Source organism: Ranitomeya imitator, chromosome 3, assembly GCF_032444005.1.
Source record: "Ranitomeya imitator isolate aRanImi1 chromosome 3, aRanImi1.pri, whole genome shotgun sequence".
NCBI classification, from domain to species: domain Eukaryota; kingdom Metazoa; phylum Chordata; class Amphibia; order Anura; family Dendrobatidae; genus Ranitomeya; species Ranitomeya imitator.
Window position 1 is genome coordinate 826,292,626 of NC_091284.1, and position 72,089 is coordinate 826,364,714.

At 49.0% G+C, this 72,089-nt stretch overlaps 1 protein-coding gene across 1 annotated transcript; it reads left to right on the top strand.

Annotated features, from left to right (window-relative positions):
- The first annotated feature begins 28,452 nt into the window (after nucleotides 1-28,452).
- Nucleotides 28,453-42,191, top strand: PLEKHB1 (pleckstrin homology domain containing B1). The gene is made up of 7 exons (XM_069760309.1): nucleotides 28,453-28,516; nucleotides 34,823-34,877; nucleotides 34,977-35,129; nucleotides 38,176-38,278; nucleotides 40,600-40,639; nucleotides 40,967-41,048; nucleotides 41,774-42,191. The coding sequence occupies exons 2-7, from the start codon at nucleotides 34,841-34,843 to the stop codon at nucleotides 41,905-41,907; spliced, it is 549 nt and encodes a 182-aa protein (XP_069616410.1). The 5' UTR covers nucleotides 28,453-28,516; nucleotides 34,823-34,840; the 3' UTR covers nucleotides 41,908-42,191.
- Nucleotides 42,192-72,089: the final 29,898 nt, after the last annotated feature.

Here is a 72,089-nt window from a genome sequence, read left to right on the forward strand (position 1 = left end):
CGATCCTTCCAGTCTGTCGTTCCAATCAAACGGGGTATTCTTACCCTTGGGTTTCTTTGGTTGGCCCACCAACAGGTCTTGCAACGGCGCGGCCTTCTTGGTAAAGTCCTTGATAAACCTCCGGTAGTAGCCCACCAACCCGAGGAACTGCCGGACTTCATGGAGGTTACCGGGCTGCGGCCAGTCCTTGATCACCGTGACCTTGTCGGGGTCTGGGGCCACTCCTTCGGCACTCACCACATGGCCCAGGTACTGTACTTTGGGTTTTAGCAGATGGCATTTGGACGGTTTCACCTTTAAGCCAAAGTTGGACAGCGCTTCAAACACCTCGGCCAGGTGCTTCAAATGGTCTTCATAGGTCTTAGAGAAGACAATGACATTGTCCAGATATAGCAGCACGGTCTCAAAGTTCTTGTGTCCCAAACAGCACTCCATCATCCTCTGGAACGTTCCCGGGGCATTGCACAATCCGAAGGGCATGTAGTTGAACTCGCAGAGACCCATCAGCGTCGTGAAGGCTGTCTTTTCCTTGTCCGCTTCTGCCACGGGAACCTGCCAGTACCCACTGGTGAGATCCAAGGTAGAGAAGTAGTTAGCAGACTTTAAAGCAGCCAAAGACTCCTCTATCCTAGGCAGGGGGTATGCATCCTTATGTGTAATGCGGTTTAATTGCCTATAATCCACACACATCCTCCTAGTGCCATCTTTCTTCCTAACGAGGACTAATGGAGCTGCCTAGGGGCTACAGCTATCTCTCACTACCCCAGCCTCCTTCATCTCTCGCAACATGTCCTTGGCACACTGATAATGAGCTGGGGGTACAGGACGGTATCTTTCCTTTACGGGTGGATGATCTCCTGTGGGGATGTGATGTTGAATCCCTTTTACCCGCCCAAAATCAAGGGGGTGCTTGCTGAAGACCCGCTCATACTCGTGAACCACCCTGTAGGCCCCCTGTATCTGGTGAGATGGAGTAGCATCAGTGCCCACATGTAATTCTTGACACCAATCTTTCGATTGCCCTGCAGAGCCGTTGTCCTCCGCCGGATTGGACGGAGCCAAGGGCCTGGGTGCCTGTATCACGCTATTATTAACAGTAAACAGCTTGGAAAGTGTGACATATTTGGTTAGGTGGACTTCTTCCTCCCCGCAGTTAAGGACACGTACCGGCACCCTCCCCTTACGGACGTCAACCACCCCTCTGGCTGTCAGGAGGGTAGGCCTATTCTCTGAATACACAGGTTCTACCAGGGCCCGATAGTCTTTACCCCCGAGACCTATGGCTGCCCGACACCATATTAACATTTCACTCCTGGGGGGTATTGCAATGGGGTTCGAATCACTCACTGTGACCCGGCCAATTTCACCACCAGTCAGCTCCACTTGCTGTCTCTGCATTAGGGCTCTGATTTCTTTCTGTAAGGCACGTTGTTCACTGTGACCAGCTGTCTCTGCTACTTGCTGCAACAAGACAATAACTTCTGCAAGACAATTTTCTATGACATTAGTACCGATGGTCATCATGGGGTTACATTCACGTCGGTCAATATCAACAATGACAATTCCCTGGGCCTCCAATTCTACCCGCCCCACCTTAATAGTGACCTCTTTGTATCCCACTTGCGGCAGTGGCTGACCATTGCTAGCTATTATGGTAAAATCATCATCGGGGCCACGGGTAATGTCGGTGTCCTCCCAATAACGTCTATAAAGAATGTAGGGCATAGTTGTCACCTGGGAACCGGTGTCCAGCAAAGCGTTCATGGGGATACCGTCGATCATGATAGGGAGGACTGGTCGCCCCCTGATGTATTTGGCTCTCCAATTTTGCGGGCCTTGGCGTTCTACTCCTGGGGGTCGGCCCTCGGCCCCAGGGGTTGCTCGTTTAACTGACAGTACCTTGCAAGATGGCCCACCTGGTGGCAGCGGCAGCAGATAGGTCGTCCATCCCAATTAAAGCGATCGTCGTCTCTGCCTCTGGTCGATGGAACTCTCCTTGGTCGCTGCCAGGGGACATCTTCCGGTCTGGAAGCCAACTGGATCTTCTCCTTGGGGGCTTCCTGTAGGGATTGGACGGTCCGGGCTAGGGCAGCAACGCTCTTGGTCAGCTCCTGTATCTGGAGTCGCAGTCCTGCAGGGGAGTCGTCTTCCAGGATCTGAGCATCGGCCTCAGCGGAAACGGGTGCGTCCGGCGCCACCTCCTGGTGGTACGTGAGGGCTTGACGCCTGGGAAGTGTGGCACGGCTGGGCTGTCGCTCTGGTAATGCCTGGATGGCTTTATCTTTGAATTGCGCAAAAGTCAGGTCTGGATTCTGCATGGCCAGGAAGTGTAGCTGGGCCCTTTGGTGACTGCACAGGAGCCCCTCGATGAACCGCTCCTTCAGGAGTTTATCGTCATCTTGCATGCTGTTTGGGTCACTTTGCTTGATGGCCCGCAGCGCCTCTTGAAGATTAAGGGCATAGTCCCATAAGCTATCCTGCGGCCTCTGCTTGCACCCATAGAACGTCAATTTAATTTCCGTAGCGGTGCGGGTGTCAAAGGTCGTTTTAAGCTTTGCAAATGCCTGCTGCGCAGTTTTCTTATCTGCAACGGGCCAGGACTTCACTTCCCTCAATGCCGCTCCAAAGAGTTGGCCGGTTATCGTATGAACTTTCTGAGGCTCTGTCAAGGGATAAAACTCGAGCAGGCTACAAATCCCCTCTTTAAAGTCAGTTAACGTATGAGCTTCTCCGGAGTATCGCGGGAGCCAGGCGGCTCCTGGTAGGTACGGCATAGAGAAGGGCATTATGGCTGTTGTAGCTGCGGCAGTATTCGGCTGGTTGATGGACGCGGCAAGCCCCGCGGCATCCGGCGGTGGTACAAGACCTGTGGCTGCGTCTACTACGGAATCTGGAAGTGCTCCCGAGTCTGCAGCTGTGGCCGCCGCCTCCGCTCCTCTGGGATCCGACATGGCCGTTCTTCCCCCCCTGCTAACCTGTCGGGGTTATTCTTCCGGGATCGGCGCCGGGGTCGGGGTTCTTCTACCGGGATCGGCACCTCACCGCGTCTTTCCGCTCCGCGCTCTTTTCCAGCCGGCTCCACCCATGAAGCTATGGCTCCTCCCCTCGCGCTCCACACGGCGCGGCAATGGCGGATTTTTGGCGGCAAATAACGATACACAGTCTTTGCAATAAGTCACAGTTCAATCACAGTTCCAAGGCACACATAACCTGATTCTTCAGGCTTAAGTACATCCTGTTCGTGACGCCAGGTTGGAGCGCCCCCAGACACAGGGCCGCGGGGTACTCGGTCCAGGGTTGTCACGGTGGCTAGACCCGGTCCGTGACCCTGCTAAGGGGCGTCCAATAAAAGGTGATGGTGCGTGGTGCAAGGTGCGAGGAATAACGAGGACACAGGGTTGCAGTCTTTTTACCTTTTTACTGAAGGCTTCGGGGTCCATAATCCAGAGCACTGCTAACAGGGCTGGCTGAGTCCGGCCGGTCCGAGGGCACATCCAGAGTTCCCTTTGCAGGTGGAAATCAGTGCCTACCAACTAGCGCCTGTGTGTTGTAGTCCTTCCCTGCTGAGCACCATGGGATAGTCCTCACAACTGTCGTATCTGTTCTTCCTCTCTCCGTCCCCCAGATAATATGGCTAGGATGCACCCGTATGACAGGTAGGCCTGGAGTTATTCTGGGACCCTAGTGACGCCCCTCTCCCACGATTGCCTCCTATGTCCGTTTAGGTGATTTAGGTCAGGCAGCCAACCTGTAATTAACTGCCCTGCCGCTGTTTGAAGTAATGCTTGGAGTCTGTTACTTCCTCGGTGCTCCGGCCACCGGCTACGCGCCTCAGAAGGATGTTGCCACAGTCTTAGGGACATGACTCCTTCTGGTTCTATTTCCTTCGTACTATGATCACGCTTCTCACTTCTTCACAATATACTTTGCTTCGTGTCCTTCCTTGGGACGCCGCCGCAAGGTAGTGCAGGCGCGGCTCTGTAACAATCTGTCCTTTCTGCTAGGTACCTGTCAGGTTCCCACTTCTGACAGGTCCTCTCCCGAACTCTCCCGGGCTGCTTTCTGCCTAGCTTCCTGTCCAACCCCCAGTTTTACCAGAGTGTGAGGAGTGGCCTAGTACATAGAGCCTTTTGCTCCCCCTGGTGGCCGGAGTGTGAAGTGTAATGTGTGACTGTGATACCTGGTCAGGTGAACTCATTTAGTGCAATCAGACATAACATCACTCCCCTTAGTGGCAGAGCGACATTACTGCAACGACCAGGACTCTGGGGCGCTGCACTATGGACACTGTATGACAGTAGTATGTGGACATGCAGTGGCAGTGTAGTATGGACACTGTATGACAGTATTATGTGGACATGTAATGGCAGTATAGTATGGGCATTGTATGACAGTAGTATGTGGACATGTAATCGCAGTATAGTATGGGCATTGTATGACAGTAGTATGTGGACATGTAATCGCAGTATAGTATGGGCATTGTATGACAGTAGTATGTGGACATGTAATCGCAGTATAGTATGGGCATTGTATGACAGTAGTATGTGTTCATGTAATCACAGTGTAGTATGGTCATTGTATGACAGTAGTATGTGGACATGTAATCGCAGTATAGTATGGGCATTGTATGACAGTAGTATGTGGACATATATTCGCAGTATAGTAGGGACACTGTATGACAGTAGTATGTGTTCATGTAATCACAGTGTAGTATGGGCATTGTATGACAGTAGTATGTGGACATGTAATCGCAGTATAGTATGGGCATTGTATGACAGTAGTATGTGGACATGTAATCGCAGTATAGTATGGGCATTGTATGACAGTAGTATGTGGACATGTAATCGCAGTATAGTATGGGCATTGTATGACAGTAGTATGTGGACATGTAATCGCAGTATAGTATGGGCATTGTATGACAGTAGTATGTGTTCATGTAATCACAGTGTAGTATGTGCATTGTATGACAGTGGTATGTGGACATGTAATCGCAGTATAGTATGGGCATTGTATGACAGTAGTATGTGGACATGTAATCGCAGTATAGTATGGGCATTGTATGACAGTAGTATGTGGACATGTAATCGCAGTATAGTATGGGCATTGTATGACAGTAGTATGTGTTCATGTAATCACAGTGTAGTATAAGCATTGTATGACAGTAGTACGTGGACATGTAATCGCAGTATAGTATGGGCATTGTATGACAGTAGTATGTGGACATGTAATCGCAGTATAGTAGGGACACTGTATGACAGTAGTATGTGGACATGTAATGGCAGTATAGTATGGGCATTGTATGACAGTAGTATGTGTTCATGTAATCACAGTGTAGTATGGGCATTGTATGACAGTGGTATGTGGACATGTAATCGCAGTATAGTATGGGCATTGTATGACAGTAGTATGTGGACATGTAATCGCAGTATAGTATGGGCATTGTATGACAGTAGTATGTGGACATGTAATCACAGTATAGTATGGGCATTGTATGACAGTAGTATGTGGACATGTAATCGCAGTATAGTATGGGCATTGTATGACAGTAGTATGAGTTCATGTAATCGCAGTGTAGTATGGGCATTGTATGACAGTAGTATGTGGATATGTAATCGCAGTATAGTATGGGCATTGTATGACAGTAGTATGTGTTCATGTAATCGCAGTATAGTATGAGCATTGTATGACAGTAGTATGTGGACATGTAATCGCAGTATAGTATGGGCATTGTATGACAGTAGTATGAGTTCATGTAATCGCAGTGTAGTATGGGCATTGTATGACAGTAGTATGAGTTCATGTAATCACAGTATAGTATGGGCATTGTATGACAGTAGTATGTGTTCATGTAATCACAGTATAGTATGGACACTGTATGACAGTAGTATGTGTTCATGTAATCACAGTATAGTATGGACACTGTATGACAGTAGTATGTGGACATGTAATCGCAGTATAGTATGGGCATTGTATGACAGTAGTATGTGGACATGTAATCGCAGTATAGTAGGGACACTGTATGACAGTAGTATGTGTTCATGTAATCACAGTATAGTATGGACACTGTATGACAGTAGTATGTGTTCATGTAATCACAGTATAGTATGGACACTGTATGACAGTAGTATGTGGACATGTAATCGCAGTATAGTATGGGCATTGTATGACAGTAGTATGTGGACATGTAATCACAGTATAGTATGGACACTGTATGACAGTAGTATGTGGACATGTAATCACAGTATAGTATGGGCATTGTATGACAGTAGTAAGTGGACATGTAATCGCAGTATAGTATGGGCATTGTATGACAGTAGTATGTGTTCATGAAATCACAGTATAGTATGGACACTGTATGACAGTAGTATGTGGACATGTAATCGCAGTATAGTATGGGCATTGTATGACAGTAGTGTGTGGACATGTAATCGCAGTATAGTATGGGCATTGTATGACAGTAGTATGTGGACATGTAATCACAGTATAGTATGGGCATTGTATGACAGTAGTATGAGTTCATGTAATCACAGTATAGTATGGGCATTGTATGACAGTAGTATGAGTTCATGTAATCGCAGTATAGTATGGGCATTGTATGACAGTAGTATGTGGACATGTAATCACAGTATAGTATGGGCATTGTATGACAGTAGTATGTGGACCTGTAATGGCAGTATAGTATGGGCATTGTATGACAGTAGTATGTGTTCATGTAATCACAGTATAGTATGGACACTGTATGACAGTAGTATGTGGACATGTAATCGCAGTATAGTATGGGCATTGTATGACAGTAGTGTGTGGACATGTAATCGCAGTATAGTATGGGCATTGTATGACAGTAGTATGTGTTCATGTAATCGCAGTATAGTATGGGCATTGTATGACAGTAGTATGTGGACATGTAATCACAGTATAGTATGGGCATTGTATGACAGTAGTATGAGTTCATGTAATCACAGTATAGTATGGGCATTGTATGACAGTAGTATGTGTTCATGTAATCGCAGTATAGTATGGGCATTGTATGACAGTAGTATGTGGACATGTAATCACAGTATAGTATGGGCATTGTATGACAGTAGTATGTGTTCATGTAATCGCAGTATAGTATGGACATTGTATGACAGTAGTATGAGTTCATGTAATCACAGTATAGTATGGGCATTGTATGACAGTAGTATGTGTTCATGTAATCGCAGTATAGTATGGGCATTGTATGACAGTAGTATGTGGACATGTAATCACAGTATAGTATGGGCATTGTATGACAGTAGTATGTGTTCATGTAATCGCAGTATAGTATGGACATTGTATGACAGTAGTATGAGTTCATGTAATCACAGTATAGTATGGGCATTGTATGACAGTAGTATGTGTTCATGTAATCGCAGTATAGTATGGGCATTGTATGACAGTTGTATGTGGACATGTAATCGCAGTATAGTATGGGCATTGTATGACAGTAGTATGTGTTCATGTAATCGCAGTATAGTATGGGCATTGTATGACAGTAGTATGTGGACATGTAATCACAGTATAGTATGGGCATTGTATGACAGTAGTATGTGGACATGTAATCACAGTATAGTATGGGCATTGTATGACAGTATGAGTTCATGTAATCACAGTATAGTATGGGCATTGTATGACAGTAGTATGTGGACATGTAATCGCAGTATAGTATGGGCATTGTATGACAGTAGTATGTGGACATGTAATCACAGTATAGTATGGACACTGTATGACAGTAGTATGTGGACATGTAATCACAGTATAGTATGGGCATTGTATGACAGTAGTATGTGGACATGTAATCACAGTATAGTATGGGCATTGTATGACAGTATGAGTTCATGTAATCACAGTATAGTATGGACACTGTATGACAGTAGTATGTGGACATGTAATCGCAGTATAGTATGGGCATTGTATGACAGTAGTATGTGGACATGTAATCACAGTATAGTATGGGCATTGTATGACAGTAGTATGTGGACATGTAATCACAGTATAGTATGGGCATTGTATGACAGTAGTATGTGGACATGTAATCGCAGTATAGTATGGGCATTGTATGACAGTAGTATGTGGACATGTAATCACAGTATAGTATGGACACTGTATGACAGTAGTATGTGGACATGTAATCACAGTATAGTATGGGCATTGTATGACAGTAGTATGTGGACATGTAATCACAGTATAGTATGGACACTGTATGACAGTAGTATGTGGACATGTAATCGCAGTATAGTATGGGCATTGTATGACAGTAGTATGTGGACATGTAATCGCAGTATAGTATGGGCATTGTATGACAGTAGTATGTGGACATGTAATCACAGTATAGTATGGACACTGTATGACAGTAGTATGTGGACATGTAATCGCAGTATAGTATGGGCATTGTATGACAGTAGTATGTGGACATGTAATCACAGTATAGTATGGGCATTGTATGACAGTAGTATGTGGACATGTAATCACAGTATAGTATGGACACTGTATGACAGTAGTATGTGGACATGTAATCACAGTATAGTATGGGCATTGTATGACAGTAGTATGTGGACATGTAATCGCAGTATAGTATGGGCATTGTATGACAGTAGTATGTGGACATGTAATCACAGTATAGTATGGGCATTGTATGACAGTAGTATGTGGACATGTAATCACAGTATAGTATGGACACTGTATGACAGTAGTATGTGGACATGTAATCACAGTATAGTATGGGCATTGTATGACAGTAGTATGTGGACATGTAATCACAGTATAGTATGGACACTGTATGACAGTAGTATGAGTTCATGTAATCACAGTATAGTATGGGCATTGTATGACAGTAGTACACTCCCTGACAGAAGTTATGTCGCTTATCCATGTTATGTAAATAAAAGCTTATAACCTGACATTAAATTCATCCATTGGTTGTATAAATTTTTCTTTTGAAAGTAATGTGATATTCAAACAAATAATTCACTTAAAATACAAATATATGTCACATAACATTGGTGAATGAAGCTGTGGTGCTATTAGAGTCATATTTAATATTTTGTGTGACTTCCATGAGCTTGAAGGACTGCATCCATGCGGTTCAACAATGATTCATACAATTTATTAATGAAGCCATCAGGAATAGCACAGAATGCAGTCTTACATGCCTCCCAGAGTAAATCTAGATTCTTTGGTTTTGTCCAAAAAGCTTCCTCTTTCATCCTACCCCAAACATGCTCCATGATGTTCATGTCTGGTGACTGGGCTGGCCAGTCCTTGTGCACCTTGATCTTTTTTGCCTGGATGAACTTTGTTGTAGAGATGGATGTATGCAGTGGCGTAGGAAGGGGGCTGCGGGGGGCTGCGGGGGGCGCGGTGGGGGCGGGCCGCCCCGGGTGGCACAATGCAGGGGGCGGCCGGCGCTGCAGGAGGAGGAAGAAAAAAAAAAAAAAAAAAAGACGCAGGCCCTTTAAATCTTCGGGCGGCGCCGTCCGCCGCCACGACCAGGCTCCCACCGGCCCCGCCCCCCGCTCTAATACTCACCTCTCCTGGTTCCTGCGGCAGCTGCAGCATCCTCTGACTCTGCGACGTCTCAGGGCAGAGGGCGCGATGACGTCATCACTGTGCGCGCCGCTCAGCCTCTCTGTCCTGAGCGCTGCAGAGCCGGAGAGACGCTGACTGCACCGGACCTGCGCTAGGAACGGGAGAGGTGAGGATTTTACTTTTTTTTTCTTTATGTCTGACTGTGTCTTGGGGCAATGCTGGACACACTTGGGCAATACTGGAGACCATGGGGCAGATTGCTGGACACACTGGGGCAATACTGGAGACCATGGGGCAGATTGCTGGACACACTGGGGCAATACAGGAGACCATGGGGCAGATTGCTGGACACACTTGGGCAATACTGGAGACCATGGGGCAGATTGCTGGACACACTGGGGCAATACTGGAGACCATGGGGCAGATTGCTGGACACACTGGGGCAATACAGGAGACCATGGGGCAGATTGCTGGACACACTTGGGCAATACTGGAGACCATGGGGCAGATTGCTGGACACACTGGGGCAATACTGGAGACCATGGGGCAGATTGCTGGACACACTGGGGCAATACTGGAGACCATGGGGCAGATTGCTGGACACACTGGGGCAATACTGGAGACCATGGGGCAGATTGCTGGACACACTGGGGCAATACTGGAGATCATGGGGCAGAATGCTGGACACACTGGGGCAATACTGGAGACCATGGGGCAGAATGCTGGACACACTGGGGCAATACTGGAGACCATGGGGCAGATTGCTGGACACACTGGGGCAATACTGGAGATCATGGGGCAGATTGCTGGACACACTGGGGCAATACAGGAGACCATGGGGCAGATTGCTGGACACACTGGGGCAATACTGGAGATCATGGAGCAGAATGCTGGACACACTGGTGCAATACAGGAGACCATGGGGCAGATTGCTGGACACACTGGGGCAATACTGGAGACCCTGGGGCAGATTTCTGGACACATTGAGGCAATGCTGGAGACCCTGGGGCAGAATGCTGGACACACTGGGGCAATACTGGAGACCATGGGGCAGAATGCTGGACACATTGGGGCAATACAGGAGACCATGGGGCAGATTGCTGGACACATTGGGGCAATACTGGAGACCCTGGGGCAATACTGGAGACCCTGGGGCAGATTTCTGGACACATTGAGGCAATGCTGGAGACCCTGGGGCAGACTTCTGGACACACTGGGGCAGATTTCTGGACATACTGGGGCAATGCTGGAGACCCTGGGGCAATGCTGGACACTGGGGCAGATTGCTGTGCATGCTGGGGCAGATTGCTGTGCACGCTGGGGCAGATTGCTGTGCATGCTGGGGCAGATTCCTGTGCACACTGGAGGCAATGCTGGAGACCCTGGGGCAGATTGCTGGACACACTGGGGGCAATGCTGGACATACTGGGGCAATGCTGGACACACTGGGGCAATGCTGGAGACCCTGGGGCAGATTTCTGGACACACTGGGGCAGATTTCTGGATATACTGTGGCAATGCTGGAGACCCTGGGGCAGATTTCTGGACACTGGGGCAATGCTGGACACTGGGGCAGATTGCTGGACATGCTGGGGCAATTCTGGACACTGGGGCAGATTGCTGTGCACACTGGGGCAGATTGCTGTGCACACTGGGGCAGATTGCTGTGCACACTGGGGCAGATTGCTGGCCACACTGGGGGCAATGCTGGACACACTGGGGCAATGCTGGAGACCCTGGGGCAGATTTCTGGACACACTGGGGCAATGCTGGACACTGGGGGTAATATGCTGGACACACTGGGGGTAATATGCTGGACACACTGGGGCAGACTGCTGGACACACTGGGGCAATGCTGGACACTGGGGCAGATTGCTGGACACACTGGGGGCAGTGCTGGACACACTGGGACAGATTGCTGGACACACTGGGGGTAATATGCTGGACACACTGGGGCAGATTGCTGGGCACACTGGGGCAGATTGCTGGACACACTGGGGCAGATTGCTGGACACACTGTCCAGGGGCAATACTGGACACACTGGGGCAATATGCTGGACATACTGGGGCAGGTTGCTGGACACACTGGGGGTAATATACTGGACACACTAGGGGTAATATGCTGGACACACTGGGGCAGATTGCTGGACACACTGGGGGCAGTGCTGGACATACTGGGGCAGATTGCTGGACACACTGGGGGTAATATGCTGGACACACTGGGGCAGATTGCTGGACACACTGGGAGTAATATCCTGGACACACTGGGGCAATGCTGGACACTGGGGGTAATATGCTGGACACAATGGGGGTAATATGCTGGACACACTGGGGCAGATTTCTGGACACACTGGGGTAGATTGCTGGACACACTGGGGGCAGTGCTGGACATACTGGGGCAGATTGCTGGACACACTGGGGGTAATATTCTGGACACACTGGGGCAGATTGCTGGACACACTGTGGGTAATATGCTGGACACACTAGGGGTAATATGCTGGACACACTGGGGCAGATTGCTGTACACACTGGGGGCAGTGCTGGACACACTGGGGGTAATATGCTGGACACACTGGGGGTAATATGCTGGACACACTGGGGGTAATATGCTGGACACACTGGGGCAGATTGCTGGACACACTGGGAGTAATATGCTGGACACACTGGGGCAATGCTGGACACTGGGGGTAATATGCTGGACACTGGGGGTAATATGCTGGATACACTGGGGCAGATTGCTGGACACACTGGGGCAATGCTGGACACTGGGGCAGATTGCTGGACACACTGGGGCAATGCTGGACACTGGGGCAGATTGCTGGACACACTGGGGGCAGTGCTGGACATACTGGGGCAGATTGCTGGACACACTGGGGGTAATATGCTGGACACTGGGGCAGATTGCTGGACAACATGGGGGTAATATGCTGGACACACTGGGGCAGATTGCTGGACACACTGGGGGCAGAACTTGAGGCATGGGCAGAATGTAGATACGGGGCATGATTGGAGACACGGAGCAGGATTGGATTATGGGGCAGGATTGGATCATGGGGCAGGACGGATACGATGGAGGCTGGTGGGGCAGGATGGGGAGATCATGTGGGGTAGAATGGATACTCATGAGGGCAGGATGCGAGAACATATGGCTGGAGCCAGGAATGAGATAAATGGGGCCAGGGTGGGGAATAGTGTTACCATAGGGGCTAATTAAGGGATATTATTACTGCAGTGATGTATTTATTTTATTTTTTGAGTATACTGTTTTAAATGGGGGGGCGGTCCTGTTACTGTGCAGAGTGACACTATATCACCTTTTTTTCTTCATGTGGTGTAATGTAGAAGTTGTGAAAAATTAAGTAATGTGTTCTGCAAGCGGAGCTCAAGATAACTGTGTTATTTCCTGCAGAAACGAGTCCTGGCTGGAAGTAATGATGGCGGTCTGTGCTGGATGAAAGATGAAGGACTTCACCTAGAGACGTCACTGGTGAGTCAGTGTTACCTATACACTGACACTATACACTGTATACTATATACAGCGGTCCTGTGTACAATGTCACCAGTGATCACTGTATTATCTATACATTATATACAGAGTTCCTGTGTATAATACCACCAGTGATCTCTGTATTACCTCTACACAGACACTGCATACTAAGTACAGATCTCCTGTGAATACTGGCACTTATGGTGATAGTATTGTGTTTTTTTTTATTACTGATCAGTATTGTAGTATTCAGTCACTATGTGGTGGTAATATGTGGTCTGGAAATGGTGTTGTGGTATTTGTCCCTTGTATGTAGTATTATTCGGTCACTATGTGGTCTGGTCATGGTGTGGTGGTATTAAGTCACAGGTTTGGCATGTGGGGGTGACACCATTAGGCCCAGTTAAAGTTCTACAAAACAGGAAAACCATTTTTGGTAACCTTTGTGTGTATTGAGCCGGGGGAGGAGGGGGGGAGCGCCAAACTCGGGAACAGCCCCGGGCGGCAAAAGCTCTAGCTACGCCTCTGGATGTATGAGATGGAGCTAATACTTCTTGATATTTTAGGCTACTGCTATTGCCTTCAACCTTGCAAATGTTTCACCCCCCCCCCCACCCCCTCATACTGAATGGAACCCCAGACCATGATCTTTCCACCACCAAATGTAACTGTTTTTTGGGTGTATTTTGGATCCATACGGGCTCCAGTATGTCTCCAGCAGTATTTGCAGCGGCTGTGGTGTAATTCTAATGAAGTTTCATCAGAGAAATCCACCTTCTGCCACTTTTCCAGCGTCCATCTGTTTAGCAGGCTGTGGGACTTTGCAAATGCCACACGTTTTTTTATTTGCCTTTTGTTTAGTGCTGGCTTCTGGGCACTGATTCGGCCATTTCGAGACAGAATCCTACAAACTGTTCTAGTTGACACAGGGACTTGAGGTGACCAGGCCTGTTGGAGCTCTGCTGCAGTGGAAGAGGGGCTTGCTTTGGATTTTCTAACCAACAAACGTTCCTCCTGAGCAGTTGTCTTGCGGGGTCTGCAGGACCTGGGCTTGTCAAAGACATCTCCAGTCTCTTCAAAAAAATTTTTTTTTTAATTCTTTGTACTTGACGCTGAGACACATTAAAGGTGCCAGCCACCTCTGCAGTGGATCTGGTCTTCAGCCTCTTGATGATCCAGGCATCGGTCGCAGGGTGGATTTTTGGCATGTTGTCAGAGCTCAAGTTGCAGTTCAAGTGAAGGTCTGGCGTGCTGGGTTTCCTTTTATACACACACACTAATTAACAGATCATTTACTGAGCACAGGTGAAGATGTAAACTAGGATTGGGAGCATTATATGACCAGGCGACAACTTTTGTCTTGCCAAAATCTGACCATTCTGTGTCCATTAACTGATCAATATTTCTACATTGATGCCAATTTATTTTCTTAACCTAAACCACATTTCGGAGGGTTTCAGCTTTCAAAAGAATAATTTATACAACCAATGGATGAATTTAAAGGGAACCTGTCATCCCCAAAATCGAAGATGAGCTAAGCACACCGGTATCAGGGGCTTATCTACAGCATTCTGTAATGCTGTGGATAAGCCCCTGATGTATTCTGAAAGATGAGGAAAAAGAGGTTAGCTTATACTCACCCAGTGGCGGTCCAATGGGTGTCGCGGTCTGGTTTGGGGCCTCCCATCTTCTTAAGACGACGTCCTCTTCTTGTAGTCATGCTGCAGCTCCGGCGCAGGCGTACATTGTCTGTCCTGTTGAGGGCACAGCAAAGTACTGCAGTGCGCAGGCATCGGGAAAGGTCAGAGAGGCCCAGCACCTGCGCACTGCAGTACTTTGCTCTGCCCTCAACAGGGAGATAAAGTACGCCTGCGCCGGAGCCGCAGCGTGAAGATAAGAAGAGGACGTCATCGAAAGAAGATGGGAGGCCCTGAACCGCGACGCCCATCGGATCAGACTGCCCGCCCAGGTGAGTATAATATAACCTCTGTTTCTCATCTTTCAGGATACATCGGGGGCTTACATTACAGAATGCTGTAGATAAGCCCCTGATGTCGGTGGGCTTAGCGCACCTTTGATTTTGGGGGTGACAGGTTCCCTTTAACGTCCGGTTATAAGCTTTTATTTACATAACATGGATAAGCAATATAACTTCTGTCAGGAGTGTATGTTGACATGTAATGGCAGTATAGTATGGGTATTACATAGTAACGTAGTTATTAAGGTTGAAGGAAGACTATAAGTCCATCTAGTTCAACCCATAGCCTAACCTAACTTGCCCTAACATGTTGATCCAGAGGAAGGCAAAAAAAAACCCATGTGGCAAGAATAAGCTCCACATTGGGGAAAAAAATTCCTTCCCGACTCCACATACGGCAATCAGACTAGTTCCCTGGATCAACGCCCTATCAAGGAATCTAGTGTATATACCCTGTAACATTATACTTTTAAAGAAAGGCATCCAGTCCCCTCTTAAATTTAAGTAATGAATCACTCATTACAACATCATACGGCAGAGAGTTCCATAGTCTCACTGCTCTTACAGTAAAGAACCCGCGTCTGTTATTATGCTTAAACCTTTTTTCCTCCAAACGTAGAGGATGCCCCCTAGTCCCTGTCTCAGGTCTATGATTAAAAAGATCATCAGAAAGGTCTTTGTACTGTTCCCTCATATATTTATACATTAAAATAAGATCACCCCTTAGTCTTTGTTTTTCCAAACTAAATAGCCCCAAGTGTAATAACCTATCTTGGTATTGCAGACCCCCCAGTCCTCTAATAACCTTGGTCGCTCTTCTCTGCACCAGCTCCAGTTCAGCTATGTCTTTCTTATACACCGGAGACCAGAACTGTGCACAGTATTCTAAGTGTGGTCGAACTAGTGACTTGTATAGAGGTAAAATTATGTTCTCCTCATGAGCATCTATGCCTCTTTTAATGCATCCCATTATTTTATTTGCCTTTGTAGCAGCTGCCTGACACTGGCCACTGAAAATGAGTTTGTCATCCACCCATACACCCAGGTCTTTTTCATTGACGGTTTTGCCCAGAGTTTTAGAATTAAGCGCATAATTATACATCTTATTACTTCTACCCAAGTGCATGACCTTACATTTATCCCCATTAAAGCTCATTTGCCATTTATCAGCCCAAGCTTCTAGTTTACATAAATCATCCTGTAATATAAAATTGTCCTCCTCTGTATTGATTACCCTGCAGAGTTTAGTGTCATCTGCAAATATTGAAATTCTGCTCTGAATGCCCCCTACAAGGTCATTAATAAATATGTTAAAAAGAAGAGGGCCCAATACTGACCCCTGTGGTACCCCACTGCTAACCGCTACCCAGTCCGAGTGTGCTCCATTAATAACCACCCCTTGTTTCCTATCCCTGAGCCAGCTCTCAACCCACTTACACATATTTTCCCCTATCCCCATTATTTTCATTTTATGTATCAACCTTTTGTGTGGCACCGTATCAAAAGCTTTCGAAAAGTCCATATACATTACATCCACTGGGTTCCCTTGGTCCAATCTGGAACTTGCCTCTTCATAGAAACTGATCAAATTAGTCTGACATGAACGGTCCCTAGTAAACCCGTGCTGATACTGGGTCATGAGGTTATTCCTCTTCAGATACTCCAGTATAGCGTCCCTTAGAATGCCCTCCAGGATTTTACCCACAGTAGAGGTTAAGCTTACTGGCCTATAATTTCTGAGTTCAGTTTTTGTCCCCTTTTTGAATATTGGCGCCACATTTGCTATACGCCAGTCCTGTGGTACAGACCCTGTTATTATGGAGTCTTTAAAGATTAAAAATAATGGTCTATCAATGACTGTACTTAATTCCTGCAGTACTCGGGGGTGTATCCCATCCGGGCTATTGTATGACAGTAGTATGTGGACATGTAATGGCAGTATAGTATGGGCATTGTATGACAGTAGTATGTGGACATGTAATCGCAGTATAGTATGGGCATTGTATGACAGTAGTATGTGGACATGTAATGGCAGTATAGTATGGACACTGTATGACAGTAGTATGTGGACATGTAATGGCAGTATACTATGGGCATTGCATGACAGTAGTATGTGGACATGTAATGGCAGTAGAGTATGGGCATTGTATGACAGTAGTATGTGGACATGTAATGGCAGTATAGTATGGGCATTGTATGACAGTAGTATGTGGACATGTAATCGCAGTATAGTATGGGCATTGTATGACAGTAGTATGTGGACATGTAATGGCAGTATAGTATGGACACTGTATGACAGTAGTATGTGGACATGTAATGGCAGTATACTATGGGCATTGCATGACAGTAGTATGTGGACATGTAATGGCAGTATAGTATGGGCATTGTATGACAGTAGTAAGTGGACATGTAATCGCAGTATAGTATGGGCATTGTATGACAGTAGTATGTGGACATGTAATCGCAGTATAGTATGGGCATTGTATGACAGTAGTAAGTGGACATGTAATGGCAGTATAGTATGGGCATTGTATGACAGTAGTAAGTGGACATGTAATGGCAGTATAGTATGGACACTGTATGACAGTAGTAAGTGGACATGTAATGGCAGTATAGTATGGGCATTGCATGACAGTAGTATGTGGACATGTAATTGCAATATTTTGTGGACACAATGTAATTTAAGTAAAAAATAATAATGTATTTGTATCTGCTTTTTCTATTTGTGCAGCTTTTGAACTTTCATAGCATTTATGATCTACATCACTGTAATACGCTGTCAGAGGGGCTTCTCTTTGCTCCTTTTCTGGTTTGGAGCTTGACCGGCTTGTGTTTTTTCCTTAGACTTCCTATGCATCATTATTATCATTATATTATTGCTTTTTTATTTGCATTTTCATCAGCTATAAAACAAATGCAGAATGAATGCAAATATAATGACAAAAAGCGCCAGGTGTCGGCTGCATAAACAGAGATTACACAATGCCGCACTGTGGAAGATAGTGGGACGAAGACTGCAGCCGTCTATTAATAACCACCTATTACTGCACCAATGATTGGCTCCAAGACTGGATGTAATCTCTGCCTTACCCGACTGTATTTATATCTCACACGTAAGTTCCAATTGTACATCAGCAGTTCCTGATCATCAGCCAAATCCCTAATGTAATGTATGTACACAGTGACTGCACCAGCAGAATAGTGAGTGCAGCTCTGGAGTATAATACAGGATGTAACTCAGGATCAGTAATGTAATGTATGTACACAGTGACTGCACCAGCAGAATACTGAGTGCAGCTCTGGAGTATAATACAGGATGTAACTCAGGATCAGTAATGTAATGTATGTACACAGTGACTGCACCAGCAGAATAGTGAGTGCAGCTCTGGAGTATAATACAGGATGTTTCTCAGGATCAGTAATGTAATGTATGTACACAGTGACTGCACCAGCAGAATAGTGAGTGCAGCTTTGGAGTATAATACAGGAGGTAACTCAGGATCAGTAATGTAATGTCTGTACACAGTGACTGCACCAGCAGAATAGCGAGTGCAGCTCTGGGGTATAATACAGGATGTAACTCAGGATCAGTAATGTAATGTATGTACACAGTGACTGCACCAGCAGAATAGTGAGTGCAGCTCTGGAGTGTCATACAGGAAGAGGCGGAGCCTGTTTGCCGTGTGCTCTGTGTGCTGCCTAGAGAGAGCTCCTGGGAAGGGAGGTAAAGTTTTCCATCCAGGACTTTTTGTCTGCCCCCTTCCCAGGAAAGAAGGCTCATTTTGGGACTGGCCTCAGGGGCTGGGCCCCCGGCTCCCACCTCCCGGTCCAAGTCGGCGGGGGGTGGGAGGACTCCAACTCCGGCTAGGGCCACAAGATCTGGCCAAGGATCCAACATGAAGACCCGTAGGACCCCTGAGGCCGCGGCGGCTCCTTCCCCCGGAGGTAGGCCGAGTACGAGCAGGGGTGCTGCAGCGGTGCCTCTTGGTTGGGGCACCAAGGCGGCTAGAGAATCCGCCCTGGTCTATGGTTCCCGCGTCCATGCGCACCTCTGCGAGTATGAGGACGCCTCAAGGAAGCTAAAATCCCTCTGGGGGGAGTTGAGGGTAGCTAAGGAGAGGTCTGACAGGGCCTCCGGCAATAAGAAGGCCGAGCTATCCGCCGCGGTCAAGAAGATCAAGAAATCCATACAAGACCTGGAAAGCCGGAGATGTGAGATCCTGGATGGTAGCGGGGCCTTCCGTGAAAAGCTGGAGAACGATGACCGGTTCAGAGCCATGGCCGGTGGGGCTCTGGAGGGGTCACGGAGCTCCGGCCAGGTGGTGGAGGAGGTGGTGGAGGAGGATGATGAGGAAGAGGAATGCGAGGAGGAGGTCGTGCCCTACCCACCGCCTGGTGGCCTGGTAAGAGATCTCCAGGCGTCGCATAGCGGGATAGCCCCCGAGCAGGTGGCTCTCCCATCAGATTCTGGCCCTTCAGGGGACAGCGGGAGCGAAGGGGAGGATGAGGATGGTGGGAGTAGTAGCAGTGAGGGGGGCTGCCTCGTCATGCAGCAGATCCGGCAGATCGAGTCCCCGGTCCGTTTTAACCAGCTGAGGTTCGGGGATGAGATCTGCGAGGACGAGGCAACCAGGAGGGGGATGAAGAGAAAGGCTAAGAAGAGGAATAAGCAGAAAACATCTACTGTGCAGAAATTTGTGTATGTCCCCCTCTCTGGGGCCCCCCGGTCCCGCTGTGCGGCACCCGCTACCCACCCCGGCTCGGCCTCTGTTGTGGGTCCGCAGCGAGGGAGCGGGGAGATTACAGGCCATGACACGCAGGGCGCTGCCTCTGTTTGTGGTAACGGAGGGGGTAGTGATGTGTCTGATATGGAGCATGATGTGGAGGGCGGCCCAGTGGTGGGCAGGAGAGTGACAGCCGGGACCGCATCTCCGGCGGTGAGCGCTGGGGTGTCCGGGTCCCCCACTTACGGATCCGTTAAAGCTGGATCGCTTCTGGGGACCCAGGCACCTAGTAAAGTAAAGGGTGAGGGGCCTGCGGCTCCGGCTGAACAGGCTCATAAAAAGAAAATGGTGGAAGCTCCCCTGGCGGGGTCTGCGGTGAAGTCGGGGTCTCCTGCATTGGGGGCACCGCCGCTGGTGGATGCTGAGGGGGAGTGGCCTAGCCTGGGGCCAGCCGCTGGAGTTGCTGTGGCCAGGCTGTTTGTGGCCCAGGGTGTGGTGGTGGGGGGTGCTGTGCCTCGGGGGACTGGTACCGCTGGGGGGATTCCTGGGGGTGGATCCAGCTCTGGGTCGGCTCTGGGGGTCCCGCTGCGGCCGGTCTCAGGGGGCGTGGCCTCCTCGGCACCCGCTGCCCATGTAGGAGCAGCTTTGGATAGCTGTGCTGTGCGGCTGGAGGCTGGGGGCGTGGCTTCCCAAGCCAAAGAAAAAAAAATGGTCTTAGCTGCGGTCAGCAATGGTGCAGGAACTGCAGCTGCAGCAGATAGCAGCAAGGGCGCCTGCCTGGCGGGGTCCCCTGTGTCGGGGGGCTTACCTGCGGTGGGGGCTCTGGCCACAAGGCAGGATGGAGCTGGAGGCGGGTCTGCTCCTGACTTTCTACCTGCCAGTGAGGGAGGAAGCTCTGTGCCTGCTGTGGTGGAAGGTAAGACAGTGCTGCTTAAACCCAATGGCAGCAGGACTCTTAAAGGGACAGTAGCACTGTGTGTTCCAAACCCCCCAGCAGGGAAGATGCCACCAGTAGGTGGCGGTAGCAGTGGGAAAACAAAACCTGGAAATACCCAAAAGGTGAGGCAAAATAATACTGACCCCAGTGTGCATGTGAGTGAGAGTGGGGTGACTGATGGAGTGGATGAGGAGGGTGTGGGTATGGAAGTGTCTGTGGTTGAGGATGCGAGTGGTAGTGCGTCTGAGGTGGCAAGTGTGAATATCGTGGCAAGTGTGAGTACGGTGTCTGATGGTAGTGGGAGAAGGGGGGAGGGGGTCGGTCCATCTGCCCCCCCGGCCACAGGTCCTCTGAGTTATTCGGGGGTGGTGGCTGGAGCCTCGGGGCCTAATCAAGGGGTTTCCTCGCCTCTGGACCTCAGGGATAGCGTCTTGCGGCGCCGTTTCCTGGAGGCCCTCAAAAAGGGAGAACGGACGATCGAAGTAGAGGGAAGAGTGGTGGACTTGGCCTTTTGGCTGGATAGACACGGCCTGGCTGCCTTCCAAGATAAAAGGGAAGGGGAAACGGTTTGGTCCCTCCCGACAGCCGGGCAGGGGGTGGCCAGGCGGAATGTGGTCCGTCTTTGGTGGAGGGGCAGTGAAGCGTGCCCGCCAAGAGCGAGGGTTGTGGAGCTCCTTCTGAAGATGGACTTCAGGGCAACGGACATCTTTGCCCTGATTCATCTGTTTGGCACCTCCTTCTTCGATGTCAGTTTTGTTCGGCCGGAGGGCTTGGAGCTTTTCTGGTCGAATTTTGAACTGGCAAAGGGGGAGCCCGGCTGGCGAGACTTTGCCGTGCAGGCGGTGTCTCGTCAAAATAGTGTAAAGAGGGTGACCGTTCTGACAGGTAACGAGTCACTCTCTGGGGTCGACATAATGACGTGGCTTTCCCGTTATGGGGAAGTCACCGAGGTCCCTAAGAAAAATAGGGACGAGTTTGGCATTTGGTCAGGGGGCTGGACCTTCATGGTAAAGTTGAAGGTTTCAGGAGGTACGGTCACCCACATCCCCTCCTCAGCATTTCTGGGGAGGGACAGAATCCAGATCTTCTACCAGGGGCAACCGAAGGTCTGCCACAGGTGCGGTGATCCCCGCCACTTCAGCGCAGGCTGCAAGGTGCAGAAATGTGCCTTGTGTGGCGGGGTAGGCCATCTTGCCGCAGCCTGTGGTGACATTAGGTGTCACCTGTGTGGTGACCTAGGTCACCCGTATAGCCGCTGCCCCCGTTCCTTTTCCAGCACCATCTCTGGCCCGGCAGGGGGGAGCCCCGGGGGGGTCCCTGGTGGTGCAGCTTCTGCTGGGGCTGAGGGTGGAGGCTTGAGGGGAGCTGAGGGGTCAGTGAGGAAAGGCGAGGCTGGTACATCTGCCCACCAGTGGCAACAGGTGAGGCGCCGTAAGGGCAGGGGGCAGGATAAGCCTCAGGCAACTGGGGTGATGACTGCCCCCAGCCTGGACGCGGCAGCCGAAGCCTCTGAGGCCCTGGGGGAGAAGGCGGTGAGCGAGGAGATCCGGAGGATGGAGAGGGAGGAGTTGGCTGCTTCTGATAACTCTTCCCAGTATGAAAGTCTGGATGAAGAGGTGGTGGAGCAGCCTAAAAAAACGGGTGACAATCGTACCGGTAAGAGTCGGAAGAAGAAGAAGAACAAGGCTAAAAAATCTAAGCCCCCCCCCCCTGGCCACTGGGGTGCCTACGGAAGGGCTCACCGACTCCCCTCTGATCCCCCTCTCCAATCGGTTCCAAGCCCTCGATGACTCTGCTGTGTTGGAGGTAGGGGGTGAGGGGCCGGACGCAACATCTGGGGTGCCTTCGGGGAATGGTGAGGTCTGTCCTCCGGGGGATTCACACTCCTCTGGGGGGGGGACTACCTCGGGGTCCAGGGGCGAGGAATCTATTTCTGGGAAGTCCTGTACTGTAAAGGAGGATATGGACACCTCGGTGTCTTTAAAGAGGAGGGGTGAATCGGGCTCCTCCTCAGAGGGGAAGAGGAAATCAGGGGGTACGGTTAAAAAACAGGCCATCTAACTCAATCACCCATGATGGCGGAACCTACCCCGTTGACTCTGGCGTCAATTAATGTCGCCAGCATAAAGTCAGATACGGCTAGATTTACGGCCTTTGATTTTTTCACCCGGGTTGAGGCTGATATTTTATTTTTGCAGGAGACCAGACTAACGGACCTGGGGTCCATCTACAAAGCAAAGAGGGAATGGAGGAGTGGGCCCTCATACTGGTCTCTTGCGGCCGAGCCGTATAGCGGGGGAGCGGTCCTTTTTAAGACCGCGGAGGTGGAATGCAGACGGGTGATTGAGGTAGAAATGGGGAGATGTTTGGTCCTTGACGTCTTCATGAGGGGACAGGAGCTTCGGCTCATCAATATCTATGGCCCGCAATCTAAGTGGGACCGTAAATGTCTCTTCCTGAGGATCAAGCCCTATCTTTTTACAAGCCGGCAGGTGGTCTTCGGTGGGGATTTTAATACTGTAACCAGACTCCGTGATAGGGGAGGCCCCGGAGACCGGCTGGCTTATGATAGCGTAGCCTTGAATAGCATAGTAAGCGAAGCTCGCCTGGTGGATGTCCACATCCGGCACACCCCAGGTCACGGGGGTTTCACCTTTTTTTAGGGGAAGCAGTAGGTCTAGGATAGATAGGTTTTTTTTAAAGGAGGAAGCCGTCTCTTCTGCAGTGTCCGCTGTTGAGGTGGAGTTCTCCGATCACTGTTTCATTTTCTTTACTTTGAATGTTACAGAGACCCCCCGCATGGGGAGAGGCCTATGGAAGCTGAATTCGTCCCTTCTGGAAGAGGCGGAAGTAAGACAGTCCTTTGAGGAATTTCTTCAGAGCCAGGTACCTCTCTTGGGTCTTTGTAGCAGTAAGTCTGAGTGGTGGGAGATCTTCAAAAGAAGGGTCGCGGGGTTCTTCCGTCAGCTCTCGAGCCTCAGGGGCCTGAACAGGTACCGCCTGTATCGGGAGCTGGGGAGGAAACTCGAGCAGCTCGTCTCGACTGGAGGGGACCGAGAGGAAATGTCCAGGGTGAAGACCTTGCTCAAGGGGTGCCAGTATGATAGGCACACATCCTTGGTTTTTGAGAGGGATTTCGGGAGGTACCGCTCACCCGACCCTTACAGAAACTGCAGGTTGTCAGTGAATTGTAAGATGGTGAGAGGACTGATTGACAGTACGGGGTCCCTGAACAGATCCAAATCGGGGATTCTGGAGGTGGTCAGATCCTTCTACTTGCACCTCTTGGGGAGGAGGGATCCTGATCGAGATGAGATGTCGGCTTTCCTGACTGAAACCATCCCTGAGCCAGGGGATGACCCCTCTCTTCATGTTTTGACAGAAGCAATCAGGGAAGAGGAAGTGAGACGGGCGATTGATGGGCTCCGGCCCAAAAAGTCGCCCGGTCCGGATGGCTTAACATCCGAGTTCTACAAGACTTTTAGGGACTCTTTGGTCCCCCTCTTGACTGAGATGTTTAATGAGTGTCTCTCCTCGGACATTCTGCCCAGTTCAATGAGGAAGTCAGCCCTGATTATCCTGTCAAAGGGTAAAGACTCGTCCCGTATTGAGAATTGGCGTCCCATAGCGCTTCTCAATACGGACCGAAAGGTTCTGGCAAAGGTGCTTTTTAATCGGTTGGTGCAGTTTGCGCCCCGGCTCCTTTCGGGGGCCCAGCACTGCTCTGTTCCAGGCCGCAGTACATTTAGTGCTGTGCTCGGTGTCCGGGAGGCAGTGGAGCAGGGCAGGGCGGGTCACTGGAAGGGGTACTTGCTGTCCTTAGATCAGGCGAAGGCCTTTGACCGGGTTAACCATGAGTACCTCTGGTCCGTCCTTCTGAGATATGGTCTGCCTGGGAGGTTTGTTGATTGGTTGAGAGTTTTATACAATGGGGCAGAGACTTTTCCGCTCGTGAACGGTTGGGTCGGACACCCTTTTGAGGTGAGGTCTGGTGTCCGCCAGGGCTGTCCTCTGAGCCCACTGTTATACGTGTTTGCGATCGACCCCGTTTTAAGGAGGGTGGAGCGTGGACCGTTGGTGGGAGTCAGGATGGACCAGGCGGATCCTGAGGCCGCCTTGAGGGTAGTGGCGTACGCTGACGATGTTTCCCTTTTTGTATCCTCGAGAGAGGAGGCAGATTGGGTGATGTCTGAGGTTGAACGCTACTCGGTGGCATCCGGATCCATGATCAACCGGGACAAGTGTGAGAGTCTCTGGCTGGGAGGGGGAGATCCAAGTTTTGATCTCCCGGACACCCTTCCAGGGCCTCAGGCCACAGCAAAAATATTAGGCATCAGTTTCGGCCCGGGGGACTATCCCCAGCAAAACTGGGAGGGCAGACTTAAGATTTCCGCTCAGAAGGTGAATCAGTGGAAGGGTTGGTCTTTGACCCTAAGGGAAAGGGTTAGTCTTGCCAAGGGCTATTTGCTTCCTTTGCTAATATATCTGGGCAGCGTCTGCATCTTGCCAGAGCCTCTTTGGACACGGGTTTACAGCCTGTTTTTCCAATTATTATGGGGAAATAGGCTGAACCTAATCAAGAGGGAGGTCACGTACCGCACGAGGAGACTAGGAGGGTTGGGTATGGTCAACCCAGTGGTGTTTCTAGTAAACACCTTTCTTAAGGCAAACATCGCCAACCTCTGGTTAGAGAGGGCTCCTGTGTGGGTATTCTCCTGTAGGGGGTGGTTTCGGCCTTTCTTCCAGGAATGGGAGACAGGAGGGCAGGTGAAGGACCTTCGTACACCTCATGGGCATCTTCCGGCTTATGCTACCCCAGTTCTGAAGGTGATCCGTCGGTGGGGTCTGGGAGTGTGGGAGATCAGGACCATGTTGAGAAGGTTTCTTGACAATAGGGTCCTGTTGACCCACTTTCAGAAGCCCCTGGCGCTCAGGGATTGCCCAAGCTGGGATCTGGAGGTGGGGCTCGGGTTATTGAACTCTAAGCGGATCCCCTTGAAGTTTTGGGACTTGGCTTGGCGCTGCTTCCATGGGAAGCTGTATGTGAGGGACAACCTGAAGTGCAGACGCTCTGATGACCGGGATTGTCCCCGCGAGGAGTGTGGCGGCATGCTTGAAAGCATGGAGCATTTCCTGCTTCGGTGTCCCTTTAATACAGAGGTCTATAGCAGGGTGGGTGCTTCCATTGGCTGGCCCAGGCTGGCAGGCCTTTCCTATGCGGAGTGGGCCTATGGGGCATTCAGGTCCCTTGGTGGCCGAGATCGGGGCACTGTTTTCTTAGTTAGTTTAGTAACTAGGTTCCACACGTGGAATGCACGGTGTCTAGTGTCTACTCAGCGGAAAGTCCTCCCCAGGGAAGAGGTGATTAGGAACATCCTGGGTGACCTGGCAAAAGTGCGCTTGCTGGAGTTTGAGAGGCTGGGTGCAGGGAGGGCCTCTCTTCTATGGAGGGGTTTCTCCTTTAATGTGCCCTAGGGAGAGTTAGGTTCTGTGTGCCTGTGATAGGGTTGAGTTTTATCCTTTTATCTTTATTTTGTAGGGTCAGATAGATGTGTAGGGACAGGGAGGGACAGATAGGGACAGTCTTTAGGGACAGGTAGTTAGTATTAGGTTGGTAGTGAGGGTCAGTGAGGGACAGATAGGGGCAGGTAGGGAGAGATTGGTAGGGCTATAGGGACAGGATTTTCTCTTTTGTGTTGTTAGGGAGGGTCAGGGTGATGTGCGGTAGATTAGGGTGAGAGCCTCTGGTCTCCAGTTCCTGGTGGTGGGCTGTAACCCTCACTTACAGATTTTTGTTTTGTAATTGGTAACCTGGGTATAGGGCTTGCAAGCATTGAACTTGGGCCTGTTCTTTGGTCATGGTTAAGGTGTGTAGTGGTTATTATTATTATGTTATTATTGATATGTTATTATAAGGTTGTATATATATGTTACATGTGTATTATGATGCGTGTAGGGGGATTTAGTTTAGGTGGGGTGGGGGGTTTCTTGGGGGGTGGGGGGATGGGTTTTGGAGAATGGACGTCCGGCGGGATGCCAAGAAGAGGAAAAAAAGGCCATAAACTTTTATGGACCTTGCTGTATAGGAAAGGCCACAAACTTTGGTGGGACCTGGTGTGATAGGCCACAAACTCTCGTGGGACCTGGTGTGATAGGCCACAAACTTTTGTGGGACCTTTGGGGGAATGGTGGTGGTATAGTTTAGGAGGAAAAAAAAAAAAAAAAATATAAAATTTAAAAATATATGATTAAGTTCGGCCAGGTGGCCTATTTACTTTGTTTAGGGCAGTTGGCCGACTTGTTTATTTTTCTAGGGATGAATGCGTGGGTATGTGTGTATGAGGGGGAAAAAGGATATAGGTTGAGGTCTCTTCCCTTGCTGGGGGTATTAATGAAATGGAGGAACATTTTGTTTGTATAAATCTGCTGGACATTGGACTTTTTGGGGATTGTAAATAATTTGTTTTGAGTTTGTCTGTAAGCTATGCCTGTAAGTTTTGTTTGGTACTTTTATAATAAAAAGAGATACAGGAGGTAACTCAGGATCAGTAATGTAATGTCTGTACACAGTGACTGCACCAGCAGAATAGCGAGTGCAGCTCTGGGGTATAATACAGGATGTAACTCAGGATCAGTAATGTAATGTCTGTACACAGTGACTGCACCAGCAGAATAGTGAGTGCAGCTCTGGGGTATAATACAGGGTGTAACTCAGGATCAGTAATGTATGTATGTACACAGTGACTGCACCAGCAGAATAGTGAGTGCAGCTCTGGGGTATAATACAGGAGGTAACTCAGGATCAGTAATGTAATGTATGTACACAGCGACTGCACCAGCAGAATAGTGAGTGCAGCTCTGGGGTATAATACAGGAGGTAACTCAGGATCAGTAATGTAATGTATGTACATAGTGACTGCACCAGCAGAATAGTGAGTGCAGCTCTGGAGTATAATACAGGATGTAACTCAGGATCAGTAATGTAATGTATGTACACAGCGACTGCACCAGCAGAATAGTGAGTGCAGCTCTGGAGTATAATACAGGATGTAACTCAGGATCAGTAATGGAATGTATGTACACAGTGACTGCACCAGCAGAATAGTGAGTGCAGCTCTGGGGTATAATACAGGAGGTAACTCAGGATCAGTAATGGAATGTATGTACACAGCGACTGCACCAGCAGAATAGTGAGTGCAGCTCTGGAGTATAATACAGGATGTAACTCAGGATCAGTAATGGAATGTATGTACACAGTGACTGCACCAGCAGAATAGTGAGTGCAGCTCTGGAGTATAATACAGGAGGTAACTCAGGATCTGTAATGTAATGTATGTACACAGCGACTGCACCAGCAGAATAGTGAGTGCAGCTCTGGAGTGCTGTTTTCCCTATTCTGTACAACCCCTGCCCTGTACATTTGATGTTGTTTTAGCGCCAGTGTAATCCCCATCAGCCGTTCCTTCCACACTCCCTGTAAAATGTAAGTTTTTTCTGAGTCTGGAAGGGCATTGTGGTATTTTTAGTCCCCAGCAGTGATATTCCGGCATTAATCTCTCCAGAGATTACACGCTGGATAAGAGGATCAGATCTGCTCCCAGTTTACACAAGTGTCACTGGATGCTGCCTCTTCTCGAACAGATCAGAACTGTTCCCCACTGCATGATGGGAGTTGTAGTCCAGAGGCTTGAACACTACATGTCCATCAGATTATCTGCTACAAGGTGTGGACTACAGCTCCCATCATGCACTGCTTAATCCTACCTGAAGCTTTAGTATTTAAATATCCCAGACCCATCATAGAGAGCAAAGACGCAGAGGAGACAAGAGGCTGCGGAGCACAGGTAGGTGCAGGGAGCCCTATTAAAGGGGTCTGTGCTCTGCAACTGCCTTAAAGGGACACTACAGTTGCAGAGGATTTTTTTGCTATTTGCAATGTAGGGGAATGTAATTTATTGTTCTCTGTTATCAGTCGCTCCAGGCTACTTTATATCAAATAGTTCCATTGCTGGTAGAAACATTAACATCAGCCACTTCGGCACAGCTATAAGAGGCTGAATTGGGGATTACCGTCCCTTTAAATACATTTTTAGCAGAAAGTGTAATACATGAATCTGAAGTTCAAGGGAGGAGAACAACAATTCTCAGCATGCTCTGGTAAGAAGTTGAGGTCATGAGTATTTTAAAGATTTCCCCAGAAACTTTATAAAACTTTGTGTTTCAAATCCTCACCATGTTCAAAATCTCTGCTTGCTGACAGTGAACAGGAACATTGGTGTTTACATACAGAAGGGAGCGCCCCCTATTGGAAGCATTCTAAAAGTCATTATCGACTCTTTAACGAGCCTTGCAATGTGACTTAGGATAAAATCCAAATGATTTACCGGAGGAGCATCCATGGCTTATAAGTCTCCTCACTCTGACATGCCAGGCGTGGATTGTTGCTCCCCACAAGGAGAAACGTTACCCCTTAGACCAGAGGCGAATAGACCGAGGTTGCAGCGGTTACCGCCACGACCGGGTCCGGCTAATGAGGAGCCTGCTGACGCCATCCCCTACTTCAGCTGGAAGTGTATCGCTGCGTACAGACCCATCAGGTCCGTGCACCACACTACCGGCCAATCAGAGGCCAGCTGATGTCAACGTGCAGGTGACGGGGGGTGCGTGGCAGTGACGTAATGCGCTCCCGTCACACCCCGATGTCAACTGACTCTTCAGAAGTGGACGCCGCATAGTGTGCCAGCGGAGGGAAGGAGAGTAGGATGGTTTATTGGTTTTCTTTTCTGTTTATTGAACAACAGTGGGGCCATATATCAGGATGGGGGACGTATATACCAGGATGGGGGCCATATACCAGGATGGGGGCCATATACCAGGATGGGGGATGTATATACCAGGATGGGGGACATATAATGAGGGACATATATGCCAGGATAGGGGCCATATACCAGGATGGGGGACGTATATACCAGGATGGGGGACATATAATGAGGGACATATATGCCAGGATGGGGGCCATATACCAGGATGGGGGACGTATATACCAGGATGGGGGACATATCATAATGAGGGACATATATGCCAGGATGGGGGCCATATACCAGGATGGGGGACGTATATACCAGGATGGGGGACATATCATAATGAGGGACATATATGCCAGGATGGGGGCCATATACCAGGATGGGGGCCATATACCAGGATGGGGGACGTATACCAGGATGGGGGACATATAATGAGGGACATATATGCCAGGATAGGGGCCATATACCAGGATGGGGGACGTATATACCAGGATGGGGGACATATCATAATGAGGGACATATATGCCAGGATGGGGGCCATATACCAGGATGGGGGACGTATATACCAGGATGGGGGCCATATACCAGGATGGGGGCCATATACCAGGATGGGGGCCATATACCAGGATGGGGGACGTATACCAGGATGGGGGACGTATACCATAATAAGGGACATATATACCAGGATGGGGGACGTATACCAGGATGGGGGCCATATACCATAATGAGGGACATATATACCAGGATGGGGGCCATATACCATAATGAGGGACATATATACCAGGATGGGGGGAATATATACCAGGATGGGGGCCATATACCATAATGAGGGACATATATACCAGGATGGGGGACGTATACCAGGATGGGGGCCATATACCATAACGAGGGACATATATACCAGGATGGGGGCCATATATACCAGGATGGGGTCCATATACCATAATGAGGGACATATATACCAGGATGGGGGCCATATATACCAGGATGGGGGATGTATACCATAATGAGGGACATATATACCAGGATGGGGGCCATATATACCAGGATGGGGGATGTATATACCAGGTTAGAAGATATCCCCTTTGGTCTGCAGGGGATGAGCCGGATAGTGGAGCTTATCCCGCTGAAGTGCTGGGATTATCGGTGCTCTGCATATACAGTTAGGTCCATATATATTTGGACAGAGACAACATTTTTCTAATTTTGGTTATAGACATTACCACAATGAATTTTAAACAAAACAATTCAGATGCAGTTGAAGTTCAGACTTTCAGCTTTCATTTGATGGTATCCACATTTAAATTGGATGAAGGGTTTAGGAGTTTCAGCTCCTTAACATGTGCCACCCTGTTTTTAAAGAGACCAAAAGTAATTGGACAGATTCAATAATTTTAAATAAAATGTTCATTTCTAGTACTTGGTTGAAAACCCTTTGTTGGCAATGACTGCCTGAAGTCTTGAACTCATGGACATCACCAGACGCTGTGTTTCCTCCTTTTTGATGCTCTGCCAGGCCTTCACTGCGGTGGTTTTCAGTTGCTGTTTGTTTGTGGCCGTTCTGTCTGAAGTTTAGTCTTTAACAAGTGAAATGCTGCTCAGTTGGGTTGAGATCAGGTGACTGACTTGGCCATTCAAGAATATTCCACTTCTTTGCTTTAATAAACTCCTGGGTTGGTTTGGCTTTATGTTTTGGGTCATTGGTCGTCGTTTCATACTACAAATGGACAATCAGTTTGGCTGCATTTGGCTGGATCTGAGCACACAGTATGGCGGCTCTGAAGACCTCAGAATTCATTCTTCTGTCCTGTGTCACATCATCAATAAACACTAGTGACCCAGTGCCACTGGCAGCCATGCATGCCCGCGCCATCACACTGCCTCCGCCATGTGTTACAGATGATGTGGTATGCTTTGGATCATGAGCTGTACCACACCTTCACCATACTTTTCTCTTTCCATCATTCTGGTAGAGGTTGATCTTGGTTTCATCTGTCCATAGAATGTTCTTCCAGAACTGTGCGGCTTTTTTAGATGTTTTTTAGCCTTTTTCTTCTTGATGCTTATGAGTGGCTGCACCGTGCAGTGAACCCTCTGTATTTACTTTCATGCAGTCTTCTCTTTATGGTAGATTTGGATATTGATACGTCGACCTCCTGGAGAGTGTTGGTCACTTGGTTGGCTGCTGTGAAGGGGTTTCTCTTCACCATGGAGATTATTCTGCGATCATCCACCACTGTTGTCTCCCGTGGGCGCCCAGGTCTTTTTTCAGTGATGAGTTCACCAGTGCTTTCTTTCTTTCTCAGGATGTACCAAACTGTAGATTTTGCCACTCCTAATATTGTAGCAATTTCTCAGATGGTTTTTTCTGTTTTCGCAGCATAAGGATGGCTTGTTTCACCTGCATGGAGAGCTCCTTTACCGCATGTTTACTTCACAGCAAAACCTTCCAAATGCAGCGCCACACCTCAAATCAACTCCAGGCCTTTTATCTGCTTAATTGAGAATGACATAACGAAGGGATTGCCCACACCTGTCCATGAAATAGCCTTGGAGTCAATTGTCCAATTACTTTTGGTCCCTTTAAAAACAGGGTGGCACATGTTAAGGAGCTGAAACTCCTAAACCCTTCATCCAATTTTAATGTGGATACCCTCAAATGAAAGCTGAAAGTCTGATCTTCAACTGCATCTGAATTGTTTTGTTTAAAATTCATTGTGGTGATGTCTATAACCAAAATTAGAAAAATGTTGTCTCTGCCCAAATATATATGGACCTAACTGTATTCACATGGAATCCTCCAAGTATCAGACCAGTATACGGCACTCACCATCGCATGTTCCCAGAAAGTCCTTTATTGCATGTAGTTGTTCAGGACTTCCCTCACCCGTCGTCCTTCTCGCTCCGCAGACCTCTGCACATATCTGCACCTGACCATCGAAGATGAAAGTCCTGCACCAACCACATGCAATAAAGGACGACTTTCTGGAAAGATGCTGTGGTGAGTGCCGCATACCTTTCTTATACTTTGAGGATCTATCTAGATATATCGGGGGGCCCTGGTCCAAATCTTGCACTGGGTCCCATCAAACTGTAGTTACGTCACTGACGTAGACCCCCATAGAGAAGCTAAAATCCTGTACAGAAGTAATGCTGGTCACTGCTGAGGGTCCGCCACAGTTGCACCCAGACAGACAGTCCTCTGTGGGCTCCGGGCTCATATATTTTACCTGCACTGATACATTGTAACAAACCATTAGGTCAGATTGTGATTGTAATCGCTCATTGATCACATGTTGTTTTTGGCTGTCACATTTTTTTTCTGTGTGTTCTGCTTCATGTGAGAGAGAAGTAAATACAACTGAGCGGAAGATTCAGGTTCTCTCGGGTTCTGTCTCTGACGACTATTTTTTTCCGGTCCAATCTTTCTTCTTTTAGGTTTAGATCAATAATGACCGTCTGGATAAGCGATGATAACGTGGCTTTTTCTATTAATTAATTTGATTTTATTAAGGATTTTGCACCAATTGTCGTTTATAGACTCGTTGTTTGCCTGCACATTGCTGGCTGCAGAAAGAGTTAACTGAGGATCATAGAAATGACAGAAAAAAGACTCGCACATCCAAACTAGTGTGAATAGGTGCATACCAGGAGCAGCTACCTCCATACATAAATATACAAAAAAGGTTGCACTCTATCGTGCAAAAGCATGTCTAATATGAAATATATGAAATAGGAATAGCAAAATGGCTTTTGAACATTAGGAAAATATTTAAGAGACGCTTTGCACAGAATTTGATATAATCAAATAGTGTGAGCCCATCAACCAATCGTCAAGGTGGTCTCATAAAACTGTATATTTAACTGAGAATCAGTCAGTGAACGCATTCTGATGGAGAATATATATATATATATCTCTATTATTCTGCTTCTGGTCATTATAGAGAAGAAGGCCCGTTATGTATGGTGGCTCCTGTGTTATCTCCTGTATATAAAGATGTTATCAGTCATTGTACAGGAGGAGGAGGTGAGCTGTGACATCACCTATTGTGAATGGTGGATCCTGTGTGATCTACTGTATATAGAGGTGTTATCAGTCATTCTAAAGCAATTGTTACCATCCACCTCTCGTGTCTCCCCTTTTCCCCATAGTTTGTAAGCTTGCGAGCAGCAGGGCCCTCACTCCTCCTGGTATCTGTTTTGAACTGTATTTCTGTTATGCTGTAATGTCTATTGTCTGTACAAGTCCCCTCTATAATTTGTAAAGCGCTGCGGAATATGTTGGCGCTATATAAATAAAATTATTATTATTATTATTATTATTATTCTACAGGAGGAGGAGGTGAGCTGTGACATCACCTATTGTGAATGGTGGATCCTGTGTTATCTACTGTATATAGAGGTGTTATCAGTCATTGTACAGGAGGAGGAGGTGAGCTGTGACATCACCTATTGTGAATGATGGATCCTGTGTTATCTACTGTATATAGAGGTGTTATCAGTCATTGTACAGGAGGAGGAGGTGAGCTGTGACATCACCTATTGTGAATGGTGGATCCTGTGTGATCTACTGTATATAGAGGTGCTATCAGTCATTGTACAGGAGGAGGAGGTGAGCTGTGACATCACCTATTGTGAATGGTGGATCCTGTGTGATCTACTGTATATAGAGGTGCTATCAGTCATTGTACAGGAGGAGGAGGTGAGCTGTGACATCACCTATTGTGAATGGTGGATCCTGTGTTATCTACTGTATATAGAGGTGCTATCAGTCATTGTACAGGAGGAGGAGGAGGTGAGCTGTGATATCATCTATTGTGAATGGTGGATCCTGTGTGATCTACTGTATATAGAGGTGCTATCAGTCATTGTACAGGAGGAGGAGGTGAGCTGTGACATCACCTATTGTGAATGGTGGATCCTGTGTTATCTACTGTATATAGAGGTGTTATCAGTCATTGTACAGGAGGAGGAGGAGGTGAGCTGTGATATCATCTATTGTGAATGGTGATATAAATAGACCTGTATATTGTGATCCTAGAGGAAATTCCCAAATTCAGAATCTGGAAAAAAAATTATGAAACAAATTCATATATTGGACAGTAAATGTAAATGCTAAAGACTAGACCCCCAAAAAAGCTTTTGGTGGTTCAGGGATTGTTGACCTGTCTGTAAAAAAAAAAAAAAAAAAAAAAGAAAGTAACAGGGGACGTTATTGGCGCCAAAGATACGGAGTAGAGGGTTCATGTGATGTTTATAAAAGTGTGGCGCTGTTGATAATGTAAATGAAGTGGCGCTTTTCTGCCTCTTCACACATCTGATCCGTTGCTTTGCTGTCTGCTGCAGGATAGCCCGCAGGTGGAGATGGCTTTGGTGAAGAGCGGGTGGCTCTGGAGGCAAAGTAAGTGTTGGCCCTTAGTGCAGGATGTCCCTCCTTGTCCTCTGAGGCCGCGCGTCAATAGTCTGATCTACAATCTGAATTCACCACATTTGTTTCCAGGTTCGGTTTTGCGCCGATGGAAGAAGCAGTGGTTTGACCTCTGGATGGACGGCGCACTGGTCTACTACCCGGATGATAGTCGCCGAGGCAAGGAGGAGCGCATCCTACTGAGAAACAACTGTGTGAATGTCAGGGCCGGGCAAGAGTGTGGAGGTGAGCCCAGGTTATACCAGCACGGTCCATATCATTATATACAGGAGATGCCCAGGTTATACCAGCACGGTCCATATCATTATATACAGGAGATGCCCAGGTTATACCAGCACGGTCCATATCATTATATACAGGAGATGCCCAGGTTATACCAGCACGGTCCATATAATTATACACAGGAGATGCCCAGGTTATACCAGCACGGTCCATATAATTATACACAGGAGATGCCCAGGTTATACCAGCACGGTCCATATAATTATACACAGGAGATGCCCAGGTTATACCAGCACGGTCCATATCATTATATACAGGAGATGCCCAGGTTATACCAGCACGGTCCATATCATTATATACAGGAGATGCCCAGGTTATACCAGCACGGTCCATATCATTATATACAGGAGATGCCCAGGTTATACCAGCTGTACATATATAATTATATACAGGAGATGCCCGGGTTATACCAGCTGTACATATATAATTATATACTGGAGATGCCCAGGTTATACCAGCTGTACATATATAATTATATACTGGAGATGCCCAGGGTATAACGGCTGTACATATATAATTATATACAGGAGATGCCCGGGTTATACCAGCTGTACATATATAATTATATACTGGAGATGCCCAGGTTATATCAGCTGTACATATATAATTATATACTGGAGATGCCCAGGTTATACCAGCTGTACATATATAATTATATACAGGAGATGCCCAGGTTATACCATCTGTACATATATAATTATATACAGGAGATGTCCAGGTTATACCAGCTGTACATATATAATTATATACTGGAGATGCCCGGGTTATACCAGCTGTACATATATAATTATATACTGGAGATGCCCGGGTTATACCAGCTGTACATATATAATTATATACAGGAGATACCCAGTTTATACCAGCTGTACATATATAATTATATACAGGAGATGCCCAGGTTATACCAGCTGTGCATATATAATTATATACTGGAGATGCCCGGGTTATACCGGCTGTACATATATAATTATATACAGGAGATGCCCAGGTTATACCAGCTGTACATATATAATTATATACAGGAGATGCCCGGGTTATACCAGCTGTACATATATAATTATATACAGGAGATGTCCAGGTTATACCAGCTGTACATATATAATTATATACAGGAGATGCCCGGGTTATACCAGCTGTACATATATAATTATATACAGGAGATGCCCAGCTTATACCAGCTGTACATATATAATTATATTCAGGAGATACCCGGGTTATACCGGCTGTACATATATACAGTGGGGCAAAAAAGTATTTAGTCAGTCAGCAATAGTGCAAGTTCCACCACTTAAAAAGATGAGAGGCGTCTGTAATTTACATCATAGGTAGACCTCAACTATGGGAGACAAACTGAGAAAAAAAAATCCAGAAAATCACATTGTCTGTTTTTTTAACATTTTATTTGCATATTATGGTGGAAAATAAGTATTTGGTCAGAAACAAACAATCAAGATTTCTGGCTCTCACAGACCTGTAACTTCTTCTTTAAGAGTCTCCTCTTTCCTCCACTCATTACCTGTAGTAATGGCACCTGTTTAAACTTGTTATCAGTATAAAAAGACACCTGTGCACACCCTCAAACAGTCTGACTCCAAACTCCACCATGGTGAAGACCAAAGAGCTGTCAAAGGACACCAGAAACAAAATTGTAGCCCTGCCCCAGGCTGGGAAGACTGAATCTGCAATAGCCAACCAGTTTGGAGTGAAAAAATCAACAGTGGGAGCAATAATTAGAAAATGGAAGACATACAAGACCACTGATAATCTCCCTTGATCTGGGGCTCCACGCAAAATCCCACCCCGTGGGGTCAGAATGATCACAAGAACGGTAAGCAAAAATCCCAGAACCACGCAGGGGGACCTAGTGAATGAACTGCAGAGAGCTGGGACCAATGTAACAAGGCCTACCATAAGTAACACACTACGCCACCATGGACTCAGATCCTGCAGTGCCAGACGTGTCCCACTGCTTAAGCCAGTACATGTCCGGGCCCGTCTGAAGTTTGCTAGAGAGCATTTGGATGATCCAGAGGAGTTTTGGGAGAATGTCCTATGGTCTGATGAAACCAAACTGGAAAGGTTTGGTAGAAACACAACTTGTCGTGTTTGGAGGAAAAAGAATACTGAGTTGCATCCATCAAACACCATACATACTGTAAAGCATGGCGGTGGAAACATCATGCTTTGGGGCTGTTTCTCTGCAAAGGGGCCAGGACGACTGATCCGGGTACATGAAAGAATGAATGGGGCCATGTATTGTGAGATTTTGAGTGCAAACCTCCTTCCATCAGCAAGGGCATTGAAGATGAAACGTGGCTGGGTCTTTCAACATGACAATGATCCAAAGCACACCACCAGGGCAACGAAGGAGTGGCTTCGTAAGAAGCATTTCAAGGTCCTGGAGTGGCCTAGCCAGTCTCCAGATCTCAACCCTATAGAAAACCTTTGGAGGGAGTTGAAAGTCCGTGTTGCCAAGCGAAAAGCCAAAAACATCACTGCTCTAGAGGAGATCTGCATGGAGGAATGGGCCAACATACCAACAACAGTGTGTGGCAACCTTGTGAAGACTTACAGAAAACGTTTGACCTCTGTCATTGCCAACAAAGGATATATTACAAAGTATTGAGATGAAATTTTGTTTCTGACCAAATACTTATTTTCCACCATAATATGCATCTTTTTAAGTGGTGGAACTTGCACTATTGCTGACTGACTAAATACTTTTTTGCCCCACTGTAATTATATACAGGAGATGCCCGGGTTATACCAGCTGTACATATATAATTATATACAGGAGATGCCCGGGTTATACCAGCTGTACATATATAATTATATACAGGAGATGCCCGGGTTATACCAGCTGTACATATATAATTATATACAGGAGATGCCCGGGCATAATATTCCGCATAGTATTACATTCCTTGTATCGTGTAAGATTTCTCTTCCATCAGGGCTGTAATATATTAATGTCTTGTCTTCCCTGCAGATATTCCGCCTCCGGAGGGAAGTAACCAGGAATCATTACTAACAATAGATATGAGGGATCACTGCAGGCTGCTACTGTGCGCAGAGAGTGAGGACGACGCTGTGTGAGTATCAGAGGCAAGATAGACGGCAACAGAAGTCAGATGACATGATTTGTCTTAATGCTTTTTCTTTCAAGCCATTTTCTTACCATTCCTGATGTGATTCTTGTGGGATTTTTTTGTAAAGATAATACAATGTTTTCCTATCCTGAGTTACCTCCTGTATTATACCCCAGAGCTGCACTCACTATTCTGCTGCTGCAGTCACTGTGTACATACATTACTGATCCTGAGTTACATCCTGTATTATACTCCAGAGCTGCACTCACTATTCTGCTGGTGCAGTCACTGTGTACATACATTACTGATCCTGAGTTACATCCTGTATTATACCCCAGAGCTGCACTCACTATTCTGCTGGTGCAGTCACTGTGTACATACATTACATTACTGATCCTGAGTTACATCCTGTATTATACCCCAGAGCTGCACTCACTATTCTGCTAGTGCAGTCACTGTGTACATACATTACATTACTGATCCTGAGTTACATCCTGTATTATACCCCAGAGCTGCACTCACTATTCTGCTAGTGCAGTCACTGTGTACATACATTACATTACTGATCCTGAGTTACATCCTGTATTATACCCCAGAGCTGCACTCACTATTCTGCTAGTGCAGTCACTGTGTACATACATTACATTACTGATCCTGAGTTACGTCCTATATTATACTCCAGAGCTGCACTCACTATTCTGCTGGTGCAGTCACTGTGTACATACATTAGATTACTGATCCTGAGTTACGTCCTATATTATACCCCAGAGCTGCGCTCACTATTCTGCTGGTGCAGTCACTGTGTACATACATTAGATTACTGATCCTGAGTTACGTCCTATATTATACCCCAGAGCTGCGCTCACTATTCTGCTGCTGCAGTCACTGTGTACATACATTACATTACTGATCCTGAGTTACGTCATATATTATACTCCAGAGCTGCACTCACTATTCTGCTAGTGCAGTCACTGTGTACATACATTACATTACTGATCCTGAGTTACACCCTGTATTATACCCCAGAGCTGCACTCACTATTCTGCTGGTGCAGTCACTGTGTACATACATTACATTACTGATCCTGAGTTACATCCTGTATTATACCCCAGAGCTGCACTCACTATTCTGCTGGTGCAGTCACTGTGTACATACATTACATTACTGATCCTGAGTTACATCCTGTATTATACCCCACAGCTGCACTCACTATTCTGCTGGTGCAGTCACTGTGTACATACATTACATTACTGATCCTGAGTTACATCCTGTATTATACTCCAGAGCTGCACTCACTATTCTGCTGGTGCAGTCACTGTGTACATACATTACTTTACTGATCCTGAGTTACATCCTGTATTATACCCCAGAGCTGCACTCACTATTCTGCTGGTGCAGTCACTGTGTACATACATTACATTACTGATCCTGAGTTACATCCTGTATTATACCCCAGAGCTGCACTCACTATTCTGCTGGTGCAGTCACTGTGTACATACATTACATTACTGATCCTGAGTTACATCCTGTATTATACCCCAGAGCTGCACTCACTATTCTGCTGGTGCAGTCACTGTGTACATACATTACATTACTGATCCTGAGTTACATCCTGTATTATTACCCCAGAGCTGCACTCAGAGGTCTACAGGCTTGAAGACAGATGTATAATAATAATAAAGCTATTATATTGTATATTCATATATTATTCATGAATATTTATATACAGTGCAGTGATACTACTTGTGTACAGTATGGCAGCACTATTTGTGTGTACAATTATAGTAGTATCACTGTACTGTGCACAAATAATACCGTATTGTACACAAATGGTGCTTTCATACTGTACGCAAGTAGCATCACTCTTCTGTACACAAATAATGCTACCATGTTGTACACATAAATAGTGCTGTCATTCTGTACACTTTAATAGTACTGCCATAATGTACATATAGTACCACTACAACGCAAACAGCACCTCCATAATTTACTCATTAATAGTATCACTATTCTGCACACATTAATAGCGATGCCACACTGTACTTAAGTAAATACTACTAACATACTGTACATATATATGGCACCACTATGCCTCAAACATAAATTGTACCGTCATAATGTACTCACTATACTGCAGGAAAAAAAAAGTACCACCATATCGACACATAAATAGTACCGTAATATACAGATAAATGGTTTTATGATGCATTTTACGGTATATATTTTTTTCTGTTATGTGACTGTGGCCTCTCTCTCCGAGCCCGCAGGCGTGTGACTAGAAGTACGTGTGATTTTTATTTTAATCTTTTTTTTTTTTTTTTAAGCGCTTGGAAGTTTGCATTACTGGACGCGGGATCCCAGCCGGTAAGAGCATTTTCTGAACGTACTTCATTCCCATAGAGATGTAAAAACAAGTCTGTGCACCTTGCGGAGGCAGTCTGCTGCACATCGAATACAGTAAAATACGCAACTCCCTGCAACCTGTGTATAGACTTGGAGCTGAATGCTGAATTCCTCTCCTGTTGCAGCCACCACTAGAGGGAGCTCACCGCACACAATAACTCAGTAATAGCACTGCAGGCAGTGAGCTCCCTCTAGTGGTGGCTGCCAGGAGTCAGAAGTTACTCATTTCCTGCCTGTTGCGATGTAAAATGTCCTATATGGCGGTGATATGTGTCTGCTCTCCCCCAGGTGTACATATATAATCCATATGATGACAGCTACCAGACGGTTCCAGTAAACTCCCATCACGGCTGCTACGGCCCCGGCTACGGTACGTCTCACATGGGCCTGAGAATCTGATTTTGATCCATCTGTCATTTCTTGAGCCCAGTCCTGAATAATCAAAATAGTTTCTTTCAGGAAACAGTCAGCAAGCAGGTTACCATTAAATCGTTTTAATCACCTGTTTATCCAATTACTTCATCAACAGTCTGACTTAGATATTTTGTTTCGCGTTTTGTGTACACAGCTCCTCTGCGGGCTGATGCTACCAGTTATACTCCAAACCACCTGTCCCTTACACCTTCCTTTTAATTTGGCAGATAAGCGAGAAGTAGGTGACTGCAGGCTCAGCCTAAACTGGAGGCAAATAAGCCTGCATGGGAGCTGAATACACAAAACGGTAGAGTTTTCATAACTGAAGCAATTAATATGATGAAGATAGAGAATAGGTTGGAATTAACTATTGTCCAGAATGTGGTGTGAACTCGAGATCCATCAACAGCAGCTTGCTGACAGTTTCCATGTAAAATAAATAAATGTAACCGATACAGGAATGTCCTTCATTGTCTCCTGGATGGGTATATGCTGCCATCTACTGGTCATAATACAATATTACATTCACCTTGATCTAACACATTGAAACCATTATCTACACTTATACATTGTAGCAAAGCGTCAGCTGTGTGCGCAGGACCAGGAAGGGACAGAAATATTTTTATTTATTTTTTTGCCTCTCAATCTTCACATGATGATGATTTTTATTTCTTATCCCAGGTCACGGGGTGACGCACGTTATCATCAGAGACAGACGCAGCACTTTGGGGGAGCACATGGCGGTGGGCTTCCTGTCTGGAGCCCTCGCCTCCTCTGCCCTCAGTTCCTTCATCTGGATGCCTTGCTGGTTTTAGGTCCGCAGCTAGAAGAGGAGACGTGGCTGCCCATGAGAGCCGAGGAGCCCAGGACATAATTCCGCTATGTAGTGTCCCGCCTGCGCTCTTTATTATTCAGTCATTTATTTCCCGTTCGATATGATCCATTTTAGATTATAAATTGAATGGTTTTAGACAACACCGTGTTGGAGGAATAAAATATTCACTGCAGCTTTAAGAACAATTTAAAGGGACGGTACCAAGATTGGTTTGAAAATAATGAACGTAAATATTTAATTTTAAAATAAAAGAAACTGATGTCACTTGTGTGAGATGCTAAAGCGTGAGGACTGTAGTGGGTGCTATAAATATAAATGTCCACTGGGGGCAGTGTTGCTCATGTACTATTTCAAGATAAAATGCAGACAGGATCTTACCATATATCTCTGTAGACAGGTAGCTCCCCCTAGTGGTGGCTGCAGACAGGATCTTACCATATATCTCTGTAGACAGGGAGCTCCCCCTAGTGGTGGCTGCAGACAGGATCTTATCCTGTATCTCTGTATACAGGGAGCTCCCCCTAGTGGTGACTGCAGACAGGATCTTATCATGTATCTCTGTATACAGGGAGCTCCCCCTAGTGGTGGCTGCAGACAGGATCTTATCATGTATCTCTGTATACAGGGAGCTCCCCCTAGTGGTGACTGCAGACAGGATCTTATCATGTATCTCTGTATACAGGGAGCTCCCCCTAGTGGTGGCTGCAGATAGACAGAATCTTATCATGTATCTCTGTATACAGGGAGCTCCCCCTAGTGGTGGCTGCAGACAGAATCTTATCATGTATCTCTGTATACAGGGAGCTCCCCCTAGTGGTGGCTGCAGACAGGATCTTATCATGTATCTCTGTATACAGAGAGCTCCCCCTAGTGGTGACTGCAGACAGAATCTTATCATGTATCTCTGTATACAGGGAGCTCCCTATAGTGGTGACTGCAGACAGGATCTTATCATGTATCTCTGTATACAGAGAGCTCCCCCTAGTGGTGACTGCAGACAGAATCTTATCATGTATCTCTGTATACAGGGAGCTCCCCCTAGTGGTGACTGCAGACAGGATCTTATCATGTATCTCTGTATACAGAGAGCTCCCCCTAGTGGTGACTGCAGACAGAATCTTATCATGTATCTCTGTATACAGGGAGCTCCCCCTAGTGGTGGCTGCAGACAGAATCTTATCATGTATCTCTCTATACAGGGAGCTTCCCCTAGTAGTGACTGCTAGTGTTGAGCATTCCGATACCGCAAGTATCGGGTATCGGCCGATACTTGCGGTATCGGAATTCCGATACCGAATTCCGATACTTCCCGCGTATCGGATACCGGAATCGGAAGTTCCCAGAATTCAATCTGCACGCAGCAGCCAATGAGGAATGAATGGAAGTGTGGGCACATCCTGTTTAGCATGGTGGGCATGTAAGTACTGGCAAGGCTGTGATTGGCTGCTGAAATGATGTCACTCTGCACTATAAAAAACGCTGCCGCCATTTTGCGCTCACTCTGCTGTGATTTCAGTTAGGGACAGGACGCTGTGTTCTAACTGAGGGCCAGTTGAGATAGCTAATTGCTTTATTTTGCTTTTCCAAGGCTAATTTAGCAAACGCTGTGTGTTCACTGTTCAGTTCACCTTGCTCTTGCCTTGCAGCGCTGTTTTAGCAGCGTTCTGCAAGGTCTCTCTCAGTGTGTGTGTGTGTGTGCAGCTCACTCTGTAGTCTGTGTGCAGCCATATACCAGGTTGTATTCAGCTCAGGGGGGGTTCACACTGCCTCACACAGTTCTATCCATTGTCCTTTTTTGCTCATAGTGCAGCCTGCTGCACATTTTTTCTAAAATTTCCTATTAGTGTCTTTCCACCCGTCTCCAGCCAAATAGTGGAAAAACACTACATAGGATAACCTAGAGGGGGGTTTTTGGGCCTTGCAGCGCCGTTTACGGCTGTCTGCACGGTCTCCGTGTGAGCGCAGCTCACCCTGTAGTCTGTGTGCAGCCACAGCCTGTTGTATTCAGCTCAGGGTTTGTCACTGCCTCATACCGTTAAATAACTTGTCCTTTTTTTCAACTAGTGCAGCCTGTTTAAAAATTATTTAAAAAATTCCTATTAGTGTCTTTCCACCCGTCTCCAGCAAAATAGTGGAAAAACACTAGATAGGATAACCTAGAGGAGGGTTTTTGGGCCTTGCAGCGCCGTTTACGGCTGTCTGCACGGTCTCCGTGTGAGCGCAGCTCACCCTGTAGTCTGTGTGCAGCCACAGCCCGTTGTATTCAGCTCAGGGTTTGTCACTGCCTCATACCGTTAAATAACTTGTCCTTACACTTGTGTAGGCCACATTTTATCAATAATAAAGTCTAGTCCACACTTTACAACATTAGTGTTTCTTACACCTGTTAGGAGGAGCATTTCAGGAATAAGCACACTAAGGCCTTAGTACTTTTCTGCTTATTTTTATCTGTCAACCGAGATGAAGAGGGCAGGGAGTAAGGGGCGTGGGCGTGGAGCAGGGAGAGGACGTGGTGATTCTGTGCCTGCTGCGGGCGCCGGTGACTCGTCGTCACTCAGTTTCAGCAGGGAACAGTCCTTCATGCGCAGCTTTGTCGGAGAGCGCCGTGCACCGCTGCTGCGTGAAGATCAAATTGAAGCCGTTGTCGGATGGATGGCAGCTAACGCATCGACTTCAATTAGTGCCACATCCTCTCAGGCACAGACCACTGGAGAGCAGCCATCTGTCTCTTCACCACCTGCCAAATTGGCCAGGCAGTCAGAGAGCCGTCTCTACTTCTGTTCTCTGAATCTCTTGGCTTGGAAACAGGGGGCCAGCCAAGCAGTATTGGAGAAATGGAAGAAGAGGCAGTGTGCAGTGATGCCCAACAGCTTTGTCTCTCTGACTCTGAAAAGGCGGGTGGGCCAGTGCCTCCGGTGACCACAGCGCAGTACGCATCTGATGATGAAACTCAGGTGCCACTTTCTGGTGCGTACTGTGCTGCCGAGACTACCCAGGAGGAGCAGTTGGTGGCAGAGGGTAGTGGAGATGATGAGGTCCTTGACCCATCGTGGCGTGAGGAACAGGAAGGTGGTGGGAGCAGCTCTGAGGAAGAGCTTCCCCTTACGGGCCAAAGAGGGAGGGGGAAGACTGCGGAGCCTGTAGCCTCCACTTTGGCACCCGTTAGGAGCCTGTCTCTTTCCAAAGCCAAAAAGGGCGCTCCCAAGACTTGCAGTGCCTGGTCCTTTTTTGACACAGTTGCAGATGACATTTGTTTTGTCAAATGCAAGCTGTGTCATCAGAAAGTAAAAAGAGGTAAAAGTGTCAGCAACCTCAATACCACAAATATGTGGAAACATGTGCGGACCAGGCACGCGGTGGAGTTACAAAAACACACTGAAGACCTAGGCCAACCAACAGCGGCAGCTACCACCTCTTCAGCACATGTTGTAGCCTCTTCCTCCAGCTCACGCACAGCTGGTTTGGCGTCCTCCCCGGATCGCCATGGAAGAACCTCTGGCACTGTTGTCCAGAGACATAGTGTAATTCCACCTACAGCACGACATTCCCAGTCATCCTCACACTCCCAGCCTAGTCTACAGCCATCGGTAGTACAGGCATGGGAGAAAAGGCGGGCATTCTCGGCCAACCACCCCCGAGCACAGGCTCTGAATGCAGGCATTACCAAACTTCTGTCCCTGGAAATGCTCTCGTTCAGGCTGGTGGAGACTGACAGCTTCCGTGACTTGATGGCATTGGCAGTCCCACAGTACAAGGTGCCCAGCCGCTTTTACTTCAGCAGGCAAGCTGTCCCTGCCCTGCACAAGCATGTGGAGGGACAAATAAAACATGCGCTACTGAACGCCGTCAGTAGCAAGGTCCACCTCACCACCGATGCGTGGACCAGTCAACATGGACAGGGGCGATACCTTTCCGTCACTGCCCATTGGGTTAATGTTGTTGAGCCGGGTACAGACCGTGCGAGTGGCGCAGGACGTGTCCTGCCCACTCCAAGGATTGCAGGAATCCAGTCTGTACGCATTGACACCTCCTCTTACACCAGTTCCTCAGATTCCTCTCTGCAGGATCCGTCACAGTCCACCCCCACATGGACCCGTGAACGTTTACCTATGACCGACATGAGCACAGCCGTGGCCAAACGTCAGCAGGCCGTCTTGAAACTAGTTTCTTTGGGGAATCGAAGCCACACAGCGCAGGAGCTCTGGAATGCCATCAAGCAGGAGAGCGATGTGTGGTTACTGCCAGCGAATCTCCAGCCAGGCATGGTAGTGTGTGACAATGGCCGAAATCTGGTGGCAGCTTTGGCCCTTGGCAACCTCACTCACATCCCATGTCTGGCACATGTGCTCAATTTGGTTGTGCAGAGTTTTCTGAGGGATCTTGATGCCCTGCTGCACAAGGTCCGCCTAGAGTGTGCTCACTTGCGGCGTTCCAGCTTGGCCAGATCCCGCATTGCTGCTCTGCAGCGCCGATTCCGCCTTCCGGAACACCGCATCATATGTGACCTACCTACCAGGTGGAATTCCACGTTACATATATTGGAGCGGTTGTGTGAGCAGCAGCAAGCAGAAATGGAGTACCAGCTGCATCAGGCGCAAAAAAAGTCGCAGTCAGCGCCGATCAGACTTCACAACCACAGAGTGGGCCACTATGAAGGACGTCTGCCAGGTTTTGCGTCCTTTTGATTATTCCACGCGGATGGCACGTGCAGATGATGCACTAGTCAGCATGACTGTCCCCCTTATCCGCTTGCTTCAAGAAACCCTGCAAGGGATAAGGGATGATGTGGAAGAGGTAGAGGATGAGGAGTCACCTTTTCCGTCAGCTTCTGGAGAGTCAGCGCCATGTGGTTCCTCACAAAGGGGTACGCAGGGGCCACTTTGTGAGGAGGATGAGGAGGAGTCAATGGACGAGGAAGAGCTACGTCCAGAGGAGGGAGTTACACCATTGTCCAGTGGTCAGTGTGTACAGCGAGGGTGGGGTGATGAAGAGCGGGCAGAGATCATGTCTCAAGCAGGGGACAGCGTTTCTGGGCCAGTTGGCAGTCTGCAGCACATGGTTGAGTTCATGTTGCAGTGCCTGAGAGACGACCGCCGCATCGACCACATTCTCAACATGCCTGATTATTGGGTGTTCACCCTCCTCGATCCTCGCTACCGTGACAATGTCCAAAACCTCATCCCGGCGTTGACACGGGAGCGTAAAATTGCGGGAGTACCACGACACACTGGTGAATTCCATCATCTTCTCCTGTCCAACTGAGAGGAGTGCTGCTAGTGCTTTACAAAGCAGCTCAGTGCGTCGAGGCAGTGGAGGAGGAGGCTCTGCACAAAGAGGGAGCAGAAGCAGTGCCTCTGCCCAAGGCAAGCCCAGTATGGCACAACTGTGGAAAAGTTTTGTGTGCCCGCCCCAAATGTCTACACCATCACCGGCGGCTCCAGTCAGCAGGAGGCAACGGTTCCGTCAGATGGTGACAGACTACATGGCTTGCCCTCTTAGTGTACTCCCAGACGGCTCTTCCCCGTTCAAGTTTTGGGTCTCTAAGCTGGATACATGGCCAGAGCTAAGCCAGTATGCATTGGAGGTGCTGGCTTGCCCTGCGGCTAGTGTCTTATCGGAACGTGTCTTTAGTGCCGCAGGTGGTGTACTAACAGACCGTCGCATGCGACTATCCTCCGATAACGTAGACCGGCTTACTTTCCTGAAAATGAACCAGGCCTGGATCTCGCAGGAATTTGCCACTCCTCTGCCTGATTAAGTAATTGGGTGTCATCCAGGTCTCCTGATGTGTTCATCTTTCTACCACCTGAACTGCTATTCCTGGGCTCCAACACCGCCAGTTGCGGCTCAGAAGTGCAGGCTGCACAGTCAAAACATACGACCCAGTGTTATTGGGTTTCAGTAACATCAGCTGATCCCCAGCTGTGTAGCCGGCAATGTGTCCTGCGACCGCCACGCTGGCACAACAACCTAAATGTAAGGGAACCTGTCCCCCCCCCTCGGCGTTTGTTACTGAAAGATCCATCTTGTGCAGCAGTAATGTTGCACAAGGAAAAGGTAGCTCTTTTAGTTTAGCTCCTTGCACACGCAGAACTTAACACTTATAAAATGTGTTCACTGATACCGTTATACCGTCCCGGAGCTGGGACTTTCCTTCATAATGTGACGCAGCACAGGCGTCATTCCTACCCCCTTGGTGCCATGCGCTGCCTCCTCAGCGTTGTTTTAAGCTGTCACGGAGCCTGCGCTGTTCTGTTATCCCTTGGCCATGGCCAGTTTGCGCTGTCTGTCTTCTGACATAATTTGGTGTCAGGATGGCTGCGCCTGTGCGGCCGCGCTGCCCGAGATCCCGCCTCGCAGTGTCTTCTGATTGAATCACACTGCGAGCCTGGGATCCATGGGCATGCGCAGTGCATATCTTCACCTCGGGCTCTCGCCCATCTCCCTCCGCCTTCTTTAGACTGTGCGCCGTCAGCTGATCCCTAATAGCATGCCACGGCCGTGACGCCGCACAGTCTGAAGAAGAGGGAAGGAGGGGAGTGAGAGTCGAGGATATGCACTGTGCATGCCCATGGATCCAAGGCCCGCAGTGGGATTACATTAGACGACACTGCGAGGTGAGATCTGGAGCAGCGTGGACGCACAGGCACTGACAGCCTGACACCAAATTATGTCAGAAGACAGGCAGCGCTAATTGGGCATGGCCAAGGGATAACAAAACAGCGCAGGCTCCGTGACAGCTTAAAACAACGCTGAGGAGGCAGCGCAAGGCACCAAGGGGATAGGAATGACAGCTGTGCTGCGTCCCATTACGAAGGAAATTCCCACCTCCGGGACGGTTTTACGGTATTACGTGACACATTTTTTGTGTTTACTTCTGTGTTTGCAAGGAGCATAATTAAAAGAGCAACTTTTTCCTTTTGCATCCTTAGTGCTGCACAAGATGGCTCTTTCAGCTACAAACGTCTTGGGGGGGGGTTAAAGGTTCCCTTTCAACTTGCTCCAATCAGGCTTCGGCCTACACTCTGTTCCTCTGCTCCTCCTGCTGTCCCTGGGCTCTAACACCGCCAGTTGGTGCCTGGAAGTGCTGTCTGCACAGTCAACAGTCGCTCCTCTGTTATTGGGGTTCAGTAACGTCAGCTGATCCCCAGCTGTGTGTGCGGCAATACCTCCAATCTGCTCCTCCTGCTGTCCCTGGGCTCTAACACCGCCAGTTGGTGCCTGGAAGTGCTGTCTGCACAGTCAACAGTCGCTCCTCTGTTATTGGGGTTCAGTAACGTCAGCTGATCCCCAGCTGTGTGTGCGGCAATACCTCCAATCTGCTCCTCCTGCTGTCCCTGGGCTCTAACACCGCCAGTTGGTGCCTGGAAGTGCTGTGTGCACAGTCAACAGTCGCTCCTCTGTTATTGGGGTTCAGTAACGTCAGCTGATCCCCAGCTGTGTATCCGGCAACGTGTCATGCGACCGCCACGCTGGCACAACTAAAATGTAAGGGGACCTGTCCCCCCCCCTAGGCGTTTGTTACTGAAAGAGCCACCTTGTGCAGCACTAATACTGCACAAGGAAACGGTCGCTCTTGAAATTATGCTCCTTGGAAACGCTGAACTACACACTCATGTAATGTGTCCCCTCACACCGTCCAACCGTCCCGGAGGTGGGACTTTCCTTTGTAATGTGACGCAGCACAACCGTCATTCCTACCCCCTTGGCACCGTGCGCTGCCTCGTTAGCGTTGTTTGATTCCGTCATGGACCCTGCGCTGTTATGTTATCCCTTGGCCATGCACAGTTTGCGCTGCCCGTCCTCTGACATCATTTGTTGTCGTCCTGGCTGCGCCTGTGCGTCCACGCTGCCCGAAATGCCACCTCGCAGTGTCGTCTAATGTGATCCCACAGTGGGGCTGGTATCCATGGCCATGCGCAGTGCATATACTAGCCTCTCACTCCCCTTCTTCACGCTTCTTCAGACTAGGCGGCGTCAGCTGATCCCTAATAGCATGCCACGGCCGTGATGCCGCACAGTCTGAAGAAGCAGGAAGGAGGTGAGTGAGAGGCGATGATATGCACTGCGCATGCCCATGGATCCCTGGCCCGCAGTGGGATTACATTAGATGACACTGCGAGGTTGTATCTCGGGCAGCTTTGATGCACAGGCACTGCCAGCCTGACACCTAAATGATGTCAGAAGACGGGCACCGCTAACTGTGCATGGCCAAGGGATAACATTACAGCGCGGGCTCCGTGACAGAACCAAACAACGTTGAGGAAGTGGCGCACGGCACCAAGGGGGTTGGAATGACGCTGTGCTGTGTCACATTACAAAGGTAAGTCCCACTTCCGTGACGGTTTGATGGTGTGAGGGGACACATTATATGAGTGTGTATTTCAGCGTTTGCAAGGAGCATAATTTTAGGAGCCACCATTTTCCATGTGCAGTATTACTGCTGTACAAGATGGCTCTTTCAGCAACAAATGCCTGGGGGGGGGGGAGGGTTAAAGGTTCCCTTTCAACTTGCTCCACTACAGGCTTCGGCCTACACTCTGCTCCTCTTTGATTCCCTGGGTTTCAACACTGTCAGTTGCCACCTGGAAGTGTTGTCTACACAGAAAAAACACTAGCTGATGTGTCAGTGGGGTTCAGCACCGCCAGCTGTTCCTCTGCTGTGTAGTCGGCAACGTGTCCAGCACAAGCCACGCTGGCACAACCGAACCAAAGCTGCCACCAGTGCAGGCTTCGGCCTACACTCTGCTCCTCTCCTCCTCCTGCTGACCCTGGGCTCTAACACCGCTAGTTTTTGCCCGGAAGTGCTAGCTGCACAGAGAAAAACACCCGTCAATGTGTTAGTGGGGTTCAGCACCGCTAGCTGTTCCCCTGCTGTGTAGCCGGCATCGTGTCCAGCACAAGCCACGCTGGCACTCAGACCAAAAGCTGCCACCAGTGCAGGCTTCGGCCTACACTCTGCTCCTCACCTCCTCCTGCTGACCCTGGGCTCTAACACCGCTAGTTTTTGCCCGGAAGTGCTAGCTGCACAGAGAAAAACACCCGCCAATGTGTCAGTGGGGTTCAGCACCGCCAGCTGTTCCCCTGCTGTGTAGCCGGCAACTTGACCTGCAAACGCCACGCAGGCACATGAACTGAAATTAAAGGGACCCTGCCACCCACCCCAAGGTGTTTCTATATATAACAGCCACCTTGTACAGCAGTACTGCTGCATTTGTACAAGGTGGCTGACTTTTTCTCCTTGCCCACGTTGAATGTAACACGTACAAAATGTGTCTCATTACAGACCATTACAATGTCCCTGAGGTGTGACTTTCCTTTTTAATGACACGCAGCACCCCCCTTGGTAGCACTGCCCGTCTTCTGACATCATTGGTTGGCTGGCTGCGCCTGTGCGTCTGCCCTGCCTGAAACAACGCTCCTCGTTGTCTTACTTATTTTGACTGCGAGGGTGTGATTGATGGGCACGAGCAGTGCATATCTTCGCCTGTCTTTACTCATCTCCTTCCGCCTTCTTCAGACTGTGCGGCCTCATGGCCGCGGCATGCGAGAAGGGATCAGCTGAGGCTGCCCAATCTGAAGCAGGTGTAAGGACATGAGTGACAGGCGAAATAAATTACTGCGCAAGGCCACGAATCCCAGCCCCGTAGTGTGACTTAAACAAAAGACACTGCGGGTCTGGGTTTCATGGCCATCGCTAACCGCACCGGCCAACATGAAATGAGGTCAGAAGACAGGCAGCGCTCACAGCGCATGGCCAAGGGATAACAAGAGCGCTGTCTCCTGTACAGCAAATAACAATGCTCAGGAGGCTGCGCCCAGCACCAAGGCGTTATTTATGTGCACCTGTGCTGCGTCTCCTTAAAAGGACAAGTCACGCCTCCACTACTGTTTGACAGTATAATGGGCTAAATAGTGTACGTGTTTTATTCAGCGTGCGCAAGGAGCAAAATTAATAGAGCAACCTTTTACTTGTGCAGCATTAATGCTGCACAAGGTGTGGCTCTTGTACCTTGCAACACCTGAGGGGGGGTTAAAGGTTACCTTTGAAATTGGTTCTACTAGGCTTCGACCTACACTCTGCTCCTCTCCTCCTCCTGCTGACCCTGGGCTCTAACACCGCTAGTTTTTGCCCGGAAGTGCTAGCTGCACAGAGAAGAACACCCGCCAATGTGTTAGTGGGGTTCAGCACCGCCAGCTGTTCCCCTGCTGTGTAGTTGGCAACGTGACCTGCAAACGCCACTCAGGCACATGAACTGAAATTGAAGGGAGCCTGCCCCCCACCCCCAGGTGTTTCTATGTATAACAGCCACCTTGTACAGCAGTAATGCTGCATTTGTACAAGGTGGCTGACTTTTTCTACTTGCCCACGTGGAACTCAACACGTACAAAATGTGTCTCATTGAGACCATTCCACTGTCCCTGAGGTGTGACTTTCCTTTCTAATGATACGCAGCACCACCCTTGGTAGCGCTGCCCGTCTTTTGACATCATTGGTTAGCTGGCTGCGCCTGTGCATCCGCCCTTGCTCGAAACAACGCCCCTCGGTGTCTTATTTATTTTGTCAGCGAGGGTGTGGTTTATGGGCACGAGCAGTGCATATGTTTGCCTGTCTTAACTCATCTCCTTCCGCCTTCTACAGACTGGGCGGCCTCATGGCCGCGGCATGCGATAAGGGATCAGATGAGGCCGCCCAGTCTGAAGCAGGTGTAAGGACATGTGTGAGCGGCAAACATATTTACTGCACAAGGCCATGAATCCCAGCCACGCAGTGTGAATTTTTGAAAACACACTGTGGGCCTGGGATTCATGGCCATCGCTAACCGCAACGGCCGACATAAAATGAGGTCAGAAGACAGGCAGCGCTAACAGGGCATTGCCAAGGGATAACACAAGAGCGCAGACTCCTGTACAGCAAATAACAACGCTCAGGAAGCTGCGCCAAGCACAAAGGCGTTATTTGGGACACCTGTGCTGCGTCTCATAAAAAAGAAAAGTCACGCCTCCACTACAGTTTGACTGTAGAATGGGCTAAATTGTGTACGTCTTTCATTCAGCGTGTGCAAGTAGACAAATCAATGGAGCAACCTTTCACTTGTGCAGCATTAATACTGCACAAGGTGTGTCTCTTGTACTTTGTAACACCTGAGGGGGGGTTAAAGGTTACCTTTGAAATTGGTTCAACTAGGCTTCGGCCTACACTCTGCTCCTCTCCTCCTCCTGCTGCCCCTGGGCTCTAACACCGCTAGTTTTTGCCCGGAAGTGCTAGCTGCACAGAGAAACACACCCGCCATTGTGTCAGTGGGTTCAGCAACGCCAGCTGTTCCCCCACTGTGTAGCCGGCAAAGTGTCCTGCAAACGCAACGCAGACACAAAGCTGCCTCCAGTGCAGGTTTCGGCCTACACTCTGCTCCCCCTGCTTACCCTTTGCTCCAACACCGCTAGTTGGGGCTGTAGGAAGACAATCTTTAATAGGCAACGCATCCTGGTTCCAGCACCGTCAGCTTTTTCCGGGTAGTGTTAAGCTCACTGAGACGCCTATGCTTGCCCCGTCGTGTTGCGGTCGGGTTAGCCAACTCCAGGGTGCCTCCAGTTTAGGAGCTTCCTATGTGGGCTGCGTGAATTGGTAGTCAAGGCTGGTTCTGTAGTGCCAGTAGGCCAAGCTCCCCCTGTAGGACTGTTGGGGTTCGGTAACTGCGGCTGCCTCGCGGCCTAGCTGTTCTCTCCTCTCCTGTGGGCCTTCGGGTCCACCACCTGGTTCCAGCACCGTCAGCTGGTTCCAGGCCAAGCCTTTGGCTTAGGTGCCTCCTCCTGGGTATCCGAGTTCCGCCAACGCCAGGCGGTCCTTGGTAGTGCTTTTAAGCGCGGGCACCTACAGCTTAGTAACCGGGTTCCAGCACCGTCAGCTGGTCCTCAGTGCCATTGGCTCTTGCACACTGGGGCAACGCATCCGGGTTCCAGCACCGCCAGCTGGTTCTCGGCAGTGTTTTTGTCACGGGTACTCCCTCGTGCCCAGCCTGGTTCCAGCACCGTCAGCTGTTTCCGGGTAGTGTCAAGCTCACTGAGACGCCTATGCTTGCCCCGTCGTGTTGCGGTCGGGTTAGAGTGCCTCCAGTTTAGGAGCTTCCTATGTGGGCTGCGTGAATTGGTAGTCAAGGCTGGTTCTGTAGTGCCAGTAGGCCAAGCTCCCCCTGTAGGACTGTTGGGGTTCGGTAACTGCGGCTGCCTCGCGGCCTGGCTGTTCTCTCCTCTCCTGTGGGCCTTCGGGTCCACCACCTGGTTCCAGCACCGTCAGCTGGTTCCGTGCCGAGCCTTTGGCTTAGGTGTCTCCTCCTGAGTATCCGAGTTCCGCCAACGCCAGGCGGTCCTTGGTAGTGCTTTTAAGCGCGGGCACCTACAGCTTAGTAACCGGGTTCCAGCACCGTCAGCTGGTTCCAGGCCGAGCCTTTGGCTTAGGTGCCTCCTCCTGGGTATCCGAGTTCCGCCAACGCCAGGCGGTCCTTGGTAGTGCTTTTAAGCGCGGGCACCTACAGCTTAGTAACCGGGTTCCAGCACCGTCAGCTGGTCCTCGGTCGTGCCATTGCCTCTTGCACACTGGGGCAACGCATCCGGGTTCCAGCACCGCCAGCTTGTTCTCGGCAGTGTTTTTGTCACGGGTACTCCCTCGTGCCCAGCCTGGTTCCAGCACCGTCAGCTGTTTCCGGGTAGTGTCAAGCTCACTGAGACGCCTATGCTTGCCCCGTCGTGTTGCGGTCGGGTTAGCCAACTCCAGGGTGCCTCCAGTTTAGGAGCTTCCTATGTGGGCTGCGTGAATTGGTAGTCAAGGCTGGTTCTGTAGTGCCAATAGGCCAAGCTCCCCCTGTAGGACTGTTGGGGTTCGGTAACTGCGGCTGCCTCGCGGCCTAGCTGTTCTCTCGTCTCCTGTGGGCCTTCGGGTCCACCACCTGGTTCCAGCACCGTCAGCTGGTCCCGGGCCGAGCCTTTGGCTTAGGTGCCTCCTCCTGGGTATCCGAGTTCCGCCAACGCCAGGCGGTCCTTGGTAGTGCTTTTAAGCGCGGACACCTACAGCTTAGTAACCGGGTTCCAGCACCGTCAGCTGGTCCTCGGTCGTGCCATTGGCTCTTGCACACTGGGGCAACGCATCCGGGTTCCAGCACCGCCAGCTGGTTCTCGGCAGTGTTTTTGTCATGGGTACTCCCTCATGCCAAGCCTGGTTCCAGCACCGTCAGCTGTTTCCGGGTAGTGTCAAGCTCACTGAGACGCCTATGCTTGCCCCGTCGTGTTGCGGTCGGGTTAGCCAACTCCAGGGTGCCTCCAGTTTAGGAGCTTCCTATGTGGGCTGCGTGAATTGGTAGTCAAGGCTGGTTCTTCAGTGCCAGTAGGCCAAGCTCCCCCTGTAGGACTGTTGGGGTTCGGTAACTGCGGCTGCCTCGCGGCCTAGCTGTTCTCTCCTCTCCTGTGGGCCTTCGGGTCTACCACCTGGTTCCAGTACCGTCAGCTGGTTCCGGGCCGAGCCTTTGGCTTAGGTGCCTCCTCCTGGGTATCCGAGTTCCGCCAACGCCAGGCGGTCCTTGGTAGTGCTTTTAAGCGCGGGCACCTACAGCTTAGTAACCGTGTTCCAGCACCGTCAGCTGGTCCTCGGTCGTGCCATTGGCTCTTGCACACTGGGGCAACGCATCCGGGTTCCAGCACCGCCAGCTGGTTCTCGGCAGTGTTTTTGTCATGGGTACTCCCTCGTGCCAAGCCTGCTTCCAGCACCGTCAGCTGTTTCCGGGTAGTGTCAAGCTCACTGAGACGCCTATGCTTGCCCCGTCGTGTTGCGGTCGGGTTAGCCAACTCCAGGGTGCCTCCAGTTTAGGAGCTTCCTATGTGGGCTGCGTGAATTGGTAGTCAAGGCTGGTTCTGTAGTGCCAGTAGGCCAAGCTCCCCCTGTAGGACTGTTGGGGTTCGGTAACTGCGGCTGCCTCGCGGCCTAGCTGTTCTCTCCTCTCCTGTGGGCCTTCGGGTCCACCACCTGGTTCCAGCACCGTCAGCTGGTTCTCGGCAGTGTCTTTTGCTCTTGTACCTTCTGCTCCCCATCCTGGTTCCAGTACCGTCAGCTGGTTCCGGGCAGAGCCTTTGGCTTAGGTGCCTCCTTCTGGGTATCCAAGTTCCACCAACGTCAGGTGGTCCTTGGTAGTGCTTTCAGGCATGGGTACCTCCTGCTTAGTAACCGGGTTCCAGTAATGTCAGCTGGTCCTCGGTAGTTCCATTGGCTCTTGGACCTTCGGCTACCCATCCGGGTTCCAGTACCGTCAGCTGGTTCTCGGCAGTGTCTTTTGCTCTTGTACCTTCTGCTCCCCATCCTGGTTCCAGTAACGTCAGCTGGTTCCGGGCCGAGCCTTTGGCTTAGGTGCCTCCTCCTGGGTATCCGAGTTCCGCCAACGCCAGGCGGTCCTTGGTAGTGCTTTTAAGCGCGGGCACCTACAGCTTAGTAACCGGGTTCCAGCACCGTCAGCTGGTCCTCGGTCGTGCCATTGGCTCTTGCACACTGGGGCAACGCATCCGGGTTCCAGCACCGCCAGCTGGTTCTCGGCAGTGTTTTTGTCATGGGTACTCCCTCGTGCCAAGCCTGCTTCCAGCACCGTCAGCTGTTTCCGGGTAGTGTCAAGCTCACTGAGACGCCTATGCTTGCCCCGTCGTGTTGCGGTCGGGTTAGCCAACTCCAGGGTGCCTCCAGTTTAGGAGCTTCCTATGTGGGCTGCGTGAATTGGTAGTCAAGGCTGGTTCTGTAGTGCCAGTAGGCCAAGCTCCCCCTGTAGGACTGTTGGGGTTCGGTAACTGCGGCTGCCTCGCGGCCTAGCTGTTCTCTCCTCTCCTGTGGGCCTTCGGGTCCACCACCTGGTTCCAGCACCGTCAGCTGGTTCTCGGCAGTGTCTTTTGCTCTTGTACCTTCTGCTCCCCATCCTGGTTCCAGTACCGTCAGCTGGTTCCGGGCAGAGCCTTTGGCTTAGGTGCCTCCTTCTGGGTATCCAAGTTCCACCAACGTCAGGTGGTCCTTGGTAGTGCTTTCAGGCATGGGTACCTCCTGCTTAGTAACCGGGTTCCAGTAATGTCAGCTGGTCCTCGGTAGTTCCATTGGCTCTTGGACCTTCGGCTACCCATCCGGGTTCCAGTACCGTCAGCTGGTTCTCGGCAGTGTCTTTTGCTCTTGTACCTTCTGCTCCCCATCCTGGTTCCAGTAACGTCAGCTGGTTCCGGGCCGAGCCTTTGGCTTAGGTGCCTCCTCCTGGGTATCCGAGTTCCGCCAACGCCAGGCGGTCCTTGGTAGTGCTTTTAAGCGCGGGCACCTACAGCTTAGTAACCGGGTTCCAGCACCGTCAGCTGGTCCTCGGTCGTGCCATTGGCTCTTGCACACTGGGGCAACGCATCCGGGTTCCAGCACCGCCAGCTGGTTCTCGGCAGTGTTCTTGTCACAGGTACTCCCTCGTGCCAAGCCTGGTTTCAGCACCGTCAGCTGTTTCCGGGTTGTGTCAACTTCACTGAGACGCCTATGCTTGCCCCGTCGTGGTGCGGTCGAGTTAGCCAACTCCAGGGTGCCTCCAGTTTAGGAGCTTCCTATGTGGGCTGCGTGAATTGGTAGTCAAGGCTGGTTCTGTAGTGCCAGTAGGCCAAGCTCCCCCTGTAGGACTGTTGGGGTTCGGTAACTGCGGCTGCCTCGCGGCCTAGCTGTTCTCTCCTCTCCTGTGGGCCTTCGGGTCCACCACCTGGTTCCAGCACCGTCAGCTGGTTCTCGGCAGTGTCTTTTGCTCTTGTACCTTCTGCTCCCCATCCTGGTTCCAGTACCGTCAGCTGGTTCCGGGCAGAGCCTTTGGCTTAGGTGCCTCCTTCTGGGTATCCAAGTTCCACCAACGTCAGGTGGTCCTTGGTAGTGCTTTCAGGCATGGGTACCTCCTGCTTAGTAACCGGGTTCCAGTAATGTCAGCTGGTCCTCGGTAGTTCCATTGGCTCTTGGACCTTCGGCTACCCATCCGGGTTCCAGTACCGTCAGCTGGTTCTCGGCAGTGTCTTTTGCTCTTGTACCTTCTGCTCCCCATCCTGGTTCCAGTAACGTCAGCTGGTTCCGGGCCGAGCCTTTGGCTTAGGTGCCTCCTCCTGGGTATCCGAGTTCCGCCAACGCCAGGCGGTCCTTGGTAGTGCTTTTAAGCGCGGGCACCTACAGCTTAGTAACCGGGTTCCAGCACCGTCAGCTGGTCCTCGGTCGTGCCATTGGCTCTTGCACACTGGGGCAACGCATCCGGGTTCCAGCACCGCCAGCTGGTTCTCGGCAGTGTTTTTGTCATGGGTACTCCCTCGTGCCAAGCCTGCTTCCAGCACCGTCAGCTGTTTCCGGGTAGTGTCAAGCTCACTGAGACGCCTATGCTTGCCCCGTCGTGTTGCGGTCGGGTTAGCCAACTCCAGGGTGCCTCCAGTTTAGGAGCTTCCTATGTGGGCTGCGTGAATTGGTAGTCAAGGCTGGTTCTGTAGTGCCAGTAGGCCAAGCTCCCCCTGTAGGACTGTTGGGGTTCGGTAACTGCGGCTGCCTCGCGGCCTAGCTGTTCTCTCCTCTCCTGTGGGCCTTCGGGTCCACCACCTGGTTCCAGCACCGTCAGCTGGTTCTCGGCAGTGTCTTTTGCTCTTGTACCTTCTGCTCCCCATCCTGGTTCCAGTACCGTCAGCTGGTTCCGGGCAGAGCCTTTGGCTTAGGTGCCTCCTTCTGGGTATCCAAGTTCCACCAACGTCAGGTGGTCCTTGGTAGTGCTTTCAGGCATGGGTACCTCCTGCTTAGTAACCGGGTTCCAGTAATGTCAGCTGGTCCTCGGTAGTTCCATTGGCTCTTGGACCTTCGGCTACCCATCCGGGTTCCAGTACCGTCAGCTGGTTCTCGGCAGTGTCTTTTGCTCTTGTACCTTCTGCTCCCCATCCTGGTTCCAGTAACGTCAGCTGGTTCCGGGCCGAGCCTTTGGCTTAGGTGCCTCCTCCTGGGTATCCGAGTTCCGCCAACGCCAGGCGGTCCTTGGTAGTGCTTTTAAGCGCGGGCACCTACAGCTTAGTAACCGGGTTCCAGCACCGTCAGCTGGTCCTCGGTCGTGCCATTGGCTCTTGCACACTGGGGCAACGCATCCGGGTTCCAGCACCGCCAGCTGGTTCTCGGCAGTGTTCTTGTCACAGGTACTCCCTCGTGCCAAGCCTGGTTTCAGCACCGTCAGCTGTTTCCGGGTTGTGTCAACTTCACTGAGACGCCTATGCTTGCCCCGTCGTGGTGCGGTCGAGTTAGCCAACTCCAGGGTGCCTCCAGTTTAGGAGCTTCCTATGTGGGCTGCGTGAACTGGTAGTCAAGGCTGGTTCTGTAGTGCCAGTAGGCCCAGCTCCCCCTGTAGGACTGTTGGGGTTCGGTAACTGCGGCTGCCTCGCGGCCTAGCTGTTCTCTCCTCTCCTGTGGACCTTCGGGTCCACCACCTGGTTCCAGCACCGTCAGCTGGTTCTAGGCAGTGTCTTTTGCTCTTGTACCTTCTGCTCCCCATCCTGGTTCCAGTAACGTCAGCTGGTTCCGGGCAGAGCCTTTGGCTTAGGTGCCTCCTTCTGGGTATCCAAGTTCCACCAACGTCAGGTGGTCCTTGGTAGTGCTTTCAGGCACGGGTACCTCCTGCTTAGTAACCGGGTTCCAGTAACGTCAGCTGGTCCTCGGTAGTTCCATTGGCTCTTGGACCTTCGGCTACCCATCCGGGTTCCAGTACCGTCAGCTGGTTCTCGGCAGTGTCTTTTGCTCTTGTACCTTCTGCTCCCCATCCTGGTTCCAGTAACGTCAGCTGGTTCCGGGCAGAGCCTTTGGCTTAGGTGCCTCCTTCTGGGTATCCGAGTTCCGCCAACGTCAGGCGGTCCTTGGTAGTGCTTTTTAGCACGGGTACCTCCTGCTTAGTAACCGGGTTCCAGTAACGTCAGCTGGTCCTCGGTAGTTCCATAGGCTCTTGAACCTTCGGGTAGCCATCCGAGTTCCAGTTCCATCAGCTGGTTCTCGGCATTTTCTCAGCCTTCTTGTACCTTCTGCTACATTTCCAAGTTGAAGACCCTAAAGTCGACGACCCGGAAGACCACCCCTAAGATGACGACGACACCAGAGACGACAACCAGTGAGATGACGACGACCCTGGATATGACGACCCTGAAGACCACCCCGATGACGACGACGACGGAGACGACGACGGCGGAGACGACGACGGCGGAGACGACGACCCTGGAGACGACGACCCTGGAGACGACGACATGGAAGACCGAGAAGCAGAAGAACAAGAGGCTGCAGAACAAAGAGCAGAAGAACATTAAGCATAACACTTAATATCAGAGCAAAAGATATTATCTCAATTATATGCAGAAGAAGACTAAGCAGTGTATGGGGGTGAGTCCGTTCCTCCTCGTGGTGCCCCTGGATAAAGCCTGATGCTGCAGGCCAAACTGAACGCGGACAAATGTAACTTTTGTGACTGGCAGAACGGAAGGTGTAATCTTCAAATTTTTATAGATAACAACTACGGGAATGCCTGTCACAAATGAGAATATGATGAAGAAGTAGAATAGGAAGAATAATAACAGTGGAATAAAATGAATATGTAGAATAGGAAGAATAGTTGAATAAAATGAATATGAAGAATGTAATAAAAAAAAAATAGGTAGAAGATGAAGAAGAAGATGAATAAGGTGAAGAAGAAGTTGATGTCAAAGATGCTGATGATGACGAAGATGAAAGTGTGGGAAAAGTAAAAAAAAATAATGGGAAGGGCATGGAATAGTGAAACATCAATATCTGACAAAATAAAAAAAAATTTATATAGTCAATATCTTTGTCACTCCGAACGTCTTTAAAAAAAAAAAAAAATCATGCTATTCTATTTGATTGGGCTAAACTTCTATGACTTTAATGTCTCCGCCACCTCCCACAATACATCCTGCATTATTCTTAGTTGTTTTCCTTCATGTAGAATGAACCTACAAGGAAAGAAAGGGTTTATTTTAATTCCGATATTTTGGTCCCATTGACTTGCATTGGGATCGGGTATCGGTATCGGCGATATCCGATATTTTTTGAATATCGGCCGATCCAATCCGATACCGATACTTTCCGATATCGGAAGGTATCGCTCAACACTAGTGACTGCAGACAGGATCTTATCATGTATCTCTATATACAGGGAGCTCCCCCTAGTGGTGGCTGCAGACAGGATCTTATCATGTATCTCTGTATACAGGGAGCTCCCCCTAGAGGTGGCTGCAGACAGGATCTTATCATGTATCTCTGTATACAGGGAGCTCCCCTAGTGGTGGCTGCAGACAGGATCTTATCATGTATCTCTGTATACAGGGAGCTCCCCCTAGTGGTGGCTGCAGACAGGATCTTATCATGTATCTCTGTATACAGGGAGCTCCCCCTAGAGATGGCTGCAGACAGGATCTTATCATGTATCTCTGTATACAGGGAGCTCCCCCTAGTTGTGGCTGCAGACAGGATCTTATCATGTATCTCTGTATACAGGGAGCTCCCCTAGTGGTGGCTGCAGACAGGATCTTATCATGTATCTATGTATACAGGGAGCTCCCCCTAGTGGTGACTGCAGACAGGATCTTATCATGTATCTCTGTATACAGGGAGCTCCCCCTAATGGTGACTACAGACAGGATCTTATCATGTATCTATGTATACAGGGAGCTCCCCATAGTGGTGACTGCAGATAGGATCTTATCGTGTATCTCTGTATACAGGGAGCTCCCCCTAGTGGTGACTGCAGACAGGATCTTCTCATGTATCTCTGTATACAGGGAGCTCTGTTATGATTAGGTAATTCAGTACCACAATGGACATAGAAGTCAGAGCACATACAGTGATCTGACAATAACCCAAAAACATAGAGCGAGCTCTGAGACGTCGGAACTCTGCTGACCGCAATCCGTAATCCTCTCCAACCACACTAGAGGCAGCCGTGGATTGCTCCTAACGCTCCCTATGCAACTCGGCACAGCCTGAGAAACTAGCTAGCCTGAAGATAGAAAATAAGCCTACCTTGCCTCAGAAAAATACCCCAAAGGAAAAGGCAGCCCCCCACATATAATGACTGTGAGTTAAGATGAAAAGACAAACGTAGAGATGAAATAGATTTAGCAAAGTGAGGCCCGACTTTATGAACAGAGCGAGGATAGGAAAGGTAACTTTGCGGTCAACACAAAACCCTATAAACAACCACGCAAAGGGGGCAAAAAGACCCTCCGTACCGACTAACGGCACGGAGGTACACCCTCTGCGTCCCAGAGCTTCCAGCAAGCAAGAAAAACCAAATAAGCAAGCTGGACAGAAAAAACAGCAAACAAAAATAACACAAGCGAAACGTAGCTATGCAGAGCAGCAGGCCAAAGGAACGATCCAGGAGGAAACAGGTCCAATACTAGAACATTGACTGGAGGCCAGGATCAAAGCACCAGGTGGAGTTAAATGGAGCAGCACCTAACGACTTTACCACATCACCTGAGGAAGGAAACTCAGAAGCCGCAGTACCACTCTCCTCCACCAACGGAAGCTCACAGACAGAATCAGCCGAAGTACCACTTGTGACCACAGGAGGGAGCTCTGCCACAGAATTCACAACAGTACCCCCCCTTGAGGAGGGGTCACCGAACCCTCACCAGAGCCCCCAGGACGACCAGGATGAGCCATATGAAAGGCACGAACAAGATCGGGAGCATGGACATCAGAAGCAAAGACCCAGGAACTATCTTCCTGAGCATAACCCTTCCACTTAACCAGATACTGGAGTTTCCGTCTCGAAACACGAGAATACAAAATCTTCTCCACAATATACTCCAACTCCCCCTCCACCAAAACCGGGGCAGGAGGATCAACAGATGGAACCATAGGTGCCACGTATCTCCGCAACAATGACCTATGGAATACGTTATGTATGGAAAAAGAATCTGGAAGGGTCAGACGAAAAGACACAGGATTAAGAACCTCAGAAATCCTATAAGGACCAATGAAACGAGGCTTAAATTTAGGAGAGGAAACCTTCATAGGAATATGACGAGATGACAACCAAACCAAATCCCCAACACGAAGTCGGGGACCCACACAGCGTCTGCGATTAGCAAAACGTTGAGCCTTCTCCTGGGACAAGGTCAAATTGTCCACTAAATGAGTCCAGATCTGCTGCAACCTGTCCACAACAGTATCCACACCAGGACAGTCCGAAGACTCAACCTGTCCTGAAGAGAAACGAGGATGGAACCCAGAGTTGCAGAAAAACGGCGAAACCAAGGTAGCCGAGCTGGCCCGATTATTAAGGGCGAACTCAGCCAAAGGCAAAAAGGACACCCAGTCATCCTGATCAGCAGAAACAAAGCATCTCAGATATGTTTCCAAGGTCTGATTGGTTCGTTCGGTCTGGCCATTAGTCTGAGGATGGAAAGCCGAGGAAAAAGACAAGTCAATGCCCATCCTAGCACAAAAGGCTCGCCAAAACCTCGAAACAAACTGGGAACCTCTGTCAGAAACGATATTCTCCGGAATGCCATGTAAACGAACCACATGCTGGAAGAACAATGGCACCAAATCAGAGGAGGAAGGTAATTTAGACAAGGGTACCAAATGGACCATCTTAGAGAAGCGATCACAAACCACCCAAATGACTGACATTTTTTGAGAGACGGGAAGATCTGAAATAAAATCCATAGAGATATGTGTCCAAGGCCTCTTCGGGACCGGCAAGGGCAAAAGCAACCCACTGGCACGAGAACAGCAGGGCTTAGCCCGAGCACAAATCCCACAGGACTGCACAAAAGAACGCACATCCCGTGACAGACATGGCCACCAAAAGGATCTAGCCACTAACTCTCTGGTACCAAAGATTCCAGGATGACCAGCCATCACCGAACAATGAACCTCAGAGATAACTCTATTCGTCCACCTATCAGGGACAAACAGTTTCTCCGCTGGGCAACGATCAGGTTTATTAGCCTGAAATTTTTGCAGCACCCGCCGCAAATCAGGGGAGATGGCAGACAAAATTACTCCCTCTTTGAGAATACCCGCCGGCTCAGATAAACCCGGAGAGTCGGGCACAAAACTCCTAGACAGGGCATCCGCCTTCACATTTTTAGAGCCCGGAAGGTACGAAACCACAAAGTCAAAACGGGAGAAAAACAGCGACCAGCGAGCCTGTCTAGGATTCAACCGTTTGGCAGACTCGAGATAAATCAAGTTCTTATGATCAGTCAAGACCACCACGCGATGCTTAGCTCCTTCAAGCCAATGACGCCACTCCTCGAATGCCCACTTCATGGGCAGCAACTCTCGATTGCCTACATCATAATTTCGCTCAGCAGGCGAAAACTTCCTGGAAAAGAAGGCGCAAGGTTTCATCACCGAGCAATCAGAACTTCTCTGCGACAAAACAGCCCCCGCTCCAATTTCAGAAGCATCAACCTCGACCTTGAACGGAAGCGAAACATCTGGCTGACATAACACAGGGGCAGAAGAAAAACGACGCTTCAACTCTTGAAAAGCTTCCACAGCAGCAGAAGACCAATTGACCACATCAGCACCCTTCTTGGTCAAATCGGTCAATGGTTTAGCAATACTAGAAAAATTGCAGATGAAGCGACGATAAAAATTAGCAAAGCCCAGGAACTTTTACTCTTCAGAGATGTCGGCTGAGTCCAATCATGGATGGCCTGGACCTTAACAGGATCCATCTCGATAGTAGAAGGGGAAAAAATTAACCCCAAAAATGAAACCTTCTGAACACCAAAGAGACACTTTGATCCCTTCACAAACAAAGAATTAGCACGCAGGACCTGGAACACCATTCTGACCTGCTTCACATGAGACTCCCAATCATCCGAGAAGACGAAAATATCATCCAAGTACACAATCAGGAATTTATCCAGGTACTCTCGGAAGATGTCATGCATAAAGGACTGAAACACTGATGGAGCATTGGCAAGTCCGAATGGCATAACTAGGTATTCAAAATGGCCCTCGGGCGTATTAAATGCAGTTTTCCATTCATCGCCCCGCTTAATACGCACAAGATTATACGCACCACGAAGATCTATCTTGGTGAACCAACTAGCCCCCTTAATCCGAGCAAACAAATCAGATAACAGCGGCAAGGGGTACTGAAATTTGACCGTGATCTTATTTAGAAGGCGGTAATCTATACAAGGTCTCAGCGAACCATCCTTCTTGGCCACAAAAAAGAACCCCGCTCCCAATGGCGACGATGACGGGCGAATATGCCCCTTCTCCAAGGACTCCTTCACGTAACTCCGCATAGCGGCGTGCTCAGGTACAGATAAATTAAACAGTCGACCTTTTGGAAATTTACTACCAGGAATCAAATCGATAGCACAATCACAATCCCTATGCGGAGGTAGGGCATTGGACTTGGGCTCATCAAATACATCCCGGTAATCAGACAAGAACTCTGGGACCTCAGAAGGGGTGGATGACGAAATAGACAGAAATGGAACATCACCATGTACCCCCTGACAACCCCAGCTGGACACAGACATGGATTTCCAATCTAATACTGGATTATGGACCTGTAGCCATGGCAACCCCAACACGACCACATCATGCAGATTATGCAACACCAGAAAGCGAACATCCTCCTGATGTGCAGGAGCCATGCACATGGTCAGCTGGGTCCAGTACTGAGGCTTATTCTTGGCCAAAGGCATAGCATCAATTCCTCTCAATGGAATAGGACACTGCAAGGGCTCCAAGAAAAACCCACAACGCCTGGCATACTCCAAGTCCATCAAATTCAGAGCAGCGCCTGAATCCACAAATGCCATGACAGAATAAGATGACAAAGAGCAGATCAAAGTAACGGACAAAAGAAATTTTGACTGTACTGTACCAATGGTGGCAGACCTAGCGAACCGCTTAGTGCGTTTAGGACAATCAGAGATAGCATGAGTGGAATCACCACAGTAGAAACACAGCCCATTCTGACGTCTGTGTTCTTGCCGTTCAACTCTGGTCAAAGTCCTATCGCACTGCATAGGCTCAGGTCTATGCTCAGATAATACCGCCAAATGGTGCACAGATTTACGCTCACGCAAGCGTCGACCGATCTGAATGGACAAAGACATAGACTCATTTAGACCAGCAGGCATAGGAAATCCCACCATGACATCCTTAAGGGCTTCAGAGAGACCCTTTCTGAAAATAGCTGCGAGCGCACATTCATTCCATTGAGTGAGTACGGACCACTTTCTAAATTTCTGACAATATACCTCTATCTCATCCTGACCCTGACACAGAGCCAGCAAATTTTTCTCTGCCTGATCCACCGAATTAGGTTCATCGTACAGCAATCCGAGCGCCAGGAAAAACGCATCAATATTACTTAATGCAGGATCTCCTGGCGCAAGGGAAAATGCCCAGTCTTGAGGGTCGCCACGCAAAAAAGAAATAATAATTCTAACTTGTTGAACTGGGTCACCAGAGGAGCGAGGTTTCAAGGCCAGAAACAGTTTGCAATTATTTTTGAAATTCACAAACTTGGCTCTATCACCATAAAACAAATCAGGAATAGGAATTCTTGGTTCTAACATAGAATTCTGAACCACCAAATCTTGAATCTTTTGTACATTTATAACGAGATTATCCATTGAAGAGCACAGACCCTGAATGTCCATGTCCACACCTGTGTCCTGAACCACCCAAATGTCTAGGGGAAAAAAAAGGCAAAACACAGTGCAAAGAAAAAAAAATGGTCTCAGAACTTCTTTTTTCCCTCTATTGAGAATCATTAGTACTTTGGGCCTCCAGTACTGTTATGATTAGGTAATTCAGTACCACAATGGACATAGAAGTCAGAGCACATACAGTGATCTGACAATAACCCAAAAACATAGAACGAGCTCTGAGACGTGGGAACTCTGCTGACCGCAATCCCTAATCCTCTCCAACCACACTAGAGGCAGCCGTGGATTGCTCCTAACGCTCCCTATGCAACTCGGCACAGCCTGAGAAACTAGCTAGCCTGAAGATAGAAAATAAGCCTACCTTGCCTCAGAGAAATACCCCAAAAGAAAAAGCAGCCCCCCACATATAATGACTGTGAGTTAAGATGAAAAGACAAACGTAGAGATGAAATAGATTTAGCAAAGTGAGGCCCGTCTTTCTGAACAGAGCGAGGATAGGAAAGGTAACTTTGCGGTCAACACAAAACCCTACAAACAACCACGCAAAGGGGGCAAAAAGACCCTCCGTACCGACTAACGGCACGGAGGTACACCCTCTGCGTCCCAGAGCTTCCAGCAAGCAAGAAAAACCAAATAAGCAAGCTGGACAGAAAAAACAGCAAACAAAAATAACACAAGCGAAACTTAGCTATGCAGAGCAGCAGGCCACAGGAACGATCCAGGAGGAAGAAGTCCAATACTAGAACATTGACTGGAGGCCAGGATCAAAGCACCAGGTGGAGTTAAATAGAGCAGCACCTAAAGACTTCACCACATCACCTGAGGAAGGAAACTCAGAAGCCGCAGTACCACTCTCCTCCACCAACGGAAGCTCACAGACAGAATCAGCCGAAGTACCACTTGTGACCACAGGAGGGAGCTCTGCCACAGAATTGACAACAAAGCTCCCCCTTGTGGTGATTGCAGACAGGATCTTATTGTGTATCTCTGTATACAGGATGCTCCCCCTAGTGGTGACTGTAGACAGGATCTTCTCATGTATCTCTGTATGCAGGGAGCTCCCCCTTGTGGTGACTGCAGACAGGATCTTATAACGTATCTCTGTATACAGGGAGCTCCCCTAGTGGTGGCTGCAGACAGGATCTTATCATGTATCTCTGTATACAGGGAGCTCCCCCTAGTGGTGGCTGCAGACAGGATCTTATCATGTATCTCTGTATACAGGGAGCTCCCCCTAGTGGTGACTGCAGACAGAATCTTATCATGTATCTCTGTATACAGGGAGCTCCCACTAGAGGTGGCTGCAGACAGGATCTTATCATGTATCTCTGTATACAGGGAGCTCCCCTAGTGGTGGCTGCAGACAGGATCTTATCATGTATCTCTGTATACAGGGAGCTCCCCCTAGTGGTGACTGCAGACAGGATCTTATAATGTATCTCTGTATAGAGGGAGCTCCCCTAGTGGTGTCTGCAGACAGGATCTTATCATGTATCTCTGTATACAGGGAGCTCCCCCTAGTGGTGGCCGCGGACAGGATCTTATCATGTATCTCTGTATACAGGGAGCTCCCCTAGTGGTGACTACAGACAGGATCTTATCATGTATCTCTGTATACAGGGAGCTCCCCTAGTGGTGACTACAGACAGGATCTTATCATGTATCTCTGTATACAGGGAGCTCCCCTTAGTGGTGTCTGCAGACAGGATCTTATCATGTATCTCTGTATACAGGGAGCTCCCTTAGTGGTGACTACAGACAGGATCTTATCATGTATCTCTGTATACAGGGAGCTCCCCATAGTGGTGGCTGCAGACAGGATCTTATCGTGTATCTCTGTATACAGGGAGCTCCCCCTAGTGGTTACTGCAGACAGGATCTTCTCATGTATCTCTGTATACAGGGAGCTCCCCCTAGTGGTGGCTGCAGACAGGATCTTATCATGTATCTCTGTATACAGGGAGCTCCCCCTAGTGGTGGTTGCAGACAGGATCTTATCATGTATCTCTGTATACAGGAAGCTCCCCCTAGTGGTGGCTGCAGACAGGATCTTATCATGTATCTCTGTATACAGGGAGCTCCCCTAGTGGTGTCTGCAGACAGGATCTTATCATGTATCTCTGTATACAGGGAGCACCCCTAGTGGTGTCTGCAGACAGGATCTTATCATGTATCTCTGTATACAGGGAGCTCCCCCTAGAGGTGGCTGCAGACAGGATCTTATCATGTATCTCTGTATACAGGGAGCTCCCCCTAGTGGTGGATGCAGACAGGATATTATCATGTATTTCTGTATACAGGGAGCTCCCCCTAGTGGTGGCTGCAGACAGAATCTTATCATGTATCTCTGTATACAGGGAGCTCCCCCTAATGGTGACTACAGACAGGATCTTATCATGTATCTCTGTATACAGGGAGCTCCCCCTAGTGGTGACTGCAGACAGGATCTTATCATGTATCTCTGTATACAGGGAGCTCCCCCTAGTGGTGGCTGCAGACAGGATCTTATCGTGTATCTCTGTATACAGGGAGCTCCCCCTAGTGGTGACTGCAGACAGGATCTTCTCATGTATCTCTGTATACAGGGAGCTCCCCCTTGTGGTGACTTCAGACAGGATCTTATCGTGCATCTCTGTATACAGGATGCTCCCCCTAGTGGTGGCTGCAGACAGGATCTTATCATGTATCTCTGTATACAGGATGCTCCCCCTAGTGGTGACTGCAGACAGAATCTTATCGTGTATCTCTGTATACAGGATGCTCCCCCTAGTGGTGACTGTAGACAGGATCTTCTCATGTATCTCTGTATACAGGGAGCTCCCCCTAGTGGTGGCTGCAGACAGGATCTTATCATGTATCTCTGTATACAGGGAGCTCCCCTAGTGGTGGCTGCAGACAGGATCTTATCATGTATCTCTGTATGCAGGGAGCTCCCCCTAGTGGTGACTGCAGACAGGATCTTATCATGTATCTCTGTAAACAGGGAGCTCCCCCTAATGGTGACTACAGACAAGATCTTATCATGTATCTCTGTATACAGGGAGCTCCCCATAGTGGTGGCTGCAGACAGGATCTTATCGTGTATCTCTGTATACAGGGAGCTCCCCCTAGTGGTGACTGCAGACATGATCTTCTCATGTATCTCTGTATACAGGATGCTCCCCCTAGTGGTGGCTGCAGACAGGATCTTATCATGTATCTCTGTATACAGGATGCTCCCCCTAGTGGTGACTGCAGACAGAATCTTATCGTGTATCTCTGTATACAGGATGCTCCCCCTAGTGGTGACTGTAGACAGGATCTTCTCATGTATCTCTGTATGCAGGGAGCTCCCCCTAGTGGTGGCCGCGGACAGGATCTTATCATGTATCTCTCTATACAGGGAGCTCCCCTAGTGGTGTCTGCAGACAGGATCTTATCATGTATCTCTGTATACAGGGAGCTCCCCCTAGTGGTGACTGCAGACAGAATCTTATCGTGTATCTCTGTATACAGGGAGCTCCCCCTAGTGGTGGCTGCAGACAGGATCTTATAATGTATCTCTGTATACAGGGAGCTCCCCTAGTGGTGGCTGCAGACAGGATCTTATCATATATCTCTGTATACAGGGAGCTCCCCCTAATGGTGACTACAGACAGGATCTTATCATGTATCTCTGTATACAGGGAGCTCCCCCTAGTGGTGACTGCAGACAGAATCTTATCATGTATCTCTGTATACAGGGAGCTCCCCCTAATGGTGACTACAGACAGGATCTTATCATGTATCTCTGTATACAGGGAGCTCCCCATAGTGGTGGCTGCAGACAGGATCTTATCGTGTATCTCTGTATACAGGGAGCTCCCCCTAGTGGTTACTGCAGACAGAATCTTCTCATGTATCTCTGTATACAGGGAGCTCCCCCTAGTGGTGGCTGCAGACAGGATCTTATCATGTATCTCTGTATACAGGGAGCTCCCCCTTGTGGTGACTGCAGACAGGATCTTATCGTGTATCTCTGTATACAGGATGCTCCCCCTAGTGGTGGCTGCAGACAGGATCTTATCATGTATCTCTGTATACAGGATGCTCCCCCTAGTGGTGACTGCAGACAGAATCTTATCATGTATCTCTGTATACAGGGAGCTCCCCTAGTGGTGACTGCAGACAGAATCTTATCATGTATCTCTGTATACAGGGAGCTCCCCCTAGTGGTGACTGCAGACAGGATCTTATCATGTATCTCTGTATACAGGGAGCTCCCCCTAGTGGTGACTGCAGACAGGATCTTATCGTGTATCTCTGTATACAGGATGCTCCCCTAGTGGTGACTGCAGACAGGATCTTATCATGTATCTCTGTATACAGGGAGCTCCCCCTAGTGGTTACTGCAGACAGAATCTTATCATGTATCTCTGTATACAGGAAGCTCCCCCTAGTGGTGGCTGCAGACAGGATCTTATCATGTATCTCTGTATACAGGGAGCTCCCCCTAGTGGTGGCTGCAGACAGGATCTTATCATGTATCTCTGTATACAGAGAGCTCCCCCTAGTGGTGACTGCAGACAGGATCTTATCATGTATCTCTGTATACAGGGAGCTCCCCCTAGTGGTGACTGCAGACAGGATCTTATCGTGTATCTCTGTATACAGGATGCTCCCCTAGTGGTGACTGCAGACAGGATCTTATCATGTATCTCTGTATACAGAGAGCTCCCCCTAGTGGTGACTGCAGACAGGATCTTATCATGTATCTCTGTATACAGGGAGCTCCCCCTAGTGGTGGCTGCAGAGAGGATCTTATCATGTATCTCTGTATACAGGGAGCTCCCCCTAGTGGTGGCTGCAGACAGAATCTTATCATGTATCTCTGTATACAGGGAGCTCCCCCTAGTGGTGACTGCAGACAGGATCTTATCATGTATCTCTGTATACAGGGATCTCCCCCTAGTGGTGGCTGCAGATTTCTTTAGGGATTGCTCTACCGATCGACTTTTAGTGCAGTCAGGAGTGGAGTTAACTCCATGCTTAGAAAATCCTTCATATTTCATATTGCTGCGAGATCCGGGAAGAGATTCACCCAGGATGAACCTTCAATCATGTCTAATAATGAGAAAATATTAGGGAAATGCTTTTCAAATAAATGCAGTGGCTTGAGAAAATAATCACCCCCTTGGCATTTTTCATGTTTTCTGTTGTGAATTCTGTGGCAGAGCTCCCTCTTGTGGTCACAAGTGGTACTTCGGCTGATTCTCTCTGTGAGCTTCCGTTGGTGGAGGAAAGTGGTACTGCGGTGTTGTGAATTCTGTGGCTGAGTTCACTCCTGTGGTCACAAGTGGTATTGCAGTCTCTGGGCTTCCTCCCTCAGGTGTTTTGGTGAGCTCGTTGGCTGCCTTGCTATTTAGCTCCACCTGAGTCTGTCTTCCTTGCTCCTTGTCAATGTTCCAGTGTTGGATCTGAGCTACT

What these genes read in the sequence shown, in the direction of transcription:
- PLEKHB1 (XM_069760309.1), top strand. Translation starts at nt 34,841, where the DNA reads ATGGCTTTGGTGAAGAGCGGGTGGCTCTGGAGGCAAA. An exon ending in GAGAGTGAGGACGACGCTGT is followed by an intron (nt 38,279 to 40,599) that starts GTGAGTATCAGA and finishes TTTTTTTTTAAG; the next exon opens with CGCTTGGAAGTTTGCATTAC. An exon ending in TGGACGCGGGATCCCAGCCG is followed by an intron (nt 40,640 to 40,966) that starts GTAAGAGCATTT and finishes GCTCTCCCCCAG; the next exon opens with GTGTACATATATAATCCATA.